At 33.9% G+C, this 72,089-nt stretch overlaps 1 protein-coding gene across 1 annotated transcript; it reads left to right on the top strand.

Annotated features, from left to right (window-relative positions):
- Positions 1-37,553: 37,553 nt before the first annotated feature.
- Positions 37,554-39,857, top strand: kek2 (kekkon 2). Its single transcript, XM_068776744.1, has one exon. It carries the CDS (start codon positions 37,554-37,556, stop codon positions 39,855-39,857), a length of 2,304 nt encoding a protein of 767 aa, XP_068632845.1.
- The last annotated feature ends 32,232 nt before the right edge of the window (positions 39,858-72,089 follow it).

The following is a 72,089-nucleotide window of genomic DNA, read 5'->3' as shown; positions in this document are numbered from 1 at the left end:
CTAAGTTTCTTGATACCTATTTAGATCATGGTACAATTGGCATCCTCGTAATTAAAGGATATAATTATTAAGTTAAAGCTGTATGCTAAAGTACAGAGGTTTTTATCCTGAAAGAACTGAATATGAACGAGAAGTTATCAGCGACTACGAATCCGGGTGGACATGTCACCCGTAATGATGATGAATCGTTTAGTGGTGAAAGGAAAAGTGGAAGCGATCTCATGGACATTCCAATAAGATGGACAAATCACATTAAAACTGCCACTAAAAATTAGTAAATAAATGGTCTCACTCCTCCAAACAACGGTCTACATAAGAAAAAGTCCAACATTTAGCCACTTCCGCACATGCAATGGTAGTCGTGCAACAAAGTGCACCGCCCGCCAGCCCGCTGATAAATGCAAACAATGCGAATTACACAACTGCCACCGTTAAATCACTCAACTCGTGTTTCACCCCTCCACCTGGCATCTTCAGAAGTTATGTTACACCGATTAGTGCCAACTGACTCTGTGTTTGGCACGACTACCACTGCATGTGCGGAAGTGGCTAAATATTGGTCCTTTTCTTACTTAGGATGGACTTCCGCAAAGTAACGCCTGATTCTATTAAATATTTAACGGTCTACATGGCAACCTATAGCGAAAGCAGTGTAGGCACCAGAATCAACAAGGGCATGACCACCACCACTTTTAAAAGAGTGCAAGACTAAGAACGAGCTCAAATTTGTAGAGTTGCTATCAAATTGGACTTTTATGGCATTCTCGTGTTGTATACATGGTCACTCTAAGTGATACAAAGTAAATAACAAAATGAATAAATACAGTTGCTCAATTATTCCATCACCGCGACCTTCTTCTTTTCAATCGATGGATGCCCACTGCAAGGCATAGGCCTCCATCAAAAATGCCAAGATGACCAGCCCTGCGCTGCTTGCATCCAGGGAATTCCCGCGACTTTGACTGTATCACTTAAGAACTTTTTTGCCACAATAACCATCGGTTCCATCAGCGATCTGCGCCGTCTACTGCCATTGCAGACGAGAAATTCTTTGATCTACGTTGATCATCTTTGTTCTTCTGCGGATCTCTTTATTTTGGATTCGATCTCGCAGCAAACTGTATCATGAACACAACATTGGATCAACTTGAATAAAAGCCCGCTTTATGCATATATTGTAGTTATTTAAGTGAATGATCCTAATTAGATAATAAATTTAATAAATAACTGTTATTTTACTTACCCACTTATAACATTTCTAATAAGCACAAGCAAATTGCAAATGTTTTAATGTGCCTGCACTAAATGATCTTTAAAAGTCAAATGGTTTCCAAAAGTAGTTAGCGATCAAGACAAAGTCCGAGCTTTTCAATAAAAGCTCCGAGCGCAAGCAATTGAAACGCCTGAAATAAAACTGAGAAGTACGTCTCGAATGGCAGTTCAGCTTTCGCCACTGCAACTGCATGCGGTGGTTTAATGAAAAAGCTTTTAAGTTAAAACAACATTTGAGAAGCTCACGCTGATGGCAAAGTCTTATTTGCTCGTTTTCTCACCCACTAAGTGCGCTACGCCACTAATTCATTAATTATTACCAACTCTCACCTGCAAACGTGTGTTTCATGAACTGGCCTCTTTGCTTCGACTAACAGGAAAAGTTAAAATAGGTTAGCGTTGCATATAGTACAGTAAGTACATTTAACCTGGTCGGATTCATTGCATTGTAAAGAAACAACTAAAGTTCATGATGATCGAGTTTTACATTATCACCTGTTCATCATATTTTTAGCCAGAAAACGCCCAATACTTGTCATAGGCTTCCCCTATTAATTTCCAGCAGGATTGCAAGCGGCTTGCACTTAGCCTCTCCCAAGGACACTCTTGTGAACAGACGCTCTATTCGTCATCTAATCTGCGAGTCATATATCCTGGTAACTCCAACACCAATGCTCTGGGTTAAGTTGGTTATTTCGTTCGTATACTGATCTCATTACTAATTCGATCTTACGCATAAATCCCAAAAATAGCTTTCAAAGCTTGTAAAACGACTATGAGCCTACCAAGGAGGCTTTTGAGAAGTTTTTGTGCCTTAATAACTGGTTACATACATTGGTCGCAAACTTTCCGACGATCAACCATATCAATGATTTTTTAGTAAACAATTCCTTTTTATTAGATCATTAAAAAAAACATTTCAGAAAACTCTTTCGGAATAAAAACATTTTATGTTTCTAGATTGCCAAGAAGCGACATTAGTCAATTATTATCTAGAGTATGTAAATAGTAATATGCTTTCGTTTTAAATATTCCTAACTTAATTACTTTAAAATCTCTGTACAAAAGATTGAAACGAAACTTTTGTAAGTTTTCTACCAGACGACATACGAGATTGGTTTATATTATCGCAATTAGTTTATAGCAGTTAGTCGTATAGGCGGTGGAGAGGTGAATTTATGAAGTAGGTAAAACAAGTAAACATTATAAAAGGCAAAAAAAAGTAAAATTAGTGATGAGTAGGAAAATAATCACTGACGTAATAAAAAACTTATGTAAATATAATTGCTACTGCTAAAAATAATTATAAATAAATGTACTAAAAAGATATATATTTAAATATCTACATGTACTATATATAAAAATATAATAAATAATAATTCCGTCAGCTTCTCAAGCGATAGCTATCGAACCTCCGCTTTGAATGCGCAACGATTCCTGATCATCTTAATATCGAGAAGAAGTAGTAGTATTGAGAAGAAGGTACTATGAGAGGGACATTGAAGTAGACGATTGCCAGAGGAGCGATGCGTTTTTTTACTAGAACTGGAATTGAGATGTTAAGTAGGCACGTGAAGTAGGAGACCGGAGTAAAAAGTAAAACGTAGTTAGCGCACGCAGATCTATCGGATAGGCAGCTATTTAGCTGAGAACGGTAGGAAGAAATCTGGTCGAATTTGCGGATATTGAAAGTGAATCGAATGCAGTTATTCAAAAGGCGGTCTCACACATCACCGTAGTTAACTATATTGAGAATAAGTGGTATATTCCAAAGCGTTGAAAATTCATTTGCATAGCATTATTAAAAAAATGTCAACCGGTTTTATTTAGGGTATCCATAGAAATTTCTAGAAAATTAAATGAATGAAATAAAGCACTTTAGACGAGAAAATTTCAAAAAAGTATCAAAAATTAACAGGAAAACTTTAATAGAATAAATAATTTCGACCAGCTCCCAAAAATGCTATAAGCGAAACAAACAGATATGAGTTGACAGCCAGTGAAGACCAAGTGACTTCGGAAAACGAAACTGTGTAACGTAGTGGTTAAAATATCTAAATGGTGGAAGCGTTATGTAGTTATCCGACAAGTGACGAATGTCTTATTAGAGAAACTATTTTTACATTAATTGAATATCGATGGGTCGTGAAGAAGTTGTAGGAGTGGTCGTGGTACGGTAGCTTCTTGTGCTTCGGTAGTTCGTCGGTTGTATTTTGTTCGTCGATTGCTTCTTGTTCGTCGGTTGCCTCTTGATCTTCAGTTGCTTCTTCCTGCGTTGACCGCACCTCCGCTAGCCCTTATAATGAGCGCGGAGACTCTCAACAGCGCGATGCAGATTTTCGTTGCGTCTACTGTGGCGCCATCTGTCCATGCCATGTATCTGTTTCACTGGCGCCGCCGCCATGCGATTGACGGTCACGTGGGTAAGAGCTTGGTGTTTGAGTGGCGCGCGATATGCACGCCACAAAGTGTTAAAGTGAAGTGGTTAAAATAGCGAAAAGTCCCAGATTCACGCCTGGAGACTTTTTTACTAAACATGTGTGTGTTCTCTACAAATGTATGTTGAGATAAAACAGAGATTCCCACCGATATCTAACATTAATCTCGTAACAATATTTGACTGTCGACATATCTCTTACTTATATATTTAAAAAAAAATTAAGCTCACAAAATCTAGAGTTGGTACATAAATTTCTCTTGTAGACTTTCTTGAAGGCATATAAATTATTATACAGTGTAAACATTTCATTTATAATAGCTACAGTTATTTTACGTCTAAAGACAAACAGAGAGATAATTTGAATATAGAACACGGTATATGGTACATGATACATTTTAAATTAGGAATGAGGTTGTTTTTATATGAGAGAGACATTTACATTTCAATTTTTTATTTATTATATGTAACTACAGTCGCGTTGGAGTTTACTTTTATTTCAAAATATTTATATTACTGAAAATACAGTAAATTTTTATAAATATTATTCCTCTTAAATAGACAATATTTAAGAGGAACTAGCTGTTCCTACAGACTATATATTGCTAAAATTTATAAGCTGGTCGCATTCCAAAAGATACATAAGGATGTAACATATTTCATAGTGATGAAATTATTTAATGATTAAATGTAAAATAAGTAAACGAATTATCTATTTACGTGAATTTAACAAAAATAAAAAATTAAAATTACGTACGCCTTTTTTTTTGTTTAAGGATTTTCCTAAAATAAAATTGATCTAAGTTAGTCCTTATTACATCAGCTATCTGCCAGTATAAGTCTCGTCAAAATCGGACCAGCAATTTTAGAGGTTATGCGTAACTAATATACAGACAAACAAAAACGTATACATAAATATATATTTTGTATCGTATAAATATTCAAATTCTTGTAGTAAAAACGGTTATTTTAATATTTCAGACAGAGGGTGTAGTTTAATTTATTTCTATAGCTAAAGTGGTCATAGAGATCGCTACAGGTTTCTTTTTGAATCGTTATAAAAACTAGTTTTTAAATAGATTGACACAGGTATACAAAAACGGAGTTATCGGCAAAAATATAATTGTTTACTAGAACTAAAAAACTTTTCTTATTTCAAGAGCAGTAAGAATGCCAGTTTGAAATGAATCATATAAGTAATTAGGAAACAAATATTTAGCCACTTCCGCAAATATAGTGGTAGTCGTGCAACAAAGTGCACCGCCCGCCAGCCCGCTGATAAATGCGCTTGCGGCAAACAATGCGCATTACACAACTACCACCGTTAAATCACTCAACACGTGTTTCACCCCTCCACGGGGCATCTTCAGGAGTTATGTTACACCGATTGGTGCCAAACACAGATTAAGATATTTAATAATTTATATAAGTAATTGATAGACTCGCTATGCGCCGGCGGTGTTCGAGCCTGAGTAGCTACTCAGATCGATTTTGATGCTTAAAACTAACTTGCAATATTACACAGATTAGTAGAATCTTAAGACGGACTAATAAGTAGACTTTAGGTTACCCAGAGGGCAATGTAGAGGGCGTCGGAGTTTCGCTGCGAGATCGAATCAGGAATGAGGAGATCTGTAAAAAAACCAAGATCACCGAAGTAGCTCAAAGAATTGCTCCTCTGAAATGGCAGTGCAACCGACAGCAATTGGGGACGAAAGGTGAAAAACGCAGCGTGGGTACTAAGTGGATCGACGATATAATTAATGTTGTGGTAAGTCACTGGATTTGGGCAGCGAAGAACCGGTCATCATTGCGATATGTGGAGAAGGCCTTACTGTCCGCGTCAATCGACTGAAGAGAGAAGAGCAACAACCTTGTCTATAAGGACATTTTATATAAGCTATATAACCCACAAATGAATCACTACCTTTCTTAAAATTGGTAACTATTGAAAAATGTATATGATTTTACATACACTCCCGTATAATATCTATAATGTAATTTAATAAACTTAATTAAAAGAATAGAGTTCAGGTCACTAGCTCCTGCAATATATATATATATATATATATATATATATATATATATATATATATATATATATATATATATATATTGCATGTATGCAGATCTTTTTTAAACTTTCTTGTCCGCCTTTGTTCACTAATTTGATGGAAAGCGAAAATGGTTGAAGACGAAGCACGCAGACTCAATAGTTACCTATTCACTCTGACCCTAAACACGTCTGGGCTTAAAGTTTCCGAGAATAAGGTAGCCGACAGTAACGTTAAGTCAAAAGCCTTGGTACGCATCCTAAGAAACTACAGATTAAGGGTGGTAGCAGACCGACTTTTTACTCGTCCTTTGGAGAAATACGAATGGTGGGATTACGCTATGAAGCTCATAGTTTGAATTACTCGATTTTACGTGGTAACACTGATATGTTTGTTAAAAAATCATTTCAAATCAAATCCATCGAAAGTTTATTACTTTATAAAGGTAAAAAAAATATTAAAACGTGTAACTTCATAAAGTTAGGTAATCGAAAAAAACGTCTAAAAAAACGGCGCCAGTATAAAATCTACAATATATCTTAATAACTTCTCATAAAGTACATAAGCAAAGTACTTTGGGTCGATGTAATTCATATCTAGGTGTAAGTAATTCTGTTAATAAATACTCACGTCACGTCCGCAAGGGTACATCGAATCAGGCAAATTATTTCAGATCAGCCTGTATGTTATAAGTGTACAGACCGAGCAAGAAAATTAACGTCGTCGTATGAACCCATAGTACGATTCACATATTTTCTGATAAAAGTGATCATAAAAAATCTGTCATGGGTTTTTAATTAACAAGAGTTTGGAAAACACATAGCCACGTGTTTTTAATTGACGTATTTCATTCTACAGCAGTTAGTTTTATTTTAGTTTTTATGATCATCATCGTTACAGCATTATGATGTTCACAGCTGGACATAGGCCCTTATATAGGTTTCCAATAAGACCAGTTGAAAATGGCTTAAACCTTAAGTCTTCGGATGCCATTAGCAAGCACTTGCTATCACCACTCCAGATCCAGATATATGGTCTGTAAGTGATGGGAAGTAGCAATGATATATGGTCACTGTGGCTAAAATTTTCTCAAGAAGGGGCACAACCCCTCCTGTAGATACTACCGACCCAAGAGTGCAGCCTAGGACATCCAGACAAAACGTAGTCCACGTTTTGTCTGGATGACAACCTTATTAATGTCGAAAGACAAAGACTGCAAGTCGTTTCAAAATGGTTCTGTATATCTATGGGGGAGGCCTCATGCCCAGCTGTGGACATAAATGTCTAAAATGATGATCATGATAGTATATGCATAGCTACGAACAAGACTCTAATAAGTTCAATAAGTTCTATATACATCAAAATAAATATTGTTTTTATTGTAGATAACAGCTTTATTCAAATCTAAAGACTAATGTTTTAATTGTGAATATTAAAGCCTTAATATATTTAAGTAAAAGTAAATGTGTTTCATTTTAAAACAATACCAAAGTTGTGTATTAATTAAAGCGAGTATTTGAACTTGATTCATACATGACCTTATGTAGCTTCAGAGGTAAGAGCGCGTTGTATGCTCTCGAGTCTAGACAATGGATAGAGAATCGTTCTGCGACAAGGACAAGGGGTACGGTGATGTTATTGTGTTCATGTTATTTTTATCACAAACATCATCAAAGAACTGAAAGCGTTGTATTGTAAGTCTATTTTGATCTAAAACATTTGATTCATTAACCTAAGAATATTTTAAATGCGGTTATTAACTTGATGGTTTAAAAATTCACGTATACAGAATAGGCTGTACAGAAGATGGTAGGCTGCTCTTCAAGATCCAAGAAGACAGAGACACAATATTTTGGATATATATTTATTTATTTTATGGCACATATAACACCTATGCAGAGTTGTTTTAAAGAGAATAAGGGGTGGTCCACCCTTAACATTTAGGGGATGAAATATAGATGTTGTCCGATTCTCCACCCTGGCTGATGTGCGAAGATTCACGAAAATCGTTCGAACCGTTTCGGAGGAGTTCAATCACGCACACCGTGATACGAGAATTTTATATATTAGATGATAAAACAATGTATTTACCAGGTTAGAAATGAAACACGGGAGATTAACCATAAAACTATTAATAGCTTGCAGGTTTAAGTTTTTTTTTTTAAATGAAACAATGGTCTACCTTTGAACCATTGGAATCTTGTTTTTCTCCATTATAAACTGTGCTACCTTTTTTACAAATATCTGAAAATACAGGGCGACATTTGTCTTCGTCCATGAGGAATATGACGATCTGTGGGAAGGCCTATGCAATGGGAATCTATCCGCTGCTATGAATGAATGAATAAAGTAACATTTATTTATTCACTCATTTATTTATGTGAATTTTAAATCACCGGTCTCGTTTTCTTAAAAAAAAAACAACCTACATATCAGCATAAATATAATAAAAACTATTAGTTGCATCATTAGTATTATTTTCAGGTTCATATTCTATTCATTAGAGATCATTTAAAATGATCATTCGTTAGTAATGAGATAAATGCCACAAATATTAAAAAGGAGCAGTGCGAGTCATTTATTTCATGGCAACTCGAGATTCCTTGCGAGAAATTTTTAATAAAGCTGGTATCCTTACCGTTGAGTTGTAATATATTTATAATAATGTTATGTTTGTCCGTATAAACAAATAAATTGAAAAACAGTGAAAGACACGGTGTTAATACGAGGTATAATAAATACATTTAAAAAAACTTTTAAGTTAAACGGTTTTTTGATACCCATATTGTGGTGGTTGTGGAAAAATATGTACCGAGTCCGCCATATTGGAACGGCGTCCATCTTGAATTTTAAATTTTGATATAATCATCGTGTTTTACTAGTGTAGCCCTTTCATTTGATACCCATATTGAGGGGGTTAAGGAAGAATTTTGTTCCATTTTGTATCGGCGGTCATCTTAGATTTATGTTATTTATTTTATTATATTGTATTGTCATCTAAATTAAATGTCTGTACCAAATTTCAGAACAATCTGACAACGGGAAGGTGCTTAAATTTCAATTTCTATTTTTGAGTCAAATAAATAAACAAATAAATTCCGTGCGGGTCGAACTAAATAAAACCGTTTAAAAATCATGTGTACACTCCAAGTTTTCTTCTTCAAAAATTAAATAAATCATTTATGGTACAAGCTATACGTAAGTACCATGATTTGAAACCAGTAATTTATATATGATATTAAAATTATATTATTCTATAGAAGAATAATATACTGATGTTAATGCGTGGAATTAAATGTTGATGCTCACTCAGGTAGCTAATTATTGTCAAGCATTATAACTATGTAGTAAAGAGCAGCTGTTGAATTTCGGTTCCTCTCAGTCAAACTGGCTTCCGAGCCGGTGGTAGCTTCCTATAGGGATAACAATTCCGATATTTTATATTGATTGATTTGAAAGTGCTTTTATCAGCCTATTCTAATAAAGAATATTTTGTTAATTGATTGACTCAAGCTTATTAGGAAGATTCATTGAAATTAGAATCAGATTGAGTTCCTTTTTAATTGTATTTAAAGTTTAGATCAAATGCACAATCTATGAACAGCTTACAACAAACTATGACGGTTTTTTTTTGTTACAATATCTTTAATATTATAGTAGAGCAATTCATATGAGTACTCAAAATCATTCACACTTTTATGATTTTTGTAATGTATTTGTTTGATAATATTTTTAAATTCGTTACATATATGTGTCTTGAAAACATAAATGAGACTATGTTCGACATGTGCTTATTTATATAATATAAAAGGATGGAACTTTTCTATTAGTGGAAATAAGTTAACGACAAAATGACGTGCTTCTTAATGAAACTCGTACGAAAGTTCAAAGCTGACAAGGTGCAAGAAATTCTATGTGCCATCGTGAATCGAAAGTTAGTTCGAAGGCTTTTCTCGTAGCGACCATTTCCACAACGCTGTACTCTGAAAACTTTATTACACCGTCTTCGATGATATTGAAAAATTACTAAACTATATAAAGGCTGTATTTAAAAACATAGTGACACACTTTTTATCTACAGGATGAATTCAAATAGGTGCAAAAGCTTATAGCACAACAGTACCATATGTAAATTGACAGCAAATGACCATTCAATGTCAGTATAATTAGACATGTTTCTTTTCTAATAATATCTAATATGATACATAAATTTACGTATGTAATGAATTATAAAAAGTATATACGATATATAAGTCATTTATATTTTTTCTGTATTTCATAGAATTTAGCGCCCGTAACTTTGTTTTAAAAATTACATTTACTATATTCGATTTGTTTATGCTCGCGTTTCTGAATTTCACTGTGTTTACTAAGTCTTTTAAGATATTTCCCAATTTTAATCTTAGGTTACTAAATCGTTGGTGTCTTGTTTGTTTGTCTTTTTTAGTTAAATTACATGTTACATATTTTTATTAATATTCATGGAATACCATTAAATTAAATACTCTATATAAAAAAGTCACACAAAGAATTTTTTTGTGAATGGAGCAATGATTATTGTAATCCTGAGTTCTTTGCTACGATTTATAATTATGGTGATGGAAAAGAATAAAATGTAATGTTATGATATTGATACAATGCCGAACCAATATCTCTATTCTCCAGGAGTTTTAATATCAAGGGTTTCCTCTGAGCAATTGCATCCTACTAATCTTTTTAATTATTTGTCTTCATTATGCGAAATAACGATATGAAAAGGCTTGTTGTCCAGGACAGAACCAATCCGAGTTTAAGGCTAGTTTTCAAGTATAGAGTGAATGGCTAAACATCCAAAGGTCGTCCAACGTAGTGATAGAGAAGGATTCAAGTTACTACGTCGCCCATGATACTGATGGACAAAATAAGTGAGAGTCCTTTCGGAATCGCCACTGAATCTATGCGTGTGTAGTGCAGTGTAAAAGAGAGATGGAAGAGAACTCCATTTCTCTTCCATCTGTGTTTAGCATCATTCTTCCGAGGATTACGCAGTGAAGCCCATGATCATCATTACTCTGCCAAGAGTACGCAACTAGGAATAAAAACAATATAAAGGCGGTATACATGTAATGTTATGTGTTAGTTTAAAATACGTTACCCAACGCTAATCAGGAGCCGTGTAGCGAAATGTTTTTGTATTTTTAAAATTCAATCAGGCCACAAGCGGCGACGACATACTAATTGTGCCTTTACAATGTTCGGTCTGCATCAGCAAAGATAAGTGGGCAATTCGAAAACAGAAAAATAAAGTTGCGCCCCGTAGCGCGTAGAGGGGAGAAGAGCGCGGGTCGCCTGCGCGGCGCTCTCCCCGCACCCCCCGCGACCCCTGTACCCCTCGACCCGCGACCCGCACGCCCCTTCAGTCAACTCCAACCCCCAGCGCAGACTGTCGTACCGCTCCCGAGCCACACGAAACACAAATGGTTGCCTATATTATACTCGAAAAGTGCTTCAAGTGTTTCAGCGAATCTAGCGTGTCTGTGTGCAAGTGCGAGTGATTTTTCGGGAGTTTTAAAAGTGGAACTGGGAAATTATTATAAGTGGATCCGTCGCAATGTTTTCCAGTAAGTTTGTTTCGTATTGTTGTTACATTTGTTTTTATATGTACGTACCTGTAACCACGTGGAAATGCAAGTTTGAATTTTTTTCTTCAACAATTTAGTTTTTATTAAATTCCATTCCATTTACAATTCTATATTTCTCATGTACAAACTTTTTTCTTTTTTAATTAATACAAAAACTCTTTGCGATATATTTTATTAATTCGAAACAAAGTTTTTTAATATACCAGTACCTTTATACAGGAGAAATGAGAAAATTATATTTAATTTTACTTACTTTCACTTCTTTTTGAAACGAAGTTTTTCCCAAGCGGCAACTCTTACACCCTAAGTTTTCCTTGTAATAATTTTATGTCCCTTTATTTTACAGTACCGGAAGTTCGTTATGAAATTTGGGAACTTATTTTCGTCTTTTATATTTTTTAAGTATTTTTATTGGTGTTATAATTAAAAGTATAATTCTAATTTAATGGGAGACTAAACGTTTCGACTGTTTTTTTTTTCCTAAGGTTAATAGTAGATATTTGCATAAAGGCAATATTCCTTTTGATATTTATATGTATCATATAAATTAGTACAAACACCAATTATTATAAACCATTAGCTTACCATACGGTTACCACGTTAATTTTCTTTAGACGGACATTTTGAAGGATGTGTGGTGTGAAATAAGGCTATGTAATCTACATACTAAAACCTTTTAGAGTCAGTAATATATTACAGATCATATCTGATAAGGTTTCCATAGACTAACTTTTAATGTTCCCGAAACTTTCGATGTAATACGAGACCACTTCGAGTCTGTCTTCCCCGAGTTTGGCAGACGGTAAAAGCCTTCAACTTTGATGATAGCGTACAAAACCCCTCTTTTAATTCCTTTCAGCGACAGGCAAGAAATACTTCAACTTATTCTCTAAAATTTTGATTTAATTGTATGTCGTTGTTTCAGTCCGTAGAATCTCCCTGCAAGGCATAGGAATCCACTAAAGATATATATATATATAAGAGGATATATAATAATCGCCACGCTTGGCAGGCAGGTTGGCGATTTATTAGGGGGGCTGGAAATCAATGTTGCTTTCTTAAGTTAAATTCACATGACTTCATTTTGAACAGGCTAATATTTCTAATCAACAATATATTCAGCTTCGTTCTAAACAAACTTTTGCCATCTAGTTTACAAATATTCAATGCTGAAGCGGTAAAAATCAATCGATTTTCGTTAAACTATGTCGACAAAAACGACATTATATTCAAGTCCTCCTAATATGTGGTATTATGGCATACAGAGGACGCTGCAGAACATCCTCTGGAAACTTTTTAGTGTAAAATGGCAATACCTTATTTTAATTGCATAATGTGTGAATTATTTAAAATTGCATCTCGGGAATCAAACCCGCGATCTATGAACGTAAGTCTCAATACTCTACCGCTGAGCTATCACAGCTCAATTAAATAGAACTAAAACTTTTATTTTATCCCCTCAAAAGCATTGTCAGAAAAGTTTTTATATGCTAGTATTTTTGAATTACGAATAATGTTATAACTCGGTACAGTCGTCATCACATTTGCTAATTATACATGTACAAATGCTTATATAATAGTTGACTTATATTTATATCCTGTACGGCTGTATATGTTATTGCAAGTCGAACTACAGGAACATTACTATTAATTAATGACTGAACCTAATGGATCTAGTTATTAAATCTTATAGCTAGTGTACTATATACGAGTACAGTTGCGTTGAAATTGCTTTCGTTACATTAAGAGTCAAGTGAAGGTTCTGAAGATGCACTGTCTTAAAGACAAGAATGACACTGGCAAGACTAGGGCGGACCATGGGGCTACGTGGTCACGAACCATCGTTATAGCTCAGCGAAATCTTAAGAGGTAGCGTGAATAACGCAAGAGACTACGGAATAAAAGTTTCCAATGGATTCATCGGAGTCCTTCACACCAGCATAGAGGTCGAATTTCGGTGTCGTTTTCCATTACTCACTCTCTTCTTAGATGATGGGTATCTCAAACATCTAAAAGTAAAACTATTTTTGTTACCTTAATAAATTTAACTATTTCTGCTCTAGGTAACAGGTAAAATACCAATAAGGCATTCAGGCAGACAGTCCGTCGCTATTTTGTATTATTTTTTTTAAACACTGTGGTTTAAAAAAAAATAATACAATTGAAATTTAAGCGATATATTTCATTATTCATAGGTTAAAGTCATTAAGACTTATGTACATAAGTGTACCTGATGATGAGAAGTGATATTTTTAGATGATGTGCTTAGTTATCGTAACCTCTTTGTATGTTACTATAGACTTTTAAAATCAACTATGTTGTCATCAAGCAACAGATATAGTTTGGCTACTGAAGTTCTACTTAGAGAATTTTAAGAGCTGTTACAACTTCACCATCGTCAACTTTTCAGCTTTGTGATATACATCGTGAGACATCTTCCGCGGATACATCGGCTACGGATCTCATTATATCTGTTACGATTTATAAGAAAAATCTCGAGCTAAATTACGTTTGTTTTTCTACAAAATAACTATTTTTATCTGCTGCTATGTGATTTTTAGCTCGAACGAATCCATATTGGTACCAATTAATGATTTCGTGGGATTCTTCCTAAGTTCCGGTAGGTCTTGGAGGTAATGATTACATGAAATCCTAAGTAGAAAATTATATATTGATACTGTACTGTAATGTTTCGAAGAAGTAAATGCTGCTAGTCCTAAGGCTTTTACAGCTTCATCTGACATGAGTTCACGGAGCGGAAGTTGTAAACTATAGTGTGCATATTGATCAAACTTGCCCATATTTAAACCGATTATTAAAATTATAAAAAAAATTTTAACGAACGAAATTCGTCAACCAGACGAGAAGTAGTCTTTCGTCAAATATAAAGCGCTATGGCGTGGGATTCCCCTATCAGATGCGCCGCTGACGGTAACGTAATGTTGCTTGTACAATATAGTGATCATTTTAAGATAAAAATAAATAATTTATTACACACTCACTTGACTTAACTAGCAACATTGTGTCATTAAAAGGGTCAGAGATGATCTTAAGTGCTTGCTGACTCACTCCCTTAGGTCAGGTCAGCTTGAATTATTAACTATGTCACTTAAATTGCTCTAGCTCTCTGTGTAAATGTTTAAATTAATAATGCATTATCTTCAAATAAATAAATGATGTACGACTCGTGCATTTGTTATATGTTTAAAGGAGAAGTCATTGTATATCTTATTTGTCAGCAATTGTATAAATGTTTTACACATTTTTAATCATATTGTATAAAGTGACTACTCTAAAAAATGTTGCATTAATTTATTTCTTCTAATGGAATGGAACAAATCAAAAAAAAAAATTGACGATACAAAATCTGCAGTTACTGATAGTGAAAAATAATTAGATTTAAAATATGCTATAATTACGTATATTTATTTTATCTAAAACTATTAATTTTTGATAAAAAAATATGGGACATACATAGTGTATTTACAAGGCACCGTGAAAAACTGAATGTACTAAAAATTTCGACTGTAAAAAGTTTATATTCATTTGTAATAAAAGGAATTAGATATTTTAATAAGTTTCCGCAATTTTAGACTACAATTTACAAAATTCAAAACGCATGTTAAAAATGAATTGACGGTAAAAACTTAGTACTCAATAAACGAATATTTACATGACAAAAATCTTTTGCAGTGATGTCGCCTGATTATTTTGATTTCATTTAGGTTATATCTGATAAAGTGTATATGTATAAATCTGTGTTAAACTTTATTTAAAAATGTGTTATTGTGGAGAGTCTACTTGCTTCTTCTCAAAATTATAATACCTTGCGAAGCAGAGTAAAGATAAAAGTAAAATAGATTAAGTGTAAAAAATATGTTGACGATCAGTAACATTTCTGTTAAAAGTTCCAATGTTGAATATACAAATTTTACCATTATCTTTGGATACGGTATACTATTTATTAATTAAAAACAAATGATGTGTACATTCACATCTTTTAATCTTTTAAACGTATACTCTTAATTTAATAGTCAGTGTAATTCTGTTACAAAATAGGCTGTCGTTAAAATAAATGTTTAGTCATTTATAATTACTCACATTAAACTTGTTTTAAAAAAGTTAAGCCTCTGTTTAATAACCAAATGGTATTTTTACACGATCATAATGTAATAAAAATTACTCCAAAAGAACGTAGGAAACCTTTATATGTATTATATTACAAGGTCGATCAAGACTAGTTAAAAGTTAAATTATTTTGCGCTATCATGGAAAATTTATTTAGATTTTGTAAATACCGATAAACCACTTAATTTACTTTAAATTTGGAAATATGTTTAGTCAAACCAATAATATAATTTGACGTGATGTTTATAAAATTTTAAACACAAAAATATCTTTATATACGTTTTCATTTGAATCGTTTAATATTTTAACATTATAAACAGTAATCTATTACCAACTCAGGGCACTGATCTATCGAGAAGAACTGGCTCGATACTCAGAATTTGCTCTTTTAAATAAAATTTAATTATTTTTCGTGTGTAACATCAACCATTTAAATGTGTCAACAAACAATGTTTCACACATTTAGATCAACTAAAAACATTTAAAATATCTTATGGAACTTTATTATAAATGCGTAAACTCATGAAGGCAGCATTCGCACAGCTACGTTCTCAAATTAGCTTAAAATATTCCGGTCCAATAAGAAATTCGTGTTGCTATATGGATACGAGACATGGAAGGTCACCAAAAATATCTCGCGTCGGGTATATACTGCCCTGAGAAAGTTTCCAACGTAGATCTATTTTCCATCTGGAAACGCTGCGGTGAGATGCCGATCGACCAGCAGATCAAATGTTGCAAGTGCAACTGGATAGGCCACACGCTCTGAAAGGATCCTGATCACATATGGAGGCAAGCCCTAGAATTGAATCCTCAAGGAAGGAGAAAATGTGGCCACCCAAAGCAAACCTAACAGCGGACGATCACTACAGAAGTGAAGGCAGTTGTAATGAAGTGGAGCGTAGTAAAGCGCGAAGCTCTAGACCGCTTGGGATGGCGACGTAATGTGGACGCCCTCTGCCCTATCTTTGGAATATATAAATAAATGATCATGACACTCATAAAGAAGTAGCTAACCTTTCGTTTAATATTATGTTTTTTTCCAGGTATTAAACTCATTTAATTTTTACCACCTTTAAGTATCGAATCATGCCGTACCACGCCGTGCCAGTGTACCAAAAGCTTCCGCCGTTACGTACCGATTTAAAATACCAAAGTGGCTGCCCGTTAACAGAGGCCACGTGTACCATTTACACAGGCGTATGCCTTACTAGTGTGGGGAAACAAAAACCAGAATTGGGTCTCCATTGTCACAGCTCCAACCTCTTTACTAAATGACCCTTGAAATTGATGCATTTTAATCTCATAGGGTGAATAGGAGGGTGTTTAGTAATTATACTCTTAGGCGTTGAGTGTTTTGTACCGATTATAATATTTTAGGGGAATTTGTTGCTGGGTGCTTTTGAACAAAAATGTCTTATTTAATGTTTTGCAGCTTTATGCATTTAAAATTGGTCTTTATACAGGATGTTGTGCAGTGCAAAAGTTTAACTGAGATGAATACATTGCTCATTTGTTATCAAATAATGTACGGTACACCCTATACGAAAGTCAATGGTTACAGAAACAATAAATAACTCAATAATAATATATTAATAAAAAGCGTTTTCATGTATATAATAAAATTAATTATTTTCCACTATCTGGACTTAAAGACTTTAAACTGCCAGACGCTATTGTATTATTTCTGTTGAGTTATTATAAAAAAAATAATGTCAAATAATTCAAAGTGATAACTTTATACAAGGTGATTAGAAATAGGTATAAAGGTTTTCAAGCTGTGCTAATAAATAGGCTATATATTCACTTATTTAAAGCTTTTACTATTCTCAATCATCCTGTATATATATACACATATATATATATATATATTTATATATATATATATATATATATATATATATGATGTTTGATTATGAAAGATTCTATATTTTTCTCAATCGCTTCGTTCTGGTCGAGTCATCAATATGGAGGAAGGGAGTCATTCATTAACATTTAAAAGCCTCCTCTAAAATATATTTTGAATGTTGTAGCTACTTAAATAGCTCTAGATTGGTGATTAATGAACCATCTGGTAGAAGGGAACCCTACTTCGTTACAGAATTACCACTACATCTGTCGTCGCTGGCATGATATGCGTGTTTGGTGTGCTACCATTATAGGGTGCTGCGTTCAAGTTAAAATACTTCGTATTACTTGGCACTATGATCTTAACTGTTACTTAGAGTAAAATAATTATTGGGCGTTCGAATTCAAATTCGAACATTGATTTTTATTCGGTAGTCACCAATAGTCGCTTGCATTGTAATTGTTTTTTTTAAGTTATCATCTTTCCCGCTCCAATCAAAACTCCGATATCGTTGCGTCTGTTATTCAAACAATTCACGGAATTCGAAAGATTCAACTCCAGCACCACATCTTAAAGACGTCAAGGCATAATGTTGCATAATGTTTTTTCAAGGTCTATCAGCCCCATATAAAATATATTTGTTATATTGGCAGCTTATAAATACTAAACTGCCGGTCTTTAATATGATTTTGACATTGCTTATAAAATTTCTCGGAAGCCTTAAACATTTCTTATTAAACATAATTAACTTAATTCCGACATTTTAAGTGTTTTGTAGCTTCCATACTTATCAGTGGCAGTAGTTTATGCTGTAATGTATTAGAAACTAAGAAATTATTTTTTTTTTAAATTCGAATTGTGAATGACTAACATTACTTTAACATTGTGCATTTTGGGCCACGTTTAGTGGGATTAGCGAGTAAAGTTTGTTTATTTCAAATGTTTTCGGGATGTAGATTTTTTTAAGGTCGAAGACGCTGAAAACAGCCCAATTTCTACTGATTATTTTGGAAATCTATGGAGAATGATCACGTCCACCAGTGGACATATTACAGTTGAAATGATATTGATAACGTTACTATGAATATAACATATTCAAACAAGTTTCATTTCAGTTCATTATCAAGCTTATGTTAAATTTATTTTAAAAAACATATGTCATTAGTGGAGATTGGTAGTAAGGAGTTTTATTGACCATTAAATGCAGCGTTAAAATTTTAATTACAGACTCGAATTGGTCCGGCGCCATCTCGACTTATAGCTTTTGGCGCAAGTCAACCGACCTCGTATGCAAATAGCTCACTTATATATGTACATCTTAACGTTCTATCAAATACTAACATACTTTATTATATTAATGAAAAAGGTACATACAAGATGATTGGTTGATTAGTTTTAAATAACGTAAGTATGTGGGTTTTCGACATTCAGATTACTACATATTATGTACTATCAGAAGTTAAAGGCATGTCGCAATTAAAAAAAAACTAATAAAGTATATTTCACATTGATCACTTTATATATATGGTGATCGGAAACAAAAGTCAAATATTTAATGGAATAAGGCGTTACCTCGCGGAAGTCCATCCTAAGTAAGAAAAGGACCAATATTTAGCCACTTTCGCACATGCAGTGGTAGTCGTGCAATGAAATGCACCGTCCGCCCGCCAGAGTCTGTGTTTGACACTAACCGGTGTAACATAACTCCTGAAGATGCCCCGTGGAGGGGTGAAACACGTGTTGAGTAATTTGGCGGTGGCGGTTGTGTGATTCGCATTTTGTTGTACGACTACCACTGCATGTGCGGAAGTGACTAAATATTGGTCCTTTTCTTACAGAAGTCAAAACTTTAAAGCTTTTTGCTCATAAATGAATCATATATTCATCTATTTAAAGTTATTACACCACCTATAACTGATCATCCTGTATAATAAATTTCCATCTATGTATTGACTCATCACGATTTTTTTAAATTTGTTTAGAGAGATTTGGTAACAATTTTATTCTTACTGAGTAGAGGTCACCTAAGAATGGACTTTACAAAATTTTACCGACAAGAAGGTGAAGGTGTGCATCTTAAGTGCACTGAAATGCGGGTGAAAGCTAATTATCTGTAATTGTATAAAATTGAATCTCTATTTGTTTTGGTCACGCCATAGCTTCACTAACGAATTAACCGATTTCAGTAATTTCTTATAGGTTTCCTTATACATAGTAGAAGGTTCAAAATAAAATTGAAAATAATATTTGTAACAATAAAATATTGCGACTGTCGAAACTATGTGCCTTTGACAGTTTGCAGCGAACTTCGCAACAATTGTTTTGCTGAAACTTTGTTTGACAATTCAATCAAATTTATATTATCATTCGCTGCTGCATTGATCAATATTTATCAGTCCAAACCGGTTTTATTTTATTAATAATGACGTTACATATTTCTTACAACGCTGCTAGGAGAAAAAACTAAGGTCGAGTAATAGTGATAAATAGCTGTTATATAATAACAAGAAAATTAAAAAGCTGACAATAACTAATGTTATAATAAAAAAAAGTATAAATTATTTTATTATTTGAATAAAATTGTAATATTTTAAGAAATGTAGCGACGGATATAAGGCAACGTATGATCAGAAGTTAAATAAAAGAGTGGAAAAATTGTGAAGAAAGAAAAGAGAATGCGAAACTATGCGAAAAATGGAAGAAGAAAAATAAAGAATAATATGCTGAAATATTTCATAAACCTCCAAAAAAGGAAGCTATGAAAATTCGTTATATAAATTTATTTTTCTAATGGAATTCGATTTGCCAATAACTTCTGGCAGTACAGTCAGCAGGCATAGACTGTAAACTATAATAATTTTAATATGTTATGATATGACTTTTAAAAACAATTTTTCTTGTTATATTATCATCACGTGTTATTATTATTATTGAAGTCACTACCGCAAAGGACAGCTTATAAATTAAAGTATCTTCATACAAAAATCAAGTAAATACAGTTCAAATAGTTGAAATAAAAAAGGTTAGAATAGGATGTTTGATACTTATATATGATAACATGAGATTTATAACAATTTTTCGTTAGTCAAGCTAAAAAACCCTGTACAAAAGTAATATATATTTATCTTCGGTGTTATCTGTCTTTGTTCCCATTATATTCAGCAAATACTGTTTCATATAAGTATAGTAAAGTTTTAGGTTGAGATTTATTACCAATTTCTTTATACAAACAATGTCGATTATAATATTTTTCAGCTAAACTCGGCTAAAAATATGTAAAAAAAGTCTTGTGTATATATCACGATGTTTGCGTAAAGACAGATACATCAGAAAATAGTTAAAAAATATACTTACATCGAAATTTCAGTTTACAGACATCTATAGGGTGATATACCACAATCAATATGCTTGGGAGGGGCGGTGACCATCGCAGTGTGGTATTATTATATTATTATACAGAGGATGCTGCCTATCCTCTAGAAACTTGTTTGTGAATAATGGGAATTCTATATAATAAATGCACAAAGTATAAATTAAGTAGGCTTGCATACTGGGAAACGAATCCGCGACCTACGATTGCAATTTTCAATCCTTTATTGCTACCACTGCCTATATATGTGTGTGTGTGTGTGTGTGCGCGTGCGTGTGTGTGTGTGTGTGTGTGTGTGTGTGCGTGTGTGTAAAAAATTATATACTTAACGGATGGGCAAATTGAAGTAGCACTGGACGGTCCTCAAAGTATACAGAATAGGTAGCCGCTTAGTAGAAGGTTCACCCACTAGATAGACCTCGCTTCCAACTAGTCCTGTTGGAAATCAACGGGGCAGGCTGTTCAGCTGTGGACTTTCTACGGCAGAAATGATGAAAACTTACACGACATTCTTTTTTCAAAAATGCCAATATAGTTTTAAATATTAGAACATTATAAGTTTCCATAATGTCATCGCATCGAACAACTCGTAGTATGGACACATTAAAATAAAATGGTTTAAAAAAACTCGCATATAAAGCAGCGGAAAAATGGTATATAATTTACAAATACCACTTGCGAATTAATTCTTTTGAAGCGGAGTTATTTAAGCTCTTGAAAATGCTGCCTTAAAAGTTATAACTTATGCAATAAGTTACAAAGTTTAGAGAAGCCTTTCCTTTGATTTCATCTGATCATGGTTTGAATTACGTTTTTTATATTACATTCCATCGGACATAGGTTTTCTGAGCTCTTTTATAAAAATATCCCCTTTGCATGAACTTTGAAATTAGAAAAAAAAGGGGCTGGGCTGTATAAACGAATTAAATAAAAGATGAATAATCAAATGATGGTGGTAATTCATTCTGTCGAATTTACAAAGTACAAAATACAATTAAAAATATTAAGAAGTTTTAACCCTTAAATGCGTGACTTTTATTTATAATATATATATATATATATATATATATATATATATATATATATATATATATATATATATATATATATATATATGTACAGTTTGCATTGACTGCTGCTTATGCTGTTTAAGTGATATGGTGCCATTTTTAATCATTATGAATTTACCAGAAATGACCCAGTCAGTCGTTAACAATTATTATGCCAGGTCTGACCTGCAAACGAACCTTCAATGCAGCTAGGTGTGAAGTCATAATAAAAAATAATATTTGCCTTAGTTAGTGGTAAGCAACTCGGAAAAGTAATAGATATAACTGTTACATATACCTGACCGCGTGCAAACAAAACTCGCTGTAAAATGCACCTAGCGCTATCTAGTATCTAAAAGTGGAACTTTATAAGTGTAAATATATTAGAAGTCCGACACGTGATCTCTTACTGTGGTCTTTATAAGAAGATTCTCAGTCAAACAACAGTGCAGAGCTATGCTTGAAGCTTCGCTGCGAGATCGAATCAAAAATGAGATCTGAAAAAAAAACAAAAATTACTCGTCTAAAGTGGCAGTGAGCTAGGCAAATAACTAATAACCGATGGCGGTTGCGGTTGAAAGGTTTGAGAATAGAGAGCACAAGCCAGAAGACTTTTAGGCCTCCTGGATTAATGACATATAATATAATAGTTAAGATCGACGGAAGTTGCAGATGCATACATAAGATCGTGGTGTTCTTTGTGAGCGATTTGCGCCTTGTAGTGGACTTATATCATCTGGTAAAATGCTCATATTAGGATTGAAAATTATCATGACTTCGATATTATACTGTACATGATTTTTTTGTGTTTGTTTTTGGGGATTTTTCTTTAATTCTATATTTTTCTTCAAATTCCTAGCATTCCTTCCAAACACCATTCATCTTTGCTCTTCATTCCGAAGGTGTCAGAGTTTTATTACCGATTAGTGCCAAATACAGAGTCTAACTATTTAATGGATTCAGGCGTTACATTGCGGAAGTCCATCCTAAATAAGAAAGGACCAATATCTAGCCACCTCCGCACATGCAGTGGTTGTCGTGCATGAAAGTGCACCGCCCGCCAGCCCGCTCGTAAATGCGCATGCGACAGACAATGCCAACTACACAACCGCCACCGTAAATTCACTCAACACGTGTTTCACCCCTCCACGGGGCATCTTCAGGAGTTGTTACACAGATTAGTGCTAGTGGACTCGGTGTTTAGCACTAATCTAAGCGGTTGTGTAGTTGGCATTGTCTGTCGCATGCGCATTTACGAGCGGGCTGGCGGGCGGTGCACTTTCATGCACGACAACCACTGCATGTGCGGAGGTGGCTAGATATTGGTCCTTTCTTATTTAGAGTCTAACTACTACTAATCGGTGTAACATAACTGCTGAAGATGCCCCGTGGAGGGGTGAAACACGTGTTATGTAATTTGGCGGTGGCGGTTATGTGATTCGCATTGTTTGCCGCATACGCATTTATCAGCGGGCTGGCGGGCGGTGCATTTTATTGCACGACTACCACTGCATGTGCGGAAGTGGCTAAATATTGGTCCTTTTCTTACCTAGGATGGACTTCCGCGAGGTAACGCCTGATTCCATTAAACACTGGACTCATTTCTATTTTGATTTATTACTCTTATAACTTTATATGATCGATGATTCTTATTTTATAAACATTCTAGATTTCTAATCCGACCTATTTCTATTGAACATGAATTTAAAGTGAACGATATTGCGTGCAAAGGCTAGTATGTTCTCATAAAAATGTATTACCTCTAAGCAAACGCGAGACGCGAGAGAGGAAGTGGGAGGTACTGTATTAAATTAGCTCCCTTATTTATACAAAGCCGACGACAGACCGTCTGCGCTGCGGAGATACGATTCAGGGTCCGCATAGAGATAACTCTATACCGTACATTGCATTAAACAGTGTGCTCTGTTGTTGTGTGGCTTGTTGCATTTATGCAGACAATTTTGAATAATGGTAGCACATCTATTTTATTCAATCCATGAAAAATATCTACCAGCGTTTATTATTAAATAAAAAATATAATTTAGGAGAACAACGTAACAGAATGTCTCACATAACAGTGAATAATTCAATGTAGAAATCTCTTGAAGGTTATAATGGTGTAGCAACCGCAAAGTTATTAAATAAAAACAAAAAGAATACCATAAGATACTGATCCTCATCAGATGTGGACTATTTAAGCTCCAAATAATTAATAAAATCTTATTTTTTGACACTACGTCAAAGCGAGAAAGAGCTCTTTCAAAACCAATGGCGAAAGTTTTTGAATCATGATCTTCGTCTTAAACTATGACCTCTAAATATTATTAAAACAAGTCAGTCGGAGAACATCTCATCACCTCCTCACCTAGAGACTTGGAATTTGAGGTTATGTTACCCTCATTCAAATCCCATAGTCGTTGGCAGTAAATTTTGAGCAGCTGACTGCACGAACGAACCCTTATTTATATGCTCATAATACATCCAAGATCCTTAACAGCTAAAAGTCGAAAATGTCAATATATATAACAAATACGGCAAAAGGTTTTTGATAACGAAGGTGAATATATTGTTGATTAGAAATATAAACTTGTTAAAAATGTGGTCGTGTGAATTTAACTTAAGAAAGAGATATGACTTTTCGGTCCCCCTAATAAATGAAAATCAATGTTTAATTTATGTTCTTTATAAAATCGTAAATTATGCTTTTGATCATGTAATGATATAAGGCACAATTGTTGCGTATAAACCCACGTAGGTTTCTAAGTTGGTTGTTGATTTAATTAATAAAATGACTCAAAATGATTTGAATATTTGTACAATGCCTTTCCTTTAAATTTGTTTTACTAGTAAATATAAATTACAATTTAGGTAAGGGCAACAAAAATAACTAGCAATTCTCTGATACAATACTAATTATATAAATAGAATAAATAAACATTTCGAACGGAATAGGTAACGAAGTACGTAGGAATTAACAAAAAAGCATAAAGTTTGTTTCCTGCGCTGAATAAAACAGGACAAACAAGGTTTGCGGAGTTGAATTAGCAATTGAAATGACGGTAACGAAGTACTCTGTTAAAATGAGAGAGAAAAACAGAGAGACAGACAGTCTTTGAAAAACTCTCTTATTTAGAATTTATTTCCTAGAATCACTACAGTTCTTTTATAGATCTGTTCGATCCTTGCAATAAGGTATTTATAAGAAAGTTCGTATTTTTTTCAAACAAAGATAAAGTAAACAAAGATAATTAAAATCTACGATAGTTCAAGTTAATTGTCATCTACGAAGTTCCAATTTAAACCTACAACTGGACAATTCGTGATTATCATAAGCTCTGAGGTTGAAATTTGCATTTGAAAGAAAATATCTGCTACGAATTAGCAGCTATTGTCACTTGCTTTAACATCATAAGAAATTTAACAGTTATATTGAATAAGTTAAACTTGAAGTATTGAAGTACATGATGGTTCACGGTTGAATTATTAATAAATTCCCAAAAACTTATATTTTTAAAATATCCAAAATCGTTGGGAGTCTTTGACCAATGTGTGTTGCCGGTGATGACATACGGATACAAGACGTGGTCCCTTAAGTTGGCTCTCATAAGAAGCTCGAGGTCACCCAGAGAGCAATAGAGAGGGCTATGCTGAGATGGAATCGGAAACGAGGAGATTTGTAGAAGAACCAATATCACCGACGAATCTCAAAGAATTTCTTGAAGTGGCAGAAGGTACATGGTCGTTGGAGCTGAAAAAACCACGATCTGGTAGATGTGGAGTGGGTAGGCCTCCCCACTAGTTGTAACGAAAACATGGTAAATGTCGCGGTAAGATACGGAGACACGGTATCTCGTGCAGTAGGCATTTATTGACTAAAAAGAAGAGAAGATACATTCACTATAATGAAAAAAAAAACTTTTTTATTTCAACACGCAGGTTAGAAAGAAACATTTGAATTAATCTGACAAATATAAACTGTATCTTGATATAATTTAAAATTAGCACTTTACATTCTATCAGGAGATGATGAATATATTTTTTTATTTTTAAATAAAAACGTAACAAGCAGTATTTCGTGGATTCATTATAGTTTCAACGTTCGTTCACTGCTGGACGTATAGTAATATCCTTAATATTTCGTGCCTTATTGATGTTTATTTATAAATGTGATAGTATTGCTCCTATATGTGATAGATTGTCAAACTTATTTAATAGTATTTATCCTCTACTAACCACAAATTCCAGCTAGGAAAAAAACCCCAATCGTTACAGATGAAGGGTTACTGGAGTTTCTTCTTTTCCTTGCTTTACGGTCGGTCGATATCAAAAGCGGAATGCTAAACACGAATTGACTGACAGCCTTAACCATGGATGCACAGACCGCGGCCCGCAGGCTGCATGCGGCCCGCCGACAGTAAAAATAATACTCTCGTACATTCGAAAAATATTGAATTCTATCCCAGAATAAAAACAAAAAAAAATTGTTACCTATACTTCTGGCGGCCGGCCCACCATCAGTTCATAATTTGCCCGAGTGGCCCCTAGTCTTAATAAGTCTGTGCAACCATGGTCTAAACCTAGGTCAGGTTTTCGGGATCCTTGCCAGGTCACTGCAAGGAACTTCTACTCAGGTAATCCAGGTACTCGGCGGCCACTCGATCCAGTAACGAAAATAATTTGTAGCAAAACTTCAAGCTCGTAGAATATGTAAATGGGAGTAAACCAACAGAAACCTTCCGTTGAAAAAACAAACTAGTCGGATTCGAAATGTCCGAGTGCTCAAAGCGTTTCGCTTCCATGCTTCTTTCGTGACGTCATTGAAGTCGAAACAGTAATCCCAAATTTCAAAGACCGTATATACATTTATACCGAGCAGATGTTTTATTACAAACAGTATCCCATTTGTTTTCGTTGCTTTTGTCAGCAGCTGGTCTATAAGGATAAACGTTTACTGACAAAAGATTTGATTATTTATTCTATCGAATCTATAATATGAATATATATAGAAACTCTTTCGATGCGACGCGATACGTAAATATGGAATGGATTTGGGTTCTTCCGTAAATATACAAGAACAAGTTATTAATAATATAAGAATGATAAACTGAATTTGGAAGGAAATTAAACATGGCGTGTTTTCAAACATGATTCGTTTACACAAATAACAATTCAATATGGGTTCGATTAATAATAAATAATTATATTTTTACGACATTTATAAATTTGTCAGCGTGAATTTTGTATATCAAAAATAGTTATAAATAAGAGAATGTATAAACTGGAATGTTCTACATGTAACAAATGATTGTGCAGAATAAGGATAATAATACTAGTCAGATATATCAATGTTCGGAGTGTTTGTGATCACACTCGTCTTTATTTACGTATATACGTTTTTTTTCATATCATCACCGTTATTACGTAGTTAGGATCAGTGAACGTGAAAATATTGTGATGAGATTTACAATTCATCACAATATATTGAATGATCTCTTTTGTTTTGGCCTATATATATTTACTCTGCGAGTGTGATGAACTTTACACTTTTATTTCTTCTCATCTCTTTTCCTTCTTTTTTTGTTTGATCATTTAAGTTTTTGAAGCTGTCTATTCTATTTTAAATTACCTGCATTACTAACAAATTCGTTTGTATGTTTTGTATTTTATTACTGTAAAATAATTAAATAGTTGATATGTAACAAGCGAACCACAGAGGTTAATTTCAGTCAATAAATACGTATAGCTTCAAGGCAAATATCTTAGGTAATATTAAATGTTCGATAAAATTTCTTAGGAACTTGCACAAAGTTTGAATTACCCCGATGGGTACTAGCTTGAGCGGAGATGGAATCCGGCCGATCTGAAGTTGTTTGGCGACCTTGCTTAGTTGCTCCCAATTGGCTTTTAAAAATCGGCGCCTGTTCGAATGTTTCAAGTTTAATCCATTTATCAACATATTTGAATAACGCAGTTTTTTGCTACCCATTTTTTTTTTAAATTCTAAATATCTATGTTCAAGTTGGTATTTACACGTACTTTTGAATTGTCAATTATGTTAACATTATATGTCAGTCAACCCAATCCGTAAGCTTTTACCGTTCGGGAATTATAATTTGTTGAGAAAATCTAATCAGAAAATCAACAATTGTTTTTTCTTAATGAAATTTAACAATAAATATGTCAACTAACAAAGTTCCACATTTTTCGATCTACTAAAAACAGTAAAATGTTATCATTGGATTATTAGAGACAAGTTTTGTGTGTGACTCTTTTACCTTTTCTCCCTGTTTAGTAATAATTTTCTTTGTTTTGTCATTGTTTGACTTTAAATCATTAAATGTTCTTAGTGAGATAGTTACGAGGTAACAATTGTAACTAATTTTATATTTCTAAGTTAGTACTTTCTTACTGCCTTTTGTTACTGTTTGTCTCCAATAAAGTATTTAAAGTAAGTTTTTGACCTATTCAGGCATATTACATAAGAGTGCATTGTAATGAATGCACTGGCGGCATAGATAAACATCGCATGAACCGCAGAGGCGATAGGTTGTATGAACACATTGTATGCTGTTAGTCGAATGTAAAAATATTGTACAAAATTATCGTGCTGAAAATTTATCGTAGTCTACAAAATCATGTGATGTCAAGAAAGCTACCATTACTTTCTCTCTTTTCTCTCTCTCTCTCTCTCTCTATATATATATATATATATATATATATTTATGTGTGTGTGTGTGTGTGCGTGTGTGTGCGTATGTGTGTGTGTGTGTTTGTTGATATAATTGGCCAATAAGGTCTGGTAGTACTTACAGATAATAAACAATTAATTTTAATAAGTAGTCATTCGAATTTCGAAAAAGTTTTTTTCTACATTATCATTTTTCTTCTTTCCATCTCATAGAAGCCTGCTACAAGGCATGGGCCATCTCTAAAAATCGCCACGTTTACCGGTCCTGCGCTGTTCGCATCCAGCAAGTTCCTGCGACCTCAACCATGTATGTCAGTTCATGTACTGATATTATCACATAACTTATATTCCTGAAACCATTGATTTTGGAATAGCGTATACCAAACATTTGTTAATAACAAATGACTCAAATATACTGTATACTTATGACAACATTTGTCATAGACTTTTAAAAAGATATTTGTCGAGAAAAATTAATAATGCGGTAGACAATATTGAATATGCTCTCTGAAAGCTGAGGGGAATGCGTTAAAATATTCGGGTAAGGCTGCGCCGGGTCCGTGTTGCGAATTATAACGGACCCCCGGTTTTTGCTTTATGTTTGCATGAAGATTACATTTTCAGCTCTGCGTTCGACTTTCCGCCTCGGTGGTGTGGAATTGTTGGAATTAAATCGCCTGAATTACGAAGTAGGCTCGAATTCAACATACGATACTTTCATATTAATTTATTTTAAAAATTCCCATAAATTTTTACAAATTGAATTTCCTTCCCCAAACTTTCGTGCTGCTCTGCACCACACGTCCCCAGAGCACCTTACCCTCCTTTTTCTACTTGTCTAGCTTTGGACAACGGGTTGCAGGAAGTACTGTGTGGTAGCAAAAACAGAAAGGCTATATTTACCCTACTACTCTATGTCGTCTGGCACTCTTGATTAAATAATAATATATTTGATGACTTGACCTCACATTTAGACTTAAAATGTCACGTTGACCACTTCTTTGTGACCACGAATTTTGATCATATAAAGTTGCCGAGTTTCTAGTGGGTTATTTTCAAATTAAAACATTTCAAACCCTTGTGTTATTATTTTGCGTTCATGGAATTTAGTAAGAAAGCTCAACTTACTGAAATATTCTGAATTTCGAATTAAGAACATAGACTTTTAATCAACTCGTGTATTAAAACAAGAGAACAGTATTAGCAATAAAGTTAAATAAACTATAAAATAAATATAAAACGAGTAAAAAAAAAGTTTTCGTTCCAATTCTAAATCGATTTAAGCGAATGGCTCGAAAGAAAGACAAGAATAACATTATTCGTAGAGAGTTGAATCCTATAGCAACGTATTCTATAGATAAAACTTCCCCATTAGAAATCCCTTTGTGGGTATCTATTATATGTTTTCAGTAGTACTTAAAGATTAGCTAGTCGTGGGATGTTCATAGCCGAAGTAGTAAAACTTATACTGGGTCCACTAATGCGTAGAATGTCCATCATATACGATAATAATCATCATAATGAATGTCCATCATATATGATAAAAATCATCATAATGAACCATCTAACCTTAAAAAATGCCTCGAGAGCACACGCGAGGTGCTCACTCGACCATTGCAATATTTCGACTGAAAAATCCGCAAGTTCAGTGATTTTAATTTGTAACATTTTTGAAATAATCATATTTAAATATTTTCCAACAGGCACTTTGTATATATCTGAAGGTATAGTAAGATTTTCATGTTAGTGCGTTGTGTTTTTGATTGAGCCATGTGCATTTTTTATCACAAAAATTTTTCCATAAGCTTTATAAATACATCAAGTCTGTGTTCTGAAATATCTCATGTGCGTCTTGTCTATTGTGATCATTATGGAGGTAATTACACTTTTAGTGAGGTTCATTTATTGAAATCACGAATATTTTAAACCAGAACAACGACGGTAGAAACAAATCGAGTGTAATAGTACCTCCGTCAGTAATGGCGGATACATCTCCGCGCTCTTGCTGTGTTTATATTGAAAATAAATCTTACCCGCGTCGCAGCATCCCTTAATGTCTCGCTGGCAGTGATCCAGCGCGCGAGGGTTGTAAAAATGCTTACGCAACGATATAATTTGCAAATCTCTATTCAAAGCTTGCACTTGGAAGCATTCAGAAGTTAGTACGGAAAGTACGTAACGCAAACATAAACTAAATCTTCAATTTTTTTTTCATAGCCAGCCTATATTTTAGCTAATTTTTCACTATTGGAACAATAACATCCAAGACAGAGGGATACTAAGACATACAGATAGACGGAGCTTGTGTTCGTAATGGTGGCGCTCATTTCGAATATCAGTGAGAATAAACATGTAATTTTTTATTTTTGTATTCCATCATTTTAACTATTTCGCAGACTTTTTATCGTTTTACTCTGTAATTTAACAGAGTATCTTATAGTTTTATACGTCAAATAAAGAGAACCTTTTTTTAAAAATAATTTAAATCGTTTTTTAATAGCACGTTTTTTTAACTTTATAAAATTTACTAAAACTTTCTTTTGTTTTGTTTCTTTTGATTAGAACATTTTGATTTTATAGTAGGTTATGTGCTTATTTTTAAAATAATAAAATTTAATGTCTTACATTATGTTCCTTTTTCTACAAATAACTTAAAAAGAGCATTTTACAGTAAACCGGTTTATTTACTATAATTATAAAAACTAAACGATATCAGAACATGGTGCCCATGCTTAAAAATGTTTATATGGATTAACTCTATTGACTTGAAAATATCTACACACCCTATATACACAAAGAATTTGCGAGGTGGCGAATTTTCTATTTTCGACCGTAAAATAAGTTTCGAGACAATAAAATACGTCACAATCGAAATGAAACTTTGATAAGAGAGTAATTCGGTACGCGGATTGGTAATCATTCGACCGAAAGTTAAAGCCGAAGTGAAACACCGTTGTAAATTAACTGCCCATTTTCACCGACACAATATTTCGCGGAGAGTCGCGATTGGCCAGTTTTATTTATAATTAAAAAGGTCGAACATTCCAATCTCTCTGTTAATGGGGGAGCCTTTTAATTATAACACATTAATACGCTGAAGAGCGATTTGGTAACAAATGATGCGTTTGGGGATCAAATTGGCTTTATTTTTACAGGATCCGACCATCGTATGTAGGGTTCATTTGGATGATTTTTATTTTATTTTATTTTTTGGTTTAATTTACATGTCTTTAAATTGAGTTAACTCAATATTGCCTATATAAAAAGCACGAAATCTTAAACGAATAAGCCTTCTTGAATTAACAATACGTTACGAATTTTCTTCATCTTCTGTTGCCCCTACTATAACCTTTCTTTTATTCTCCTCTCCTTAGCTAGAATAAACAATTGCTCATGAGAAGTGATTTATTCAGCCACTTTTCATGCCTTCTGTTCACGTGAAAATGAACGTTGTCGTGGTCTATTTTAATTTTATGTTATACTAATACACTAGTCTCTCTTCTGACCATATGTATCCAAGTAATTGATGCGTCAGTACCAAATATGATTTCAAATTTTTAATGGAATTAGGCGTTACCTTGTGGAAGTCCATCCTAAGTATTATAAGAAAAGGACCAATATTTAGCCACTTCCGTACATGCAGTGGTAGTCGTGCAATGAAATGCACCGCCCGCCAGCCCGCTGATAAATGCGTATGCGGCAAACAATGCGAATCACACAACCGCCACCGCCAAATTACACAACACGTGTTTCACCCCTCCACGGGGCATCTTCAGGAGTTATGTTACACTTCTTCTTCATCATATCAAATTATCCAAGGCTGTTTTGTATTTTGCATTAGCAAGTCGATTGGATAGTATTGTTTTATATACACAGATAGTAAACTTAAAAGAAGTGAGAATTTACGGCAACTAAAATGAAGATGAATGAAGAAAGAATATTTTTATTTTAATGAACAGTTTCCCGGGTGACCTTGAGATTGTTCCTAGAAGAACCAGGATCACCGATGTAGTACGAAGCAGTGCATGTAAGAAGTGACAGTGGGTGGAGCATGTCGCTCGTGCAAGCGATGGACGTTTGGGCCGGAAAGATCTTAAGTGGCGACCACTAGTCGGTAGACATGGCATGGGTTAGGCCTCACTCTAGGTTGACCGACTACATAGTTAAGGTTGCGGGATGCAGGTTGCGCAGGAGCAGTCATCGCGTCGATCTTTGGTGGAGGCCTACGCCTTGCAGTGGGCGGCAATTGGCTGAAAATAAGAAGAATAAACATTTTTAAAATAGTAAAGTTTAGATATAAGGTAACATTAACCAGGGCTGATTGCGCCTACAATAGCCAAACATAATTAAATATTAAACTATGTTAAACAAGTCTAATATACACATCATATTAAATTTTCTTGTTGACGCGCTTATTAAAATTGAAAAGTTTAAAACATATATGTGGGCTTGTTAGGGGTTTCGAAAGTTTTCGCATTTAATTACCACCGAAACATTTCTCTTTACCGAAATTCAAAACGGTGTTTAGATAACTTTACCGATTTAAATTATTAAGCAATTTTAAAATTGGAACAGGAATAAGTTGTTATTTCAGTCCCTATGGACTGGGATACTATGGGTGTCTATACGCCCACTGCACAGGCCAACTCTTAAGGTATCTATGGGTAGATGTACCATAATCGCCATGCTCGGCAGAAGGGTTGGCTATCGCAGTATGACATTATGGTTCCCAGAGGCTGCTATTGACCATCCCCTGGAAACTTATTTGTGAGCAGCGCCAATCCTATATAATTAATGCAAAAATTGTGGAACACGTAACATAATATTCCGAGAATCAAACCCGTGACCTACGATTGCAAGTCTCCTCCACCGCTGGGCTACCGCAGCTCGCAGTAAGAAACTAATAAACACAATTTATTTTATAAATTTTGTTTATAATTGCCTGCATTTCTGTCCGAGTATTTTGCTTAAAAACACAATATGATTCTCGAGTTTTTTCTTCAAAGTTTCTTATCACATGGCTGCCTTAATACAAAAGCTGAACGGAACTACTTAGAACTACTTGAAGTAAGATCAAATCATGTCCGAAGATTCGTTCGTTCTTTTCGTTCTTTTTACCATATTTTTGGTCTCTTTAAACCACAAAACTATTGAATAAGATCCTTATGTTACCAAAGTAGTGATGCATCCGTTTTTTCGTCGTGTCGAAATTCTTCCAAATAATATTCAAATAGTTTAATGAAACATATAGAGAATCATTTTTTTTTGATGATCTTTAAATTTAAGAACTATTTAGCCTTCAATACTGGTTGATTGCTTTCCAAAATGTATGTCCCCAGTGATAAAATATGCATCCGAGATGTAGCCGCTTACGATAGGCCTTATAATAAGGTTCAGGGTCACATAGAGAGCAATGAAGAGAGAGATGAGAAATGAAGGAACAAATGCTACCGAGGTAGCTCGAAATCGCTCACTTGATATGGTAGCATGTGGGGTCCATCTCCCGCTGGTAAAGCTGATGGGCGGTGCTGGAAGGTTATCTTCAAGTGACGAACACGAGCTGATAAATGCGACGTAGGTTGAGTCACGACTTGGTAGACGACGACATATCGATCTTTGAAGGATGTTTGTCGGCAGAAATGACGATCATGATGTTCACTATTGGAACACAAGCATACATAAAGAGGCTTCCTGTTTTCTAGGCTTTCGTATGAATAATCTACAAAAAGGTTCAAGCTTAGTTTGAAGGTCAGTTCTTGCCATGCCAATTATTTAATTTCGTCATTAGTAATCTACTCGTATGTTACAAGGTGTAAGACTGCTAGGAACATAACTTAGAACCGATGATTATATCCATAAGCCACAGCCATTTACCAATGTTCTGTTCTATTATTATTAAAAGCATCATTTGTAAATAATAGAAGCATTATTAATAAAGCTGTTAGTCCAAGCTGAAAAGTTTGCCAAGATGCAGTGCGGATTGGCATGGCTCGAGTGTTATTAATTTTCTGAAAGTTTTTCCTTCTGTATTTCTCTCTCTCTGCTACATGATAAATGTATACACGTACTTTATTTACACACATTTATCTAATACAACAGCGTTAAATTTCTCAATTTATTTGTTTACGTAGCCCAACACTTTACATATACATATGCCACAGCGCATGTAGTTTCTATGGCTTGATATGAGATGGGGTTTTTCGAAGTTATGGCTCTGTTATTGAAAATCTCTGGTCCACGCCTATCTTGACTGTTTTTCGCGATTGAATCATTTATTTTAGTTAATTTTAATTTTTTAATCTCCTTTTTCTCGTCACAATCTCTGTCATACATTCCTCTATTTCTTTTTATTCCTCTGGCTTACTAGCGTTCTTCTATGTATCACCTTTCTTGCTTCTTCTTTGCTCCTAAAATATCACAGTACGTTTTCTTTTCTATATCTCCTATTAGTCCATCCAATTACATTTTAATACAATTTTTATAATTTTATAGTTATAAAATAACACCTATATTCACACTTTATAAATTGCTGAAACTACCCCACTGTTCTGTTTTATTGCTTACTGCTACAACTCGTACGATCTCTGTGGAATTTTAGGAGCGAAGGGCGACGTTTTTCATCGCCCACCAAGGCGATGCTATCTTACCTCGATCTCCAATAGGAGGATATGTAAAGTCATACAAGACAATAAAACAAGATACAAGATACAAGCTGCAACTACAACTGTGTTAAAAAAGATGTGTGATCTTAAGTAATGCAAAAAAGATTGAGAATAAACAATTATATTAAAGTTACCTTCAAATCATTGTACAAGTAAATTTTTTTAAATTTTGTTTGACATGATATAAGTTGCAGAATCGAATTCGTATCTCCACTATAGCACAGATTTCTAAAACAATGCGGAATATATTGAACAAATTTATTACGTTTATGATAATTTAGTTTGAAAACGTGGCAAAGTTGGTGACCCAAAAAGGCGACAAAACAAATACACCAACGTAATATGAAGCCGACCCGTTAGGCTACATAAATAATGCATCGAATACGCAATATGAGTTCGCTTCTACAAAAGAAGAAACAATGTGAAATAATTCATGTAGAATAATAGACATGTGAAGTTACTTTTGTTATTTACTTGTCTTCAGTGACATATATCAAGTCTCTTAGCATTTATATTCAGTGGTACGTGAATCAGAAATAGAGAAACTCGAAGAAGAACGAAGATCACCGATGTAGCCCGAAGAATGGCTCGTCTGAAACGGCATTGTATAATTAATGATTAGATATATCCAAGTACATTTGGCGAGAGTTCCATTTTAATTGACATTGACCTAATCAGTTAGATTAGGTCCAAATCTAATTCAAACCTAACATCGCGTAGCAATGAAAAGAAACATTACTTAAATGTAAATCTTGAAGGTATCAAATATTAATAAGGATAGTAAGAGGTTAATCAAGTCATTGTTGTGAAATTTAATTGACCACGTGCCGGTGGACTTTTTTGTAGGTGGATGGCGATATAGTTAAGGTTGCGCGAAGTGATTGGATGGTCGCAAGACTGGCCATGGTTTCGGTTTTTGGAGCATGCCTATCAGGCATAGGCCAGGCAGTGCGCGTCAATCGGCTCAAAAGGAAATACACAGTGTTTTCAATACGTTAATATAGGCCGAGAAGGTAGTGTTCTATCTACTTTGTTATACACGTTTGTCTAAGAGATGGAAAAAAAAGAGTGCATTTTTGTGGGGTCTTCTAAAATGAAAACCGCATAATATTAACGGTGTAATAAACCATAACACACTTAAAATTCAATCTTCAATCACCACAACCTACATTTGTTACCAGTAATAACTTACAGAATCAAAACGTATCTTACAACGCATAATTGATTTTAATGTTTTGTTAAATACCTCGTGAGTAAGAAAAGGACCAATAATTAAACACTTCCGCACATGCAGTCGTAGTCGTGCAGCAAAGTGCACCGCCCGCCAGCCCGCTGATAAGTACCATTTTATTAACGGTGGTAGTTGTGTAATTCGCATTGTTTGCCGCATGCGCATTTATCAGCGGACTGGCGGGCGGTGCACTTTATTGCACAACTACGACTGAACCTGCGGAAGTAGCTATGTATTGGTCTTTTTCTTACTTAGGATGAACTTCCGCAAAATAACGCCGGATTCCAATAAATACGTTGTGAATCCTGCTCCTATATATTCGTTTAAAACAACTTATGAGAAGGGAATTAATTACACGTCTCTCACCTCGGATATCACTGGCAAGCTCAGAGTGCGTCAACGAGTCACGGGCCAAGTCTAGAATCAGGAATGAGGGGATCCGGAGACGACTGAAAGTATCCGACATAAGCAGGTTGTAGTGGCAATCGACTGGCCACATAGCATGTAGAATATGTGGCAGCTAGAGCCATAACCTTCTGTAATGGAGACTTCGGACTGGAAAGTTTGGCGCAGGAGGTCAATCCACAAAGTCGACTTGCTAAGATAGTCTAAATATGCTGATGAACGAATCTAGGGGAGGCATAGCCTTGACCTTAGGTTCAACAGCAGAAGTCTGAAATGATAATGTAATCACTACACTGCCTGTACTTTCTGTAGTATATTTAAAGAAAATTAATAAATTGAATAAATATGCGTGGTTAGCAGTGGTATTCCAGACGACTGGAAATTGCAATCGTAGTTCACGCGTTCGATTCTCGGGATACAATATTATATGATTAATACTCTGTGCAATATTACATAGGTTTGTCACTACTCATAAACAAATTACCAGAGGATGGGCAGCAACATCTTCTGCATATCATAATACAATGTTACGTTCGCAAATCTGTCTGCCAAACGTGGCGGTTTTGGATATCTTTGGGGCAGGCCTATGCCTTGCCGTAGGCCTCTTTGGACTGAAATGACGAACAAATATAATATATTAAACGATATATCCAATACGAGTATAAAAATTTACTTAATTCTTTATTTAAAAATTTATAAAATAATGATTTGAATTTTAATTATAATATTTTCTTTGTTTCAGATATTGCTTGCCGCTTTTAATGAGGTACGAATGCCTTGAGCCGAGATGAAGATCAAAAAGGCTGTAGACATAAGGCTCATCGCCTTATGTACGACCTGCATACTACTCCCAGTTATAGCGTGCCCATCGCAGTGCGTTTGCAAATGGAAGAACGGGAAACGATACGTAGAATGCACTGAAAAAGATCTAAAATCAATTCCATATTCGTTAGACGGTGAAACTCAAGTTTTAGACTTCACTGGAAACGATTTACAATTACTTCCTAAGGAGACATTTCACAAACTTGGACTTTTGGATCTACAGAAGATCTATCTACAAAGATGTCGATTGCAGAAAATTGATAATCATGCATTTAAAGGTTTAGCAAATCTAGTTGAACTTGATCTATCAAATAACTATTTAACTGTGATCCCATCACCGAACTTCATGTACTTTCCGACACTAATGAGACTTTCACTGAATAATAACCCAATAACGACTATAAGAACGCATTGTTTTCAACATTTGTCATACTTAAATACATTAGAAATGATCGGTTGTAAAATCGAGACAGTAGAAATAGAAGCCTTTGCCGGATTAAAACATTTGGAATGGCTAAGGTTAAATGGAAACAGACTTGCTCACATTCAAGGCGAGAATATTTTCCCAGATACACTACGGGGCATAGACCTTTACAATAATCATTGGAATTGCGACTGTCACTTGAGAGATTTGCATAATTGGTTGTTAAATTTCAACATGCCCCACATCATAGAACCAATTTGTTCTCTACCCGAACGTTTACAAAATCGAACCATAACAAGTGTGGCTCGTTTTGATTTGGCTTGCTTACCGAAATTAGCACCCACGTCCATGTTCCTAGAGACTCTTTCCGGTAACAACGTATCTCTCGAATGTATTGTAAAGGCAGTACCCGAAGCGAAGATACATTGGCTTTATCAAGGACAGATCATACGTAACTATACGACATACTCTACCGATCCACATCATGTGTTTTATGTTGAAACTGGAAACGAAGAAAAGAAAAGCGAACTATTCATATATAACATAAGTAATGATGACAATGGAACATATTCTTGTGTCGCTGAAAACTCAGCAGGTTGGACTCGAGCGAATTACACATTGAGAATTTTAGTAAAAGAAGAACCCGTGGTTATTGTTGTGACCTTCCCACATAGACACCTAGTGGTAATAATTACAATAGTATTCGTAATAATAGTTTTATTAATTGCTGTTATAGCTGTGGTGTTGCTAAAATTTAAGACGGACACAAGAAGTAGAAAAAAGAAGGAGAGTGGGAAAGATGTGGCGATGTGCAATCAAATGATACCTTCTGGCAGAAGCAATGGTTCTCTGCCCAAGAACAACGGAAGTGTTATAGTAAACGCACACTCGCACCACGCTTTGCATTATACAGTGCAAGCAAATCGTGATTACGAACCTAGTGAAGCGTATCAAAGCAATAACATGAAAGGCTTCGTCGACAGAAATCCCGACCTAATTAGTGACGCGGAGACAGTTGCTAACAACGCTCAGAACGAGAACGCAGTGCTGTCTGTTTACAAAACGCAGAATGCAAATGACGTTTTCGAGGAAGAAACCGCTTTCACAGCGCCCACTGTACCAAGGCAAGTCACATGGCAGGACCAGCAGAACTTAAACAGCGTCAATATACCCCCGAATGCAATGTATCAACATTCAGCAGATGTACATCTAAATCCCGGATGCTTCTTAGACAGCGAAGGGTATCCTTACGACTACGGTCTACCAAAACATCCTTGCCGTACACCAATCATGTCAAACTACTCTGTGATAGGCCCATTCTATCAAACTCTACCCCATAACCGACCCAAAGGTCAGAAACTCGCTTGTAAATTTGCAAAGGATAACGAATTTAATGCAGCCGCACCTCCATGTCAAAATTTCGAAATATTTAATGCAAATAACGTGAGACGCACTTTAGAAGGATATCCCGTGCCGAGGAATCGACAGATTGCTTTCGTTGGTAATGGCACGGTGTACTACAATGAAGAATTCGTTCCATCGCCACCAGAAGGATACAAGTCGGAATCTGTCCAGTGTTGTAGTCAAGAAGCTTGTCCATCTTGGGTGAGTCCTAAAGGAACGTGTGCTGTGATGGTTCCTTTGGGGGTGGCGGAAGCTCCTGGTAGATGCTACCAGGTTGAAACCAGATGTGTGGATACTCAGACAACTGACGCCCGAATTCCAGTAGACAATAGTGAAAGTGTTCTAAAACCTTTGCCGCAGGTTTCGAACGCAAAATGTGCATCTGATATCTGTTCAGAGAGCCCTGATGAGGGTTATGTTGGCGACGCTAACGATATCTGACGACGTCGACACGAGAATACGTAAAATGGAATATTTTAGACATTAATAGTGTGATAAAGCGACTGAGTAAGAATTTAGCATAGATTTACGTTTAGGTTAAAGAAAAAATCGAATGTTCGATTTTTAAATGTACAGTGCACATCTAAGTAAATAGGTTGAGATAATTCGTTGTGAATAGGTTGATAATATTGTGTAATTTTAAACAGTACATTTTAAACAACGTAACGGTTTACGAGATACCATTTTTAGTTTAGTAATACTAATTTTTTTGGAGGTAAAAAATGGGAAAGGGAAGGAGGTTATTTAAGATTCCTAACCCGTAGCACACAGTGTTGCTATTTACAATACTTTTGATTGAGACAAAAAACCTCTTTCACCAACTTCGCTGTAAGAATATACCTTTCAGTATTATGTATACATTATTGTTCAATTTTATAGACTGTCTTAAATTACCTATTTGCTCATGTTAATTTAAATTTGGTAGTATTGAATGCTCTAGATGATCTATATTTTTCTAAAATCAATCTCGGTTAGTATTATTTTAAAAAATATATAAAAAAGCCTAGCGTAAAATAATTAATTCAAATTATATTCGTAATACGGCACAAATCATAGGAAGGTATGTACTTTAATATATTTTTGCAGTCGTTATAGAGTTATGAGATGAAATACGTTATAGAAATAAATATTCATCAAGAGATAAGAAAAGAATGAGGAAAATGATTTTAAGCATCTAGGAAGAATTTTAACATCTGGATAGGAGAACCAATGTACGAAGGGTCAAAAGTAAAATCGTATTATTAATTTTTTTATAAAATATTTTGTTTACTCGCATATAAATGACATAAACATGATTATTTATAAATGTTTCTAGTGTATTATTTTTATGTTTGTTCTTTTAATAAAGTGCCAAGTGTAGACATAGGTTTTACTTAAGGTTAAAACTAAAATTGTAACTAAATTTTTATTTGAATAGCACAAGTAAATTATAAATAAGAATACCTAACGATTCTAAGGTACTTTACATAAACTTTAAGATAGTTATGGAACATCCAATAAGTCGTTTTTTTATTTTGTGTATTTGCTCATAAAAACTTCTTGGTATTAGGATCATTGACAAATTACTATATTACTTGGGTAAAACTTCACCAACAGGCCTGCACTATCAAGTTGAAATATATAATGTTCCACCAATTGCATACATGTCAAAACACGACCCTCCAGTATATCTAGTTCTGCATCGAAAACAATTTTTTTGTTTATCAAATTCAATTTTTCTTAATTCTCTATTACAATTGTTTAAATTAACAAATGTCAAAGCCTTTTATACATTGAATATCATTAAAATTATAATAAAAAATTATTTTATTACCTTCCTTTCTAAATCTTAGCACAAGTATTTAAATTTTCGTTTTTGCAGTGTATAACAAAACTTTGATATTTAAAATCTTGGTCTCATTATGTCCCACCATACATGTTACATTTTCCTCATCAACATTCTACGGTAAAAGTACCGATTGAAAGATTACATGTACATATAAAACCTGTATATTATATGTATATATTAGAAACGATTCTAATGAATCGATTAGTGAATATTTTTAAATTAAATTTATATCAGGGTATCTCCCTACGCATGTATTGAGTGTTTATATAGCCTTTATTTCATGACAAACTAACAAGGAATTTGTAAGTGTAATAAATGAAATATGCTCATTAACAACTTAATTTTTTTTTTAAAATCTAGCTTTCAAGCTATGATTAAGATTTCATATTAGCGTGTTAATATCCAATAATGAATCTAGAACAAATGTAGTTATCGGTTCTAACACGAAGAATTCCAAGTTTAAGTTATGGAAGCCTAAGTTCGTTTGGCACGCAAACTACACTTACCGATTCTAAGTAAACACTTATTCCTTGAAAGTTATGTCAGAAATAAATGCTAATGAAACGCGGTAACAGGGAAACTTAAGATGTAACGACACGTGTCATCTTTTATAAACGTATGAAATGATTCTATTCCTTTTCATAATGCGACTTAGCAATAATTAAATCTATTTATAAGTCGATCGATTTCATATAGGACTCATATGGTTCCTGGTCTATTGTTATAGGAATATTGCATTGTTGTAGTATTGTAGGTATGGGATACTTGATAATCTTACGAACAGAACGGTTAACTAAAGAAATTAATTTGTAATCACGTCTTGGTTTTTTTATTTTTATAGAAGTTTAAAGTTCTTTTTCAAAGTACCACAAAATACTACAGCAATGTAAACAAATCTGAACTCGTTTCAAATGTCAAAAGTATTAAATACAAAACAAATTCATACAAATGAAATGCTGAGAATTCAAATTACAAATAAATCGCACAGAAAGACGGTAAATGTAAAAAAATGTTTTGTATGTAATACAATATCAAAATTGACTTTAAATTTTATATACAAAGGACTGGATAGATTTTCTCAAAACTAATAGCACAATGATATCACGACGTAAAAATTTAGTGAAAACATTTGTAGGCGTGCATGAATTTGGTATAAAAATGTATTTTTATGTTTGTGATTTTATTTAAAAAAAAACACCTCCACTACTTTTTATTCAGTATTTCTTCTTCTCAATTTAAATCTTAACTCTTTGTACACTTCTGTTATTCGCAATCCTATATCATAACTTGCTCAAATTTTTTCTATCACCTTTACTTGAATATCGTACATAATCCTCTTCTTTACTGTAACGAAACTTAAAACTATTTGAATCTATCACACAACTATCACATAGAAAAAAATCAGTCAATTTCCTATACCAAGAGATATAGTAACTAAACTTTTATGGCAAACATACTTCAACTAGCCATATTACAATTGCAGATAAAATTTGTAATAAAGTTTTAATGATCCGGAAAGATGTGTTAGAAATGTAACAGTTGTTAAAAATTCTTGAAGTTTTACAAAAACAGATCGATGTTTCGAATTGACATCATGGAACAGAAAAAATAAAGTTCTTATCACTTTCCAAATTCATAAGTATGTTACACGAAAAGTAACAACTGATTATTATATTAATTGTTTTATTTGAAAAAAGTCGTTTGAAGTAATAAGGCAGTGAGTAAGTATTAACAACTTTATAACCGTTTTGAACAACCTCATAGTTTAATTTGTACAATCTGAAATAAAGGTATATGTAAATTGTTGAGTAATACAGTATATAGTTATTGTTTGTTCCTGAAAATTTAACTATGCGGCAACACTGTGCATGAATTTCTTTGTACACGTAACTGCGTTGTTCTTGCTGTATCTGTTATACTTTAATAAAAAAAGTTCTATTTGAAATCATTACTATTGTTTAATAAATACATATTCTATAACCGTATAGGTTATGGGCCCAGAAAGTTCTACAATTGAAATATAGAAGAAAATAGCAAAGATAAAGTTACAATCGTTTTTTTCCTTGAAGAAATAACCTCAAAATGGATTCCATGCGGTCTATAAACATGGATAAATTTGATGGGAATAACTTCATACAATAGAAGTTCCAGATAAAATGTGCCCTGAAAGCAAAAGGGATTGATATTTCAGTGCCTAAACTGTCTGAAAATAGTGTCAACACTATTTTCAGACAGTTTAGGCATGCCATCATTCTTTGTCCATTCAAATGGACAAAGAATGATGGCATGGCGATGTTCATTATTATTTTTACATTTTTTTACATTACATCTTCAATGGAACTCAAGCAAATCACTTTAATAGAAAATTGTGAAACAGCTAAGGAAATAATGACTAAACTTAATATATGAACAGAAGAGAGAGTTATACAAAATGTTAATCCATGAAAAGTTTTATCAGTATAAAATGTCTACAACTGACAGTGTAACTCAACTGTATATATATATATTTACACACACACACACCCACACACCTATATATATATATATTCATATATATATATATATAGGTGTGTGTGTATATTTATTTATTTATATATGTAGAAAGAGAGAGATACAGAGAGAAAATGGTCACAAAATAAAAAAAACAAACTAGTGTTTGGTGGTTGCTTCTTCGTTGCTGGATCGTGGCTCGTTATTAAGACTGTTCACAATTTCGACCCGGTCGCAATGGTAGCGTAAATTGTACTAATGACGTCAGAATTAAAATCGGCATTCGAATCATATCTTTATTATAATTCTCAGTTACTTCAATTTTACCATATTATTTTCATTTTTTATTACAACGTCTCATTTTAACAATAGGTATAATGGCGTTTATTATGTACAGTTGTAATTTTACTAAATAATTAAATACGTAAACATAATGTGAACATGTTAAACAAAAATTGGTGTATTTTATACAAAACATAAAAATAAATATCAGTAAAGCAAATGATACTTGTTGTAACAGCTCCTAATAGATACCGGATTGTTTGTATTTCGTGCGACAGAGATAACGCTCTACGAAGCCGAAATTAACCGATTGTCTCTTTCCAAAGGTCGATGTGCAATATTCATCGCCGGGTACTGTACAAATTCTGTGGGTTTCATCTTCGACCACTTCTTCGCTTTTTTGCCGACCATAAATTATTAATAAAACTAATTCCAATCACCCTGTATAAAGTGATCGCTCTTATTTAAGAGATATATTTATGCTATTGAAATACGAAACATCTCTTCTGACAGTACAATATCTACAGGGACAGAATGTAAAATATAATTAATTTTAATATGTAAACATAGGCATTTTGGAAACTCTTTCTCCTACTAGATTATCATTATATTATTTACTATTTCTGAGACCATTGATTAGTATAGTGTATACCATACAATTTTAATTGACAACATGAGCTATATATACATTTACCTGACTAAAGCTTTTACATCAATAATTAATCAGCCTGTATATAAAAAGATAATTTGAAAATCGAATTACCGCTATCCTATATTTCATATCAAAACGAATCAAACTACAATTTATTTTTCTAATTAAAGCGGGTACACAGTTTTAGTGTTTCGGAATATTTGAAGCATTTTTAATTGTTCAAACAAGATTTATTCTTGTCTCACTCTTGCAAAAACTAAGACGTTTTTTTTCTAATGAATGTTCTAATTTCGAATATATATAACTTATTATTTTACCCACAAATATATTCACGAATGTAAATGTATGTATAACATATGTATTATGTATACAAGGAAAAATAATACAAAAACGAAAACAGTTTATAATTTGTGGTATTAAAACTAAATGGCATATATTGTTTTATTTTATTATGCTTATGTAAATATTTAGTTTACTTAAGTACAACTTGAAAGGTTCTCGAGTGGCTACCACGAACTGGGAGACGCGGCGTGGGTAGGCCTCCCACTTGGTGAACTGACGACATCGTGGCAATATTGCGGAGAAGCCTATGTCAGTGCGCCCACTGGGTGAAAAGAAAATAAGTTTACAAATTCGGCAAAAAAAAATCCGTAACCATGCGTCGATAATTCTTACTATTGACATTCATAGCCAACCCTTGTAGGCTTTTTCGGAAAGAAGTTCCAATATAGTAACTATAATATTTAGTATTTGGTTTTTACTGCTCAAAAAGTAAATACTCATTTTTCATAATGTAACATCTAAAAATATTTAATAAGATTTCACAATATAAAAACGATCAAGAAAAAGTTTCGTACGTGTGGTTGGGCTCGCGCTCAAGTGTACGCATGTGTGTTCAAGTGTTCGTATATTCAAGGAAATGTGTGTATATTCTCACTGTTTTTTGTAGCAGATCTATTAGGTAGATCTTGGTAAGAAAACAAAAAGTGCCTCTTAGATGTGAGACCTCCCACTTCTTCGCGCTAGACTGTAAGTATAAAAGTTAGGTTAGGTTAGGTTAGGATTTTCAAATTTTCAAATCGAATATATTTCGTTACGCCATTCTATTTTTGAAATGACGGTGTATAAAAATGGAATTATAATGTACGAACCCGGGCATTCTTTCTAAAAATACATGATTTTCGGCAACATATTAACTCCCCTATCGTGTAGATACAGAGGGTTTTGCCTAGCAACGCCCCATTTCTAAAATTAAGTTATCTATTAATGTATTATTTATTATTTCCGCTGCCCCTGAGTACTTGGGTACTGTTTACTTATATCTCAGTTCGCGATTGTATTGGCTAGTAAATATTTATATAAGAGAAACATAAAATATTTTATGTAAATCTAGCATTTGACTTCTTTAATATCCATCTAATAAATTTGAACAGTCAAATGAAATTTAGCAGTGATAGCCCAACGGTAAAGAACTGAGACTTGCGATCGCGGGTTCGATACCCGGGATACAGTTTCATATGATTCACAGTTTATGTATTCATTATATAAGATTGCCACTGCTCAAAAAAAAATTCAAAAGACAACCAGCAGCATATTCTGCATAATACCACACTACACACGTAAGCCGGCCCCCAATAGAGACAATTATGATATATCCCCCTTATTGACATCTTTGGTACCATGACTTGAAGTAAGCCTTTATGGTCTGAAAATTAAAATTCGAACATAATAAAAATATAACTTAAGTAAAGCTCAAACTTATTATTATTATTATTTAGTCTAAAAATGCAAATATACATTATATGTATTTTAATATTTAAATATGTATTACTTATAGTTAAGATCCTGGGAAGTCACTGGAAGCGACACGCACACGCACACGCTAACGCACACGTACACGTACACGCACACACACACGCACACGCGCACGCCCACGCATACGCATACGCATACGCACACGCGCACGCCCACGCATCGCATACGCGCACGCACACGCCCACGCATACGCATACGCATACGCATACGCGCTCGCACAGGCACACGCACACGCACACTCACATGCACACGCACACGCACACACACACAGATACGCCCACATATGTATGTGCATGTGTGTGTGTGTACATAAAAATAAATATTTTTATATAATGCCATGCTGTTGGCGAAGCTAAATAAAATAATATAAAATTCAAAGATAAATAATCGAATAATAGTTTTATTTCAAAATGAGAAATATTTATTCAATTCGTGCCGGCAAAGCGGGAATGTATGCCTACTTTATTTTTCCTATTTCTATTCCACGTCCCACGTCCGAGCAGACATCCTCGTTAGACTAATGAAATTATAGTCTAACTCCGAACGTAAATACGTATGGATCAATTAGAAAATTAATTTTCGTGTCTACACTAACTCAGGCACTCGAATCGTGAGGAGCAATTTTAATAATCTCATGTGGAATTTATTTGTAGCTCATTACATTAACAATTATATAAAAGTTAATTGATATTATGCCTTGTACGATTATCGCCGTTTTCAAGCTATCCTATTGGAAGAATATAAGTGGTCTAATACTACTTAATAGCACTGCAAGTTATAGGTCACGCAACCATGACTCATCTTGCGCTGTTCCAGCTACTTCCGCAACCTTTACAATTTAAAGCACATATTAAAAAAAATTGAAAGAAAAAGCTAATTATTCAATAAACGAATATTATTATGACAGGAATCCTTGGCAGTGATGTCGCCTATTTTGATTTCATTTAGGCTACATCCGGCAAAGTGTTTATGTATAAATCTGTGTTAAACTTTATTAAAAGATGTGTTGTTGTGGAATTTCTTCCTGATTTTTCTCCGCAATTACAATACCTTTCGAAGCAGTGTCGGGTCAAAATTAAAATATATTGAAAAATAAAAATAATAAAGTAGGTTCTGTTTAAAGTTATTACGTTAAATAAAAATAATTTATTTTTATTTTTTAAATTAAACTTCTTTTTTTTAATTTATCTCTTGAATGAGGGATAAGTGATTTTAAATCTTTTATTAAATAATGGTACAATACACTTTACATTAATCTTGATAAATGACAGAAATGAATGATTGTTTTTTATACGAACACGAATTCGAAGTCAGCCCTTGACGACAATGCAGTAGTTATTTTGGCACGGAAACCGTTTCGAGCGCTAATGTATCTATTGTTCTTCCGAGACGCCGCCGATGCCCGGGAAATGGCACACATTTCTTTTCACGAGAATAGATTTCTCGCCGCGGGTAGATCTGACGCCTTAAGTGACTCCCAAGGAGGCTGCCAAAAATATATTTCTGGTTAAACATTGAAATAAAGAAGTCTATCGGAAACCATAAACGTATTTAGTACACGAAGTTATATCACGAAGTAATAGTGTCTATTACAACAATATTACTAATTTGTTTTATTTAAATAATCATCCACCTCGATTGGACAGCGTTCGGAAAGTTACGAAAACTCTTTCGTCCGCAATGTTTGAAGACATACGGATCCGAGACGTGGTCACTTACAATAGGCGTCATATGAAGAATCAAGGTCACCTGGAGAGCGATGAAGAGGGCTATGCTTGGACATTTGCTGTGAGATCGAATCAGAAATGAATAGATCCGCTGAAGAATCAAGATCACCGACGTAGCTCGAAGAACTGCTCATCTAAAGTGGCAGTGGGCACATCCACACACACTCGTGCAACCAATAGCCGTTGGCGATAAAAGGTTCTAGAGTGGCGACCAGAAGCCAGTGGACGCGGTGTGGGCAGGCCTCTCTAGGTGGAACGATATAATTAAGGTCGCGTAAAGACGCTGGATGCGTGCAGCGCAGGACTAGTAATCGTGGTGAACGTGGTGATAGTCTGATCCTAGAATTAAAACCAAATAATAATAATAATAATAACGACAAAAAAAACAACAATAACAACAACAACAACAACAATAATAATAATAAGTAAATATTTTACTCAAAAATACAAATAATAAATTTATTTCTACATATCTATATATATTTAATGGAATCAGGCGTTACCTCGCGGAAGTCCATCCTAGGTAAGAAAAGGACCAATATTTAACCACTTCCGCACATGCAGATTCCGACTTGACTGACTGAATCTGTGTTTGGCACTAATCGGTGTAACTTAACTCTTGAAGATGCCCCGTGAAACACGTGTTGAGTGATTTGGCGGTGGCGGTTGTGTGATTCGCATTGTTTGCCGCATACGCATTTATCAGCGGGCTGGCGGGCGGTGCACTTTATTGCACGACTACCACTGCATGTGCGGAAGTGGCTAAATATTGATCCTTTTCTTACTTATATCTATATATGTTTATAAGTACATACATATAAATATAAAGAAATTAAATAAATTGTGTGATGCAAAATGGAAGAAATATTCAGTAATTTTTCACAAATATTTTTTGGAATTAAAAGATGTATTTTCTGAATACAATGCCGAATCATAATTCTTCCTACAGCTGAAAACATATCTATTTCTGCTAAGTAGCTTTTACGCGGTTTGTTCACAAACAAACATTATTTAAATTTTATGTCTACGGTTATGTATCTTTTGATCTTTCTCAAGATTTTCACTGAAATTTAACTGATTTATTTTTTTAAAATTCAACGGGTTATGAAAAACATTGACTACTACATGCGAGCTTTTACATTTAAATTATTTAAACGCTTATTCGAAAAAATAATTCAAGTTCATGTTTTATAATATAATTAATAGGAATTTTGAGACTAATATAAAATATGATTTCTCATTGAACAAACTACAGCATAAAATACATAATATATTCCTATCTTCCCACGTTCTCCTCCTTGCTTCTTTGTCCTGCTGAAAGCCATGATCAGTCGTGAAAAGCATAGTTACCTCTTCTTATCTTTTGCAGCGTAGAACGCGTGAAGGTTTGTGTCGAGTGTCGAATGTATTTGGCCTGAGCAGCTGATAGGCCTCCGAAGAATTTTATAGTCACAATCAGTAAATTTTCGAGGCAATACTTCCTGACTACATAAATAAAAATTTCAGTACTCTTAAAGACCTGTATTAAAAAGTCCAGTTTTCATTTTGAAATCATACAGAATGAGCTCGTACATACAATATGTTCATTTTAATTGCACCTTATAATGAACTTAACCTAAATATTTACATTTCGTCATCATTTCATCCGTAAGGCTTTCACCGTTGAACATAGGCTTATGATCTTTTCTTTTATTAATTTCCTACTTAGTGAAGATGAAGCGGGTAATAGCGAATACGTCTACAAACATATATTATTCGCTTTGTCTACTTTGTGGTTGGACATCCAACCTTACGTTCTCCCGTCAATGGACACCGCAGATCCCTAAGGCTACATCGGCTAACTATTCTGCGTGCTAATTGGACAATTCGTAATTAACACCTACTTTATTACACTTAAATTATTTTCATAACATAGGGTAGCTCATACTACTTTAAAATAAATTTAATGGAATCAAGCGTTACCTTGCGGAAGTCCATCCTAAGTAAGAAAAGGACCAATATTTAGCCACTTCCATATATGCAGTGGTAGTCGTACAACAAAGTGCACCGCCCGCCAGCCCGCTGATAAATGAGACACAGAGCAGGACTCTGTGTTTGGCACTAATCGGTGTAACATAACTCCTGAAGATGCCCCGTGGAGGGATGAAACACATGTTGAGTGGTTTAACGGTGGCAGTTGTGTAATTCGCATTGTTTGCCGCATACGCGTTTATCACGACGTTGTTGCACGACTACCACGTGCATGTGCGGAAGTGGTTAAATATTGGTCCTTTTCTTACAAAAGAATAAAGATTACTTATACACAGTCTTTACTATTAAGCTATTATAATATTTTAATTACGGCTGTTAACCGGAAACTGGAATTTATAACGGAGGCTCTCTCTGATGATGAGCTTAGGCAACATCTCCTCGTCCTCATAGACAAAATAGTTCTTGAAGTTCTGGTCAAGAACGGCAGCTCATTGCACCTGGGCAAAGGAGTTGAGAAAGCAAACGATACTGGAGTCGAATTAGTTGCGGCCGGTTCGGACCTTATAAAATGTAAGCAAAACAATTAACCGGTAGCTTGATTAATGACGAAATAAAAAAAAAAAGAAGTTAAGTTTGGTAAAAAAAAAACAAAAATGTGAACAACTAATTCTCCTTTATTTAGATTGGCAATAGACAACAGAGGTTGAACGTGGAAAAAAGTGTACACAGTGATGTAGTTATCACTGTAAATTATGTTACATTAATTAATTTTTCTATTAGAATGTGTACAGGCCAATAATTTATGGCTTTCATAAGTTTAAATAAACAGATAATTAAAGCAGTAATCCGAATTCAGAAAATGCTTTTTCTCACTATATTATTATCACGTTATTTTTTTTTCAGAATAAAAATACCTTTATTCGAGCAGTCATTTACACTTTTGAATTGTCGATTATTAATAACCTAAGGAGTAAGCTTACCACTGGCTCGGAACGCTGTGATTCAAGAAGAAAGTTTGTATGACCAAAATCCATTAGAAGGAGTATCCAAATTATAGTTTTGTAACGGCTGCAGAGGTTTAATACTACAGCTGGTTTGTAAGAAAATTGACAATATATTTAATTTAAAATTTTCAAATATCAAAACTATTGCATACTAAAATGCCCGATTCAATATTGTGAATAAAAGCCGATACTGGAGGCATTCTAAGTGAGTCTACATTCTGAAGTGAAGAACAAGAAGACTCATAATAAAGAGAACAGTAGAGAAAGTGCTGCTGTTAGTTGGTAGAATCCCTGCCAGAACCCTGTCAGATAATGGACACTTGTGGTGAAGGCTTCGTTTTGTAGTGGAAGTGCTGCTGTGGGCAAAATCGTTGCCAGTTTAGTTGCCAAAAGACTAAGACATTAAAAAGGAATATTTTTGGTGAGTCTGCGTTTCCCAATCCCCAACCCTCGGTCGTAAAAACATTTTTCCATGTGTACCTTACAATACCAATCATGTGAATGAGTCAACGACGCAAATTTCACGAGTTTCAACCAACTTAAAATAGGTAAAACTGTTATTTTTGAAAACATTGATTTTTTAGTATTGTATATGATATAGTAATTGATGTCGAATGAATTCACCTTTTTAAAGCCAACTATTCCCAAACATTTTATGTACAAAGTTTTTCAAATTTGGAATTAAAGATTCTTCACGTGTTCGCTATACAGAAAGGTTTTAAAAATACATTATTGCACACATAATGTACATATAACTATGTATGAATTCGTATACATTCCAAGCTCGCGTAAAGTCGAGGGTAGAGGTTGTTAAGAATACTCTAAGGCGGGCGGGCATGAAAACACTCCATCACTCGCGTCACATAACCACTTAGCTGTGACGGCGCCACGACCCTCTGGGAGGGTGGTTCTGTCGGAGGAATTCATAGGACTCATCTAGAAAGCGGGAGACAAGTAAATTACCATTCGCAAGGATAGAGTTTGTCTGTTTTGTTACTTTCATAAATTCGTCAATTTACACAGAATTGTAAATATATTTTAGTCGTTTTTCATTGTCATGTTTATGTTTACAATAATTGACATAATACTGTGATAAAAAAGTGTGGTGAATTTGTTTATTAAATGTAAATTCTTTCAAAAAATCTCGTAAGAAATTTCTCATATCTCTGTATATAGATTTCCTTGCACTTTCATTTTTACAACGTATTTTTATCGTTATTAATAAGTGTTAATTCATCTTTATTTACATAATACTGTAAAAAATAAGGTAAATGTGTTAATAAAATGAACATTATTTATTCCTTATTCTAAATCAATTTCACCCCTTCAATGTTAATAATTATATAGAAGTACCACTGCTCGCAAACAAGTTCACACGCTATAGGCTGCAGCAATTTCTGTGTAACGAAGGTCATTTACCAATGGACATAGGCCTTCCCCATGTTTGAAATATGTATTCAACACATAAAATTTTCCGGAAGCATTGAAAACCGGAATAATTGAAATAGTATAACGGCAAAAAGTAGAGTATAATTAAAAAAACTTATTGAATTAATTGTCAGAGTTCGTAAAAGTTAGATTGCACAATGTACTAAGTTTTTTGGCACCAACGTCTTCGTAATATATATATATATATATATATATATATATATATATATATATATATATATATATATATATATATGTATAAAAGTAATATTTAAAAAAGACCTCAAACTATGAGGGATGGACTTAAAAAAGTTTCATCGTTCACTGCAAGGCATAAGCCTCCCGCAAAGACATCTATGTAGATATCCCCAAGGATTCATGGTATATAGCACAAAAATGCTGTGGCGTGGCGATTGTAGAAAGTCTCCTTTGAAAGTAACTATTAATCGTTCCCTGTGGGGTCCGAATCTTGAGTTTCACTGTCTAACGAGTATGGAATTAATTTTAGATATTTTTCAGTGCATTCTACGAATCGTTTTCCGTTCTTCCATTTACAAAACGCACTGCGACGTGCACGCAGGTCGTATATAAAGCGATGAGCCTTACGTCTACAGCCTTTTTGATCTTCATGTCGCATCAAGGTATTCGTACCTCGTTAAAAGCAGCACGCAATATCTGAAACCAAAAAAAATATTATAATTAAAAATAATAAATCTTCTATGTTTAAAAACTTTAAATAATTATTTGGGTAAATTTTTATGTTGGATATATTTGTTCGTTGTTTAAGTCCAAAGAGTCCTACTGCAAGGCATAGGCCTCACCAATATATTTATAACATCCGCGTTTGGCAGTCGGGTTGGCGATCATTGTGTGGTATTATTGGTATGGTTGAGGGCGCTGCAGTCGCTCTGAAAACTTGTTTTCAGAACAGTGGATATCCTATACAATTAATATATAAAATATCAATTATATCAGATTGTACCCAAGGAATCGAATCCGGTATCTACGATCGGTAGGACAGCCTTAAAATAGCATATTAAATCATAATTTTTAATCTCATCAATTCAATTTTGGAAAGATTTACGACTTATAAATAGTCACAATTTTTTCTACACGAAGATAAACCCTTGTTAACTAAGTGATTTGAACGGAGAGACGAAAAGTGTAAATATAAATTTACCAGTATCTCCGTGTTCGTGGAAAAATCTTCGTATTTACATGTCGTCTTGTTATATCATTTTTTTTTAAATATAATGGCGATGGTGATATTCTATATTTAAACTTAAAATAAATATGATAACGTGTGTTCAATAACAAAAATAAAAGTGTGTACGTAATATAATTTTTATGTATTTTATTTTTCATATATATTATTTAAGATTAAAACATTTAATTTACTAAATTATTAAAACAGTATATACGATATTATTACATTATAAATCCGTTACACTGGTTTTTCATATATTGAAAGTAAAAATTAAACTTTTATACCATTACTTTTAAATTGGATTTGAATCAAAAAAGTATTATTTTTATATAAACAGCTAGTAAGCTGTGTCCGCGACACTGTCCGCGAGGAATGTTTACAAGAAATTGTCAATTTTAATCATTTTAGAATCTTTCTAAAATAATAAATAATAATAGCTTAAGTAACTCCTTATTACATCAGCTATCTTCCAGTATAAGTTCCGTCAAAATTGGTCCAGCCAATTCAGAGATTAGCCAGATCAATCAGATTGACAAAAAATTTTAAAAATGTGATTTTGTTATTTGCGCTGTATATATATATATATATATATATATATATATATATGTAGTAAAAACAGTTATTTTAATATAACAAACAGACACTCCAATTTCTTATATTTGTATAGATTTTTCACTGAATATAAATGCGAGTTATGTCTGAGACATTTATTGCCAGAAAAACATAATTAAATAACAGAATATGATTTTTTATTTAAAAAAACAACAATGTCCATAACATAAATAAGTTTATTGTTCTTACGAAGTACTATTTAAATATACTTATTAGTTAGTTACTTAGTATACTATTTAAATATACTTATTTTACTTATTACAATGTTCAAATGAGCAAACTTTAAAAATGTATTATATTTGTTTCTCGATCTCTTTCGACCGTTCCAAAATGTAAACAAAACACTAGCAACATGCCATTGTATTGTCACAGGCACTTAAGATTCACCTTCAGTACGAAAATAGCACAGACTCATTCAGTTTTTTTCAGTTGCACAACAAGACATATTCGAGTAGCTTAATTAAAAAAAAATTGTAAATATGATGATTGGTTGCTAGAAATAAATGCATAGCAAACAATAAATAATGTCTTTTTGTTATTTATGAGCTCTGAAGAATTGCTCGTCTGAAATGGCAGCGGGTGGAGCACATTGCCTACGCAACCGAAGGCCGTTGGAACCGGAAGGTTCCGAACCTAGCCGGCAGACACGGCGTCGGTAGGGTCTAAGTGGACCGACATACTTAAAGTCGCAGGAAGTCATCGGTTGAACCATTTATGAATATCACATAGTTACTACTGTGTACGTTACTAATCGTATAAATAAGAAAAGGACTAATATTTAGCCACTTCCGCACATGCAGTGGTAGTCGTGCAATGAAATGCATGCGTAACACAGACTCTGTGTTTGGCACTAATCGGTGTAACATAGCTCCTGAAGATGCCCCGTGGAAGGGTGAAACACGTGTTGAGTAATTTGGTGGTGGCGGTTGTGTGATTCGCATTGTTTGCCGCATACGCATTTGTCAGCGGGCTGGCGGGCGGTGCACTTTATTGCACGACTACCACTGCATGTGCGGAAGTGGCTAAATATTGGTCCTTTTCTTACTTAGGATGGACTTCCGCGAAGTAACGCTTGATTCCATTAAATAATCGTATAAAGACACAAAGTATGTCAATTGTCGAGAAAATAACCCTGGACTTGCGATTTTAAATATCCTCACTCAACCGTTGAGCTAAAACTTTTCTAACAAATAGAGTAAAAAAAAAACTACGATGTTATATCTCTTAAAGAATTCCGCTCAAATATTCTCTTTTTAAAAATCACGATTTATATTTAGTTTTCTTATGAAACTGAACAATGTTTCTGGAATGTTCCTGAACAGAAAGTTCTATTAATAAATTAACATTTAAAATCATTTTAATGTTAATTAAGCTCTGTATTGTACTCGGGTTCAACTTTTATAAATTGTTCAATTTATTGTAACGGTTCCTCTTTATAAAATGTAACGATTTAAGATTTTTCTTTATATACTGGATATTCTTGTTGCCACACAAACAAACACATTTAATGGACCGATGATATGGCACATGGCACGCATGATCAGTTTTCATGTCGACCTTTGAACAAATGTACTTTGTAAATATAATTGAAATAGCTTTTGTATTCGTATCATATTATGTATAATTAAAAAGTTCCAAATTATATGTTTATTTATCAATTCTCATAATATTATAGTTTGAAATTTATAACAAGAATATTTAACAGCCCATTAAATAGATTCGTAGAACTAGCTTAAAATTATTTAACAAATTTATTACGGATTGTAACATGCTTCCAAGAATAAATTATTATCTAGTATTGTATTTTAGGTATAAATATTTATCAATTCATTTTAATTTTACAATAATGTCTAACGGACATTTGTTTTTATAAGCGTATTGCTGACAGACTGATCTTTCGCTTATTAGAAAAAAAAATACAAATTGTAGAAACCGTTCGATATTTAAAATTTAAAAAAATAAGTTATCGACGATTTTTTACAAGACATTGTTGAACAACCATTTGCATAATTAAAAGTAAATTGATGGAAAAGGCTTATTATTAAATAAACGAATATTTTAATGACAAGAATCCTTGGCAATGATGTCGACTGATTATTTTCATATCATTTAGGCTATATCAAATAAAGTGTATATATAGAAATTGGTATTGTTAAACTATTAAAAGATGTGTTATTGTGGAGTTTATTTAATTCAATTTTAGACTTCCTTGGCGGGCATTAACATGTGTAACGGGCCGCGTGTTGAACATCCCTGGACTACGGACTGGAATTCGGACAAGGTAATGTAGGGTAAAATATTTATTTTGTAGTACATTGATTTTTATTATATATATATTTTTATCCGATTATATGACCTCCGAAATAAATAGATAAAGATTTTAAAATATTAAAAAGTTCAAAGCAGTAGAAAAAAAAAACGAAAATAAAGTATGAAGGTCTTCGAGTCATTATTTTTGCTTTCTTCGTAATGTTCCAGCGCTGTTATCATGCAAGCGAGCGTGGGAAGGAAATGGATAATGAATTTAAATTTCCCACCCGGAAACAACTATTAGCCGAGAGGAAGACGTTACGTGTTTTCTTTTCTAATGCGGTTTTTTTAGATAAATGTAATGTCTTCTGTTTTTTTTTTCTCTCTGTATATATTTAATGCCTATTCTTTTATACTTCTTTTCAGCTGATAGTCATCTACTGAAAAGAATAGGCTTCTCCCATAGATATATACTATACTAGATGACTACCGGTCCAGCGCTGCCCGCATTCAAAGACTTCCTGCCACCTTAACCGTCAGTCCACCTAGTGAGGGCGTCCTCATACTCCATCTAACGACTCGTGGTTGCCACATGAGAACCTTTCGGCCTCGAAGGCCTTCGATTCGCTGCCACTTCAGATAAGTAAAAAATACGATCGCAAGACTCAATCCAGTAGCTAGATAAAAATAAGAAAAATATAATTAGCTCACGGATTTCGGATCCACGAGTCCTGATTCCAAAGAAGCTTTAAAAGCCAGAATGGTTAACAACAACCAGCGCTAATCGAATATAGCTAGCCTAGCATACGCAATCAGTCCTGTACCTCTCAATTTATAGTAAACTCTATCTAAAAAACAAGTCGCGATTGGTGCCAAAATCGCGCATTTTTTTAAAAAGCGCCAAATCTAGACTTATATCGTACTGCAACAACCATATCCGCCTAATTTGACTCCTTGCGATTTCTGGCTGTTCAGTATCTGATTCAGGAGATAAAACTGAATCGAAGGTCTTGAAGGCTATACCGAAAAAACACTATTCCGACTGTGTCGATAAGCGTTACAGAAGTACGTTTTGTGGACGATAAAGAATTTTCATTTTAGAAAGAATTTATGTTTTTTATTTAACATAGAATTTTTAAAACATGCATTTAACGTGAATTTGTTATATTACCATAATAATAATAAAAAAATATAAAGCAGTTTTTATGAAACAAATAAATACATAGTTGTACATTTAATGAATTTACACAGATTCAGACTATGGGACGATAAGACAAATTAAGTTTACGTTTTTTCAGTTAGAAAGCATGTTAAAAATTTTTGTGTATTAAATATATGTATGTACATACATAGTTAGGAAGCAGTTGACACTTGACACTGTGCCGCGGCACTCGAAAGTGCGGAGGGTTGGTAAATGAGGGTAGATGTCGAGGAATGAGCGCGACTCGCACCGTCTCATATAATCAGATCCTACTTTGTTTGAATCGGGAACGAAAATAAGGTTTATCCCCTTTTTACAACTGCGGCACACAGATCTAGTTACAGAAAATCTTATTTATCTAAAGATCCCTACAAACGAAACATTTGATTAAGTAAATCTACATGTCATTTTTAAGTGTGTAAAGGTTATATTTAAAAATACCTAAATATTAAATAAAGTAACAATTTTTTTCATTCTTAAACCAAACAGAATTGAGGAGATCTGTAGATAAAACTGCCCAGTAGATTATCAAGTTGAAGTATGTGGGCCATAAACCGGGCAGAACAAATGGCTATAGCCTTAAAGTTCTGGCGCGAAGCTCACATACAAGCAAGTTCAGCGCAGCACGTCTACATGACCGTTGTTAAGTTCGTCGGAAAAATCTAGATGTAAATACCTTTCGATGAAATGATATTCACTTTTCATTCACTCATATCAGCCTATAGTCGCCTCCTGCAAGACATGGACCTTCCTCAGTCATCGCCACGGTGATCAGTTTCACGCTACATCCATTCAGCTGATGATACTTATAATAATGTTTAATCTATCGGTGAAAATCTGTTGTATAACCAGGTGGTATTTTATTCATGATGTTAATAATAACTTGTAAGTTATATAAGTAATAATGAACTAATTAAGTTACCCTTCAAAACGTCTTTCATCGATTTTTGCTCGAGATTCGAAGCCGTAGATGAGAATTGCTCGGCCGAGATTTTCTGAATAAAATATCAGTCGGAAGGTTCATTGGAAACTTTGCTTCGTTTAATGGGAGTCCGGGGTAGATTAATGACTGACGATTAAGTTGAAATACAAGAATTTTGATATTCGGTGGAAATATTAACACAGAATGAAACTGCTTCTCTGCGTTTCCTCTGAGACTTTTAATTATATCGAACAGATCAAATATTTCGTTTAAGTATATTTTTACATTTAATGTATTTCTTCTTTTTTTCAGACCTTTCAAATCTTAGGGAGATACCTTATTTTTGGTATCGAAGGGAAATCTTCTGGATAGTCAAAGAACAGCAGAGAGTGTCATAGGGAAAAACAGGGTTATGCGGGATTCCTACCCATAGAAGTCATCTTCAGTACCTTTTGAGAGGACACCGGATCTCCTACAGAACTCACAGCTGCCTCTTAGGATAGGGAAGCTGTGCCTTCCTCGGCAGCCTCACTGTACCATAGCAACACGAGATCATTTCGAGTTCCCTCCAGATTTGAGGGAGACACACTAGGCATCAAAGGGCTGAAACGACGCCGAAAAAAGCAAACATAAATTATAAATAAATAAAATATACAATTTAAAAACCATGTATATGACTTTCTAGAAGTTACGTGTAAAAAAGTAAAAAAAAGTAAAGTAATAGTAAAATAATTTTATACTATACTGCGTATGGTACAAACAAACGGCAAATAAATATGTAGTTGACACTGTGGTAAACTCTATTGTACTATAATTTGTGGTTACATATAGCACTACTTTGGTGATTTGTTACCGTACGAAATTCCAGGCACAGAGTGCCGCAACGCCATCTTTCAAAAAACAGCGAGATCTTATTCAAGGTCCTAATATACAAGTAGCTGCCTCGAGTAAGATAAAACGGCGAGGGTATTCCCTTCCTTTACTAGGTAGACCGATGATATAGAGACATAAGGTCCTGGGTAGTCTAGATACGAGCAGTACTAGAGCTTATATAGACCATGGTGGCAATTTTCGAGAAAGGACTTGTAGTTGGCATCTGACGGCTGACATGAATAAACTTAAAAATAGCAACTGTTGAGGTCTATTAGTGTTCAAAAACCTTAATATGAATATTAATGAACCTAAAAATGCCCGGAAAATTTTTATCTACGTAGCACTCAACTTTTCCCAAAGCTCAATTTCGAAGCTATCATAATAACCCGTAAAATCATTAGCGTCTGACGATTTCACATTATCGACTTTGCGTTCTAACTTTCTTGCTGCGATAAAACTATTGTCGAGCTTTACGAAGCTTTAATAAACGAAAGCTAATGGACTTTAGAGAGGGATATCAATCGGATCTAACGTGTGATGTGTTGAGGTTACACACAACGAGGCTCTCATACGAGCTACGGGCTATAATTATTGGCAAATGTAACATGCGAAACGTTGGTCTTTGATGATACGTGCATTCAGTTTGTTTGTGTTTATTTTTATCTTTATATATTTTATGTATAGCGACGAACTTAATGACGAAGGCAATCTCTATCTGTTATGTGTTTGGACTGTGCAGAGATGAATTAATAAAGGTGGATTAAATAAAGTAAAAAAAATAATAAAAATAAAATTGGGAAGGAAAATAAATACATAAAACAACATATGTAAATGGCTACTACGTAATATAATTATTATAAATATACCAACGACAGCCACACACACACACACACACAAACAAACACACGCACGCACACACGCACACTCGCACACATGCACACACTCACACACGCACACACGCAAACACGCAACACGCGCGCGCGTACACACACACACTATGATATGATCTAAAATCAAAATTCGAATGCTTTTTTTGAATTGTGTTATATTAAACTTATTGGTGTCACGTCATGTACATAAATATTTTTTTCGTAATATAACAACTCTTTATATGAAAATGCTAGAAAAATCTATTTGAAATGACATTGGCTATAAAACAGAAAGACTTATTTGTAGGCGTGAACGTATTGTAAAATCGATTAATTTAAAAAAAAAATAATTATAATACGATAAATATGTAATAATTTGAGAATATTCTATTTTACTGCCTAGAAATCCTAAAGCCATATAACTCAACATGATAGTCTGAAGATAATAAAACTATATCATGAATAGGTTTTGTTGATACGCTACGTTTTTTGAACGTGACATATGTAATTCTAATGGTAAAACTTCACGTCCAATACTGAACTAGAGAAGGCTATATATAAGGCTATATCCAGCAGTGAACGTCTAACGGTTGAAAAATCAATGATGATTTCCGAACGGAATGCTATTGTGATGTCAATTACCCAAAACATGGGCGCTTTTTCAATAAGGTTTTCATGTATGTACTAACAATTTTTTTCGGGTGAAGGTTGTTATAATTTACCTGAAGTTATGTCCAATATTTATTTATTTAGTTATCTGCTTTATTTGATACCCCAGAAAGAAGTAGTATGCATAATAACTAAAAAGTAAAATGGATGGTTTTTGATTCAAGAGTATTTATTATAAAAGTTGCGGGTAGTTGGGGTGTACACACAAATTTATATATATATATATATATATATATATATATATAGATATTTTCTATAAATATATACATATTCAATAACAAATACTTATAATAAAGAAGTGAAAACAGTGAGGGACTTTCTTAAAATTGAAAGTAATTTGTGTGCAGTATGTTTGAAATAAAATTATGAAGCAATTCTGAGTCATAATTTTAGTACACGAAAAAATAATTAATTGCATTTAATTGAAAAACATGAAGGCTCTCATGGAAAACTCCATCAACGTTTTGTACGTAGGAACAGCTGAAAGAACAAAATTCATACATTTAATTTTCATAATGAATCCTGCAGGCCCGGGATTCTCCGCGCCGTTTTGAAACGTGAATTATGGAGGCATTAAATTATCTACATCCACCCTTTTTATGCACACGTAAATCATAGCGCGCTTTAAAAAGAAATGAATTTGAGTTCAGGCAGTGAACCATTTGAGGTAACTTCTCTCTCTCTTTTTCTTCTCAATGAATTTCAATTCTTTTAAACAAGAAATTACCTTTACAACATATGTATTACTTATATGTACCAAAAACAAAACACACTCGCTGAATCCAACATGGTTTTGTAGCTTTCGGCATGCTTCGAAACATCTTCTCATCAAAAACACTGCAATTTCTGTAGACATAGATCTTTGATCAGTATGTGAATGATAAGAGAAGAGAGTGTTAATAAAATAAACGCTGTAAAGAAATAATACAAGAATAATGTCCTTGTTGTTTTAAGAAACGAGTAAACGAGAGGTCCGAACGGGGGCCATCGTCAAAAATAAATTAATTGGGAAAAAATTGTGTTTTTACATAGGAGTTACATGTACTGTTTAAAAATATGAAACTACAGCTTTATTTCGTTATTATCGTGTTTTACTAGTATAGCCCTTTCATTTGATACCCATATTTAGGGGGTTAAGGAAAAATATGTAATCCGCCATTTTTTATCGGCGGCCATCTTATATTTATAATGTTATTGATTTTATTTTATTGTATTGTCATCTAAATTAAATGTGTGTACCAAATTTCAGATCAATCTGACAACGGGAAGGTGCTTAAATTTCAATTTCTAATTTTGACACAAATAAACAAATTCCGTAGGTGTCGAACTAAATAAAACAGTTTAAAAAATATTCTCTTCTTCTTATAATTTTCATCCGATAGACGCCCACTGCAGGGTATGGGCCTTTCACGGATTTGTTTTGCCCGCATCCAGCTACTTCCAGTGATCTTATATTGTTAGTCCACCTAGTGGGCAGTTTGCCCACATCGTATCTATAGGCTCGTGGTCGGCACTCAAAAACCTTACAGTTCAGATGAGTAGGTCGGTACGCAGTAGTAGGTGTTTAGTAGTTATTTTTTAAAACAACTTGAGTATTTTAATTAAACGGAAAAACAAATCTACTTAATTCTTACGCTTGGGGCGTACAAAAATAGATATTTATTAAAACATGTAACCAGTAATTTTAAAATATATACATACGGATTAACACACATGTACTCAGAAATAAAAAGAAACCGAGAAATACTGAAAAGATATAAATGTCACTAGATACAAATTTGAATCAACTTTGCCTCATTGAAATACTGCAGCGAAAACTTTCGACCTGAAAAAATTATTCCAACACGAAACGTTAACAATCAGAGTTACGTTCTATAATTAAAAATTAAAAATAAAAGTTTCCCCGTCAGAATTCGTGCATGTTTTAGCATTGTCGGGTCCCACCAGACCTCGTGTTTCCGCGCCAAGTGTAAAAGGACTTTAAAAAAATAATTTTAATAATTACGTCGATTCGCATTGGAAGCGAACACGCGCGCCGGAAACGCGCCGCGCACTCAACCTCCCGGTACCTTTAATACGATCGCAAACATTATTTAACGGAATTCAAATATGCGCAAGTGCGCAATGTTACATGTAAAACTAATTACACGTTTGCGGAAAGTTTCAATGCTTGCTTTACAAGTGGTCTGGTAAGTTAATTAATGGTTTGACTGTGGTCGTGTCAAACGAGTTTAAGTCCAAAGAGACGCACACCCAAGTTGATAAACAAGTTGTCAAGTAAAAAAACAAGTAGAGACAGGTTCAAAGACGCTCATCATTCACGAGGCTCAGGGGCTAAAGAAGGAGGCGGTCATCGTTGTATGTTGAACAACAGAAACCCTTGAGCTGTATAACAGTGTCCACCATGCGACAGTAGCAATATCATGTCATACGAACTTGTGAGTGTGTTGTACGAGCGAGACTCAAGATGCGATCGCAAGATTCATCGATGTGGCGAATACGGTAACCGCCCCACAGATACTGGCGCACGACCTGATGGCAATATGAAGTAGGGGCGAGGAAGTGGTCGCACAAGAATGTAATTTTAAAAACTTAACATTGTTAAGGCGTCGTTAAAATAGATCAAGAAACTAAGTTAACATTGTAATATGTAAAAACATAAGCTTTTTCGAATTCTTTTGAAAATATTAAACGTAAATGTAAAAACAAAGGCACGCACGTTAATGTTTGTAAAATATAGGTGGTGGTAAAAAAAATCAAGATAGACTTAACATTTCTTATCTTTAGATAGATCTATAAATATCTATCTTATTTCTAGATAGAAACGATCCACGATGAGGACAAAAAACCTCTTCTCCCTCAATGACGTATCCTCATGCAATGTTTGTAATAATATGCGATAACTGTATTGCACGTCACTGTACTGTAATGTACTCTGTATATGTCTAAATATTTAATATGCCTAAGTATTTGTTAGTACAGAAATGTGTCTGCACATGACGTGACGATTTAAAAACATTCGTATTTTAAAATCCTTGACAACTCACCCCGTTTTAGTACGGCGTACAATTTTCTACCGTATGAGTGATATTTCAAAAATAGAATATAAAATTTACGTGTTTAAAAATACTATTTTAGAAAATGTCTAAATTATTCTTTTTGAAATAAAATGGGAAAGTCATCCAAAACAAATAATTAAGCGGTAAGCTTTTGAGACCGGCGCGTCGGGCGACGTGGCAGTTTCGAACTCTCATTAAAATTTTCACCCGGCGCTCGGTATTCGGGCTGAGGGTAGCGGGTAGCGGCCAGTGGACGTCCGCGCCACGCGCTGTTGATCTGGACGGCCGGTAACGAGCAACGCTTTTTCCACAATTTTCGAATTTTTAATACAAATTCATTTTCACCGCCGTTGCCTCTAACCGGGTATTTGCGCAAAAGCCACCTAGCTCCTTTGTTACCGCGCACTGTTCAACATTCCACACAATAACATACGTTTTCATTTTTACAAAAAATTAAAAAACAATTTGATGTTTATAAGCTTCTCGCACGTGTTTCTAATAGAAAGATTTATGTAACACGATAGTATCCAATTTACAAGAAATGAACCCTCTTTTTGTTATTTAAATTCTGATTTTCCACAGTAAAAGAGAAAAAAGTAGGCCACAATGTGAATGTGACAAAGCGAAACAGAGGAGAACAGAGTGGGATATATTATAAAAGCGTGGGATAGCGTGGGAAATAGTAAAAGAAAGGCAGAGTGGGATAGAGTGGTGCAAAGTAGATCAGCGTGGGCTAGAATGGAACATTGTAGAAGAGTGAAATAGAATAAGAAACATCTAAAGGAGCGCATTAGAATGTAAGTAAAAAGAGTATTTAATTACCCGCATATAACATTAAATAAAAAAGTGGAGAAGAAGGAAGAATAGATACAGTGAAGTGGTTAAAATAACTAAAAAGTTAGCAGCGCGTTAAGCACGCGAATGTACGACGACGACTCTTGCAGTGGGCGTTGAGAGGTCAGCGTTAACCAAAAAAGCTCAACCGTCTTCTATTTGTGCTTTGGATAATCACGTTCAGATAAAACCATACCCTTTCGTAAATCCCAATCTTTAATCTGATTACAATATGTTTCATTAAAGTGATAAAATCAAACAGACACATAACAATGATAAATTTTGTTACGCTATCATTATGAAATTGGATAAAGAGTGTAATGCAATATCAAATTATCGTTCCGGAAAACACCCGCGTAACGAAAATCCGTTTAATATCTTAATTGATTCATGCAAATTGAAATTTCATATCGACGCATATTTGTGTCGTATTAAGTTTACTTCTGACAGTGGAAAGACTGAACGTTGTTCAAGTTATGCAAGCTTATTCGTTATAGATTCGATATAGACATTTGCTGTGTAATGTACATCAAAATTCATTTCTAAATTTATAATTACTACAAATTAAAATTAATTATTGTTAATTATTAATCCCCGGAGACTTACAGAAATTATTGGCCTGTCAAATATAAGTCAATTAAATATTTCAGAATGATCACTTTATATACTATATGGTTAAAAACTATAAGGCTTTTTAAAGCTACATATAAAATCAATCATCCAGTATACTGCTTATTTCGACTGATAGATATAGAGTAACTTCGACAGCCCCGATTTGCTGATAAAACTTAATTTTGTTGAACGTCATTCAAACTTCCGCCTCCATAACGCGATGTCCAACTAACTTACACAGAGAACCCATTATGGTCAATCGATGTAACGTATATTTATATCCTTCATACGTTCAATTAGATATTTTAATGTTAAAATATCTAAAATTGAAAATCTCGGAATATCTGATTCTGAAGTCGCAGTTGTTATCGCATGGCTGCCACTGCTCTTTTGTTTAAAGTAGCTTTGCGATAAAAATATCGTAAATAAATAATGAAACTTTGTAACGAACTTTTTACTATTGTATTAAGTATGTCAATTAGTTAATGTTGATTTTGTTGTCGCCTATTCTTAAATCGGCGCTAGATTGAAACTTTCATATATTTTATTGTATATTATTTTGTAATCATAGAGTAATCTAACAAATTGAATTTCTATTACTGACATTGGCTTCTGTCAAATTGGTTTTATTTTACATTTTTTATCGGGTAAGTTAGAGAAATTCGATAAATTGTATACCTTTTACAAATATAAATTTTTCTTTATCAAATTTAGTTCTTAAGATAATCTTCAGCTTAACTTTAACTTCAATAATAAAACGATAATATAAATAAATCCATGAACTTAAAAGAGAGGATGCTAATATATAAAATCCGACTAAAAAATAGTATAAGTTACGCAAAAACTACACAGAGCTAGATCATTAGCAGTCGAATCACGTCCCGGCCCTGAGAGGACCTCTCCGAGTCGCGCATTTAGCCCTCTGTCAGCAAACTAGTTATTAAAGTTTACGATCCTATCTGCGAAACCTACTCCTCAGTCTATGACGCTCGAACAGCGTTAATGATATCCTGAAGATTATAGCAAATCATTTTCACATTATATACATTTACTTCATTTTTCATTTGAATTGACGAACACTTATGTACTATTATGAAAAAAAAAGCTAGTATCGAATTTTACAAAAAATTGTATCAAATTCAGCTAAACTATAATGAAGTTTAAGTTAAAATGTAGTAGTGATTGTTCTTCTTCTCTTTCAGCAGATGGACGCCCGCTACAAGGCATAGGATTGTCAAGAGATTTTTTTATAGCCCCCGCTATTGGGAACCTCTCGTACCCCCTATCTAGTTTGGGACAGGGACTTTATTTACACATAATTATTTCAGTTTTATCTTTATTCGACACTCACTTTCATACTTCTCAATTACTTTTATTCTTTACTTTTATCCTTTACAATATCTTGCAATTTTTGTTCTTTTATTCCTTCTTGCTTGCCAAGAGATTTTGTAATTGGATTGTCGATCGAGATCTGTGCGAGCGATATGAGCTTATGACGTGAACAATATTTCGTGTCGACAATCTCAGATTGGGTTCGTAATTAGCCGCGAACTTAACGAAATAAAATTACAACGCTTGGAGGCAATAACCTGTGATGGCCATGACCGTCCACCAAAACGGTTCCAGAAAGTTCGATAGTTCTAATTAATTTTTAAAAAAAAAGCCACCCTCGTATCCGTGTGTGATGTAGTAACACAAGCAGCGGCGACTCAAACCGATCCTCTACCTACTCCTATATCGATCCAACTAAAACGTTTTCGAAGAAAAGGTTCACTGCTTTCTCCGAAAACTGAGTAGATATCAATTAGTCAATAAGTCAGGCGAAGCATCGGACGTTTATTTTTTTGTTAACTTATGACCTTGTGATTTTGGGATCCGCAAGCCCTGTGTCCGAAGAAGCTGCAAAAAGGATAACAACTAACTAGAAAGGCTAACAGCGTCTAGCACCTATCGAATATAGCCAGCTAGTAGTAAATTGTATGTGTGGGTGTATAAGAAGCCATGAAATAGTATTAATTTGGAAACGCAAATATAAATTTAGAATTAAAATATATATATATATATATATATATATATATATATATATATATATATATATATATATATATATATATATATATATATATATATATACTAAAAGAGGCTTTAAAAGGAGACTTGGGAATCCTGGGGATAAAATAATTAAAAGTTTCAACATAAATGACACTAACAAGGGCCTAATTGCTGCTTCAAATTTCAGCACTTTTTAAATCTAATATCTCAAAAGTCCTTTATTAGTTAGAAATTTGTAGGGATTATTAAAAAAAAAGTTTTAAGCGTGTCTGGTCTTTTCACATTGATTTTAATGAGTTTTTAGATTTACGTTACCACCAATCTTTACCAGAGCATCAATTGTATAAGCTGCAGCATCGATTTCAGTAATGTTTAATGTCAATTAAATAAAATGGCTGTGGTGAGATCAGGCTTTTGTTTAAGCAACGTGAAAAAAAAAATCTTAGACTCCAAGTGTCTTGGGAACAGTCCGCCCGGCCAACCTAATCTTACTTGAGAGGCATGTTTGATTCTAAGATAAGTATACGTTAAGTTTGGTGATGACAAGTTAATTCAGGTCTGAATTAATTCCATTGTTCATAGTCGTTTCATTGACGCCAGCTGCAGGATATAGGCCTCACCCAAATATATCTATTGGTATGTACCATAATCGCCATGCTTAACACGGTATTATGGTACGGAATAGTAATGCTGCCTATATTCTGAAAATTTGTTTGTTAGCAGTGGTATTTTTATATAATTAATGCACCGAGCTTGAATGTTTGGAAGAGATTTATGTAAGATTGTATACTGAGAATCAAACTCGTAACGTACTAGATTAATAATACATAATTGTATAAAAGGCAACGAAAATATTAACTTAATTAAGCAAAATACACGATAGTTCGTTAAACGACAAGGCATTTGGGGTCATCTAAATAACCTTACATTGACATTGAAGCTGTAGTTAATGAAGAAAAACAGAATATAAACTAACGATATATTTTTCAATATTACACTCATTTATATGTCTGGTATAAGCAATATTCTTTAGATATAAAAACTGTACAAGAGCTACATGATCTTGCACGATTTTTATTAACAACATTTTATAACCATAAAATAAGTTGTATTAAACATTTTACCAACCTTCAGTCTGAATAAAGATTACTTAAATAGAAACTCTATTACTTAGACAATAAACATGGGATTTATTTATTTAATAAAATAGGTTCGCCGGGAACAATTACAATCTCTAACAAATACACGTGAATTGTGGACAAATATAATTGTCCCATTTATTATATTTATTAGCTCTACATTTTCGTTGGAAGACAAATATAGTAAATAACTAAGCACGTAATATAATGAAAAATAAAATCCCTTAAAGATCGCCATGATGATCATCAAAATGACTTTCCGCGACTCGGGTACGATTTATTAAATTAAATAAATATAAAGAGTAATTACAATGGCAAAATTTTATTAGCTGCTCTAACCTTTGACAGGAATTATTAATAAATAAAATATATTAAAAAAGGTGACCTAATAACAACCCAATTTAAACAAGGAATGTAGATAAGAGAAATCGGTGATGTGCGAAAGAAGATCAAATAGTGTTGAATTAAAGAAATTGTAAAGAAAGGAGAAAGACAAATAATAAATATAAATACTATTTAATGGAATCAGGCGTTACCTTGCCGAAGTCCATACTAAGTAAGAAAAGGACCAATATTTAGCCACTTCCGCACATGCAGTGGTAGTCGTGCAACCAAGTGCACCGCCCGCCAGCCTGCTGATAAATGCGTATGCGGCAAACAATGCGAATCACACAACCGCCACCGCCAAATTACTCAACACGTGTTTCACCCCTCCACGGGGCGTCTTCAGGAGTTATGTTACACCGATTAGTGCCAAACACAGAGAGAAATATAAATACTGTAAACATAGTGGATATAGTAACGGCCTGCCACACACAAAGCAGGGGAACGAGAGACCCTCTCAAACAGGGCCATTAAAAAAAAACTTTTGACAGGGTTCCTCGTGTATGAGAAATTATTAGTATTATACTCAAGTCGATACTATATTTAAACGCAAACTAACATATTCCTTGTAATTCATAGCAAATATAGAGCTAGCACGAATCGTTCTAACTTCGTATAATATTGCGTCTCCGCCAGTGCTCCTTCATCTGGGAGCTTCGAGAACTTTCTCTAACAGTAACTTAAATATAGCTCTGGAATACTCGTGTCTAAAAGTTTCACCGCGCCTCCACTACGTGATGACAATAGTCAAGTTTGAACGTATATAACTGAGGCTTAGCGACTTCCAACGAACCTAATTTAATCCTAACATTATTTTTATCGTAAAGATAATTCAAAAAAACTTCCTCAGCAAATTAGACTGATATAAACTTTTAACTTTAAATGTATGTCGAAGTGAGTGAAGAAATACTAAATTACTTGTTTTTGATTGCGTTGAGCGTACATACAGAAACCCATTCCACGTCCAGCGTATCGAAAAATTCGCCGAAATGACCAGATAATCAATTCTTTCACTAGGGCGCAAGTCTGGGTAAATAAAGGTTGTGAACTGTATCCAGGAGCGTCTTCGCAGAATATGTTGTCACCTTTCTTCGAAAACCGAGCAGAAATCAATTAGTGAATACAATACGTCAGGTGACATGTCTAAAGCAATTTTTTTTAATTCTTAATTCATGGATTTTTTTTATTAAATGGCCCCCGCTATTGAGGGCCTCTCGGACTTTACGGGCAATTTATTTTTTCACATAGTTATTTATTATTTCCATTCTCTCCTTTCGTTCTTCACATATTCTTTCATGCCACATTTTTGCTATCTTTCCCTTTTAATCTGTGACCTTTCATTCCTCCCTCATTACATGTTACATTTTATCTTTATTTATTTTCCTTTACATTTTTATCACATTTTATATCGCATTTTGAGTTACATTTTATCACATTTTTTCTAATTGTCTATTTAAAATTTTTCTTATTTTCTTTAATTTTTATTTTTTTGTATCACTTTTTTAATTATTTCCTTGCAGTATGAGAGGAATTCTTCCCTAGTATCCTTTCCGCCTATCTGGGAAGCTATTGACTCCTCCCTGATTTTAACGCCAGAAGTTCATGGATTTCGTATCCGTGAACTCTGAGTGCAAAGGAGTTGTAAAAGCCAGAACGGGCTGACAACGTCATGCATCATACGAATATATCAGGCGCATTCTCTCACAAATACAGTACCTTGTAACATCTATTAAGTAGTTGTATAAATTAGTTTTTGTTTATTTAGTGTTAGTAATACGAGTTTCTCTCGAGAGCTAACCTCACGTGTCTCACTACAGTCCACTTAATATTAAAGTTAAAGCGCCTTTGTGAAATACAGCCGGAGGCGCAACATTACTAGATAGATTTATTGATTATTTGATATTGATTAACATTCATTCCCCTGTACAAACAGAAGGTAGTAAATAAGGCAATAAAAGGTAATAAAGCACAATAGTAACTTAAAAAGAGGTTACAAAATTTGATAAAGAAATAATACTGTGATATACACATAAGTTAAAACAATCAAAATTAGGAATTGGAATAAGGGAAAATGTGAAAAAGTAAAAACTCTAAATTGTAGAGTACCAATCTAGTAGGAAAGGTAAAGGATAAGAGACAAGGTATGAAAAGTAAAAAAAATCGATAGGAATGGAAAGTAATGTGACAAATAAAAGAAGAATGAGTAAGAGATATTTAGAAGGATGTAAGAAGAGTGAGAAAACAATAAATGTGAATAAATTATAAAGCAAAACTGTCTCTGTGAACCCAAGGCAGGGGTTGGGCGAGCGGTCACCAAAGAAAGTGTAAGAACAACGTGCATTACTCATTCGCAAGCTCACAATTAAGCAATGACCTATGGAGAGATCTATGCTCGGGATTTCTCTACACATCGATTCAGCAATAGGGAATCCATAGACAAATATAACCGACCTAACCTAGCAGATTAGCAAGTTGAAGCAACAGTGTGAAGGTCATGTAACTAGCAGAACAGATAGCCGCTGTAACCTTTAAGATATTAACCAAAACTTGCGTAGAACCTCCAATCGCACATTGACAAAGGCAAATTCTACTAAAGAAAAAAATTGTTGGAACTTTTAACAGAACTCTTTTTAATCGTCAACCTTGCATCTATTTATTATTTTTATCCAATTTATTTTTGTCTCTACTCTGCTTTGCAAGGTGTTCTAGCTGTGAAGAAACAGGAAGAAACTCGACAACAACACATATTTTAATAAAGTTTAACAATACAGATTCATACATATACACTTTATC

This window comes from Battus philenor, unplaced genomic scaffold, assembly GCF_028537555.1.
Source record: "Battus philenor isolate CCGP_79_NKW_IND1 unplaced genomic scaffold, ilBatPhil1.0.hap1 SCAF_12, whole genome shotgun sequence".
Classification (NCBI taxonomy): domain Eukaryota; kingdom Metazoa; phylum Arthropoda; class Insecta; order Lepidoptera; family Papilionidae; genus Battus; species Battus philenor.
This window is presented reverse-complemented; position numbering and strand designations above follow the sequence as displayed.

Coding starts and splice junctions, on each gene's coding strand:
- kek2 (XM_068776744.1), top strand. CDS start 37,554: ATGAAGATCAAAAAGGCTGTAGACATAAGGCTCATCGCCTTATGTACG.